Here is a 72,089-nt window from a genome sequence, read left to right as displayed (position 1 = left end):
GGATTAACTCAAACAGAAAATTTAGTTTATCAGTTAATTGAGAGATGCAGGGCTAAGAAGACGTTACTGGAGTCACATTATTTTAAATTTAATTAGTCTTCTGCTTTTTTCTTTCTTTTTTCTCCCCTCTTTGCAATGAATAAAAGAACAATGAAAACATTTAGAAAAAATGTAGTGTGATACTCCATATTTCTTTCCTCTTTTTTCATCCCTTAGCTTTGCCAAAACAGACCTGAAATGCCTTTCAAAACGGGAACATATAGCATTTCTCCTGAGAATATGATGCTATAAAATATCAAAAGAGAAGATGGCAATTTAATGTGCTTCATGAGTTCCTATCCATGCACATCTTCGTGCTTAATCATGTGTAAAACCCTCTTAGCTAATCACACACAGGGAGTCAGGTCTGACTTTGCGAGTGCTTAAAAAACTCTCTAGATATGTTTTTTTGAAACTAATCTGCATAAAGCACTACACAGGCTTCTTACAGACTGTGAGCTCTTGTTCATGGGTTCATTAACTAATAAAAGCATCGTATTAGCAGCTCTGGTTGGTATAAATATATTTACTCTATTATGCTACTCTTTACTTTTTTATATTTTTACATATGCATCACTGATGCTGTATTGCATCATTCCCAGATCTGGTGATTTAAACAATGAGCATTCACTTAGTACATGAGGGGAGGATCAATGGTTTAGCCTGGGCAAGGCTGGGCGGTCCTTCTAATCTGGGCTGATCTCACTCACACATCTGGGGCTTTGGCTGGATGCTGACTGACCTGGACTGACCTAGACAATGACTTGGCCAACAAAATTCTGCTTCGTGTGTCTCTTCGATACCAGGAGTCCTGCCCAGGTCTGTTCCCATGACAAGGCAGACACACAAGGCAGTTGAGGTCTAGACCCAGAACTGGGACATCTTTACTTGGCTAGGTGCTATTGGCCAAAGCAAGCCACTTCACAGGACCAGAACCCCAACTTATAACAGTTACCATCTGAGGGCTGTAATTTTTAACCAAATAGCCCAGTAAATTATCAAAAGGATGATAGTATATTTTGTCAGGAACCTTGCTTGGTTGTCATAAAATGCCTCAGAAAACAGGAGTTGAAAATAAAATATTCAGTTGAAAACCAGGTTCAATATATGTATGAAAAATATCATATTCAATATATATTTATGTTTTCTTTTATAATTATAGTCAGTGTTTAGTCAAATGTTGTGTTACAACATTTACAACCAGCATTGTCCCAAGAGGTTTACCTGTATTAACTCATTTAATCTTTACAGAAAACCCATCTCCACTTTCTAGATGAAGAAACTGAAGCACAGAAGTGACTTGCCCCTCATTCTTATAAGCACAGAACCAACTCAAACTGGCTCCAGTCCATTTTTAACAAGATACTGAATTGCTTTTCAGAGACAACAGACCCAAACTGTAAGTCATACAGCCAAAGCATGCACTGAGGAGAGAACTTTGACCTCCAGCTGCACCAGAGGACTGGGACATGACCCGAACTTGAACACCAGAACTCTTTCAGAAACAAAGGATCTATTGTACCAGGAAGATCCAGTGTTGATGCCCCTTTACCATAAATGGCCAGGCTCCAAATATCTCCAATAAAAAACTGCTCCACCAACACTTCTGCATGCTGGCCAGTTTCCCTCAAAACCCTTAGAACTCCTCAAGACACCTAGATCGGGGACACAGGTGTGAGCCTTATCACCTGTCTCCTTGCTAGTTAACTTCACAATGAAGCCTTTCCTTTTCTCTACAGCCGGTGCCATAGTATTGGCTTCTACGTGCATCAGGCAGTGAGCCCTTGCTCAGTAACATCATGTAGCTCTTAATATTAGAGTCACAGTCTGAACTCAGGTAATGTTCCTATAGGACCCACACTTTTAATCACTATGCTATGCTACTTCTTCATAGCCTTCCTCCTGAATAAATGCAAGCATAAACAATATACATAAATAAAACTAACAGATAATCTTAGTACTATAGAATTTTAGAATTAAAATATATTTTTAAAATTACAGAATTGGACAGCTTCATTTTTAGTTGAGAAAGCAAACCATGAGAAGTTAAATGAATACCCCTGTTACAACGTCAGTGACCAGCCAGGTCCCAACCTCCCATCTCAGTCGGTGACCTTACAGTAACACAGGTGGCAGCAAATCAGCATTTGCCAAAATACTAGAAAATCCACAGAGGAAAGGCAAACTGAGAATACTGAATGAAAATTTGGAGACGGCTATAAGCTTCAATGACACTTGCTAAGACATAGACTATTTCTAGAAAAACTGGGAATGTTTAAGTCTGAAACACTAAAATGAGATTTCCCTTGATGTGAAGCTTATTCAATAAAGTTGATTGTGTGTCTTTAAAATCAACCTTAAAGTAAACATTTATCCAGTTAACATCACCCAAATGATATCCTAGTTGGGAAGTTTAAGGATTTATTTGATAAACGGGCATGATGGATGGATAAGAGACATTGTAGAAGAGAAATGCCTATGAGTCTGTGAGTTTATCAACCAGTTTGTGATTCCTCTGAAAATGAAAACCCTTCTGTAACACACAGAGCACATGGAGACATGGGCTGTAGAGGACATAGCTGGGCTGGGAAGTCAGGAGAATATTGCTGGAGAGTCTACCTCTACAGCTAACCATCACCTGAGTTAACAGAACAGTCTCAGCTTTATCTGCCTCACCTACAAAATAAGAGTAATACAATCACATACAGAGAACATACAATGAAATACCATGTATCTTATTTTATGCATACTTTACATATACATGTTTTATAAACTTTAAAGCACTATATAAACACAAAGCATTATAATTGCATGTCATTTACAAACATATTTCAAGCCTCCTTTGCCTTCTGCCTCTCCCACTAATTCTTTTTCTATTTTTGGTTGAGCTCTATTTTTTTATTTTTTTTTTGCTTAATTGTTTGAATTATGTGATAGATGTCAGTCGCTCTTTTGCATTTCCTCAGGTCTTGAACTGTTGTCCAGGGACCCAGACCTGCATAGCGGTGGGGTGGCAGAGGAGGTGTGGCTCCTGGCTGAGGGCCAGGACTCGCGAAAGTTCCAGCCAACCCAAGACCATGGTGTTGGGGACCCAGGCCTAGCAAGTGGATTGGGAAATTCCCAGACAGTAGCAATGACCTACTCTCAGATTTCTGGTCTTCTCTTTATCTAAAAGCTGATTAGTATTTACCTTCTGTTTTTCTTTAGAATTTACAAGGTGGCTTAGGTCAATTATCCAGATTCACTTGGCCCTCCTCCATCACCTACGCATATTTCCCATGTGCTAGGATTAGAAGAAAGTCTATACCCACATCACAGACACAAGAGATTCCAGTTTAGATATCATTCTCATGTGTCATTGGCCTTTAAGTTGTTTTGTACCAATAGACTGACCTTACAGTTACTTGTCCAAAAAAGTAGGTCATTTTATGAGCATTTCCATCCCAATTTCCTAGATGTCTTTCCTGATTAGAAAACTCTGTAAACTATGTGCCTTCAAATTTACAGAATCATTATTTCTGAAGGTTTTGCTGTCCTTCATGCTCAGAGATGACATCCGTGATCCAGGGATGGTGGAGCGTGTTCTTTGAGCTATAGAAGTAATCAATTCATTCTGCGCTGCCGACACCATGCCAAGTCATCCCCATCATCCATCAAGTGATGTGTATTTGTCAATACCTACTAGGCAAATAGGGCCCATCAAGTTTAGTAGTCCCCAACTTCGTGGCCATGGCCAAGAGCAGAAAGCACATTTTACGTAGCAATTCAGGATATATGTGTACATGCACACATTACATACACATGTACACACATGAACATACACATATATAACAAAAAAGTTCCAGAAACAATATTTTGTTTTGGTAACAATTCTCTCTATTTTGATTTTTATCCCTACTTTTTGCATTTACAAAAAGTGTTGATATGCATTAAATTGATTGTTATTCACAGTTTGAAAAGAAATATTTCTCTGGTGTGTAGTAATAAAATCTGCAGAGAGTCAGCCATCCCCTCAATAACACCACATGACAAACATCACAAAACATTGATGGCACACTAAGTGAACTCTAATTTTCACCATGAGTGGATTTAGGGTCACAGCTGCAACCTGGCCTGGGCTGAACCCCTCTGCACTTGCTCAGATCTCCGGTCCAGCTGTGGTTCTGGGGCAGCTGGCTGTGAGACAGTCTGGAATGGCCTCAGCAGGTTTGACTGGGGAAAACTAATGCTGTTCCATATATGTCATCTTCCAAAAAGCTAACTGGGGTGTGTTCTCTGTGTCACGCAGGAAGCCAAGAATGACCAACTGAAGTCTGCAGGGGCTTCCCTGGCCTCTGCTTCTACCACCTCCCCTCCTTGCTCATTGGGTAAACAATCACATGTTCAGAGCTGAGCCAGAGTAGGCAGATGGGGCATGAATGAAAACTTGAGGGCATTATTGTCATCTACTTATCACAGAGACTCTGTGGGAAAAATTTGCACATTTCATCACTCCAAGCCAAATGAGGTAAAATCAGACCACAGGGAGCATCCTAACATCTGAGAACAAAGGCCCTAGATAATGGCAGCACCTATGTCAGGTCGTTCATGTGAGTCCACCTTCTAAGTTATGCATGGCTTTGGATTCGTGCTGGAGGATAAGGAGATTTTGAATGCATTAATTATTGAATAAAATAGCATGTACAATACCCAAGGTGTGGTTTGAAAATAAAGAAATTATTTCAATGTACACACTCGATATGTGAAGACACTTCTAAAACACAGATAGCCAAGTTTAGCAGACACAGTAGATGGTGGAGCCAATTTTATATCATGAGTTGAAGATATTTTTTTCTCCCTAGTAATCAGAGCAATTGCAAGTCTCTCTGTCATTCTCTCATATTCTTTACAAAGGAAAATATCCACAAACAAGACAAAGCAGCTCTGACCATGTCAAAATTTTTCTGATGAAAACTTAGCAATGGAGAAAACATCAATTTTTGCCGATATCCATTAAAAAAATCAGTCTACCAATCACTCACAAATAGTGATAGTTGTGGCAAAATCCTTTTCAAATTTATTTTTCAGAAATATCTGTTACCTAAAATTTAAATAATGTGGCTTTATGTTTATATTCTATCTCTGTTAGGGGCTATTTCCATTACTGGCAATTTTCATAAAATGAGAAGATTATTTTTGTATGTATGGGAAGCCACAGTGGAGAACACAATATAAAAGGGTCTGCTGCTCTGTGAACTCAAACAGTGTATGCTTCATATGAGTTACTTTAAGCAATAAAGCAAAGCTGTGGACAGTGAAATAAATGCAATTTCCTTTATGTAAAAATGTATGCCAAGTTTCTTTTAGGTCAAATGTTAATTTTCCTGGAAGAGAAGTTTGGGATAGTTCATATTCATATATCTTTTAGAAAAATTCTATACCCCAAATGTCTCCCTTTTTCTTTAGTAAGTCCCTGTATGTTTTTTGCTGTTTGTGATCTTTGTGCTTCCAAGTGTGTGTTTTATATAGCTTTCGCCTTGGATCCCCTGGCTTCCATCCTTGAAACCTGTCAAAAATAACTTAACCTGTTTTATTGTGCCCATAAATTCATATGTAACTGCTAGCTAAATCCAATTTGCGTCAATCTATCTTTCTTTGTAGCCTATTCTAAATCTCCCCGCATGTTTCACAAAAGCAGAATCCTGTTAGCACCAAATAACCAGATCTGTTATTTTATTCAGTAGTTATTATAGTCACTCCTAATGTGGCAGTGCATAAAGATCCTGGTATCACTACTGATACATTTTAGCAAAAATTTCAAATTTCTTTTTCTGAGTATGTGTGTGTATGTTCCAAGGATCAGCAGGGTTTTGTAGATGTTGGCAATCCCAATATTGCCTTTGTTTTCAATTTACATCAACCCCACATTATAAAAATAAATCACTTGCTCTTTAAAATTTAATTCTAAGGGTGAACTACAAGATAATTTAAAAAATTGAAAAATATTTTAAGCAATGTGTACACTTTAATTGATTTTATTACTGTTTAGTAACCTCAAGAGATACTTGAAGTATCATTTACATGGAAGCATTTCCTTGGGGCCATCCCATTTAGAGCAGTAAAGGAATTTCAAATGTACATGCACAATCTGAGATCGACTTTCCACAACATCTGATGTGCTTGTCAATTTTTCTTCAACAAAGCAGTTTCATGATGAATTAGGCAATACCTGTAACTTTAAAATGCTCTCCTTTAGAAGTGTTTCTCTCACCATGACTTAACCTCATACCTCTATGCTGGTGTTTCTATATCATATCATATCAACATCTACAAGTCTTTCCTGAGGTATAAAATCACGTATTTCTCTGCCTACTGGATATTGAATGCTGATGTACTTCAAATTTAGTATAGTCAAATATGAACTTGACATTTTCACTCCAAAACATGTTTTTATTTCTATGTACCCTATTTAAAAAACATTTCAAAACTGAAATCTTAATTTCTCTTATACACTATACATGTGAAAGCAACAAGTAACACTGAACTCTGCTATTTTTTTATTTTTACTCCTTTATTTTTATTTTAACTGAGTTACACTAACATTTTATTACCTTCTTTTGTGCCAGTATCTAATATTAAAAGATATTTTGTTTTTTCCCAAATGAAGTTGTTTTTTTCTAAATTAAATCTCATATGGATCATCAGTGTGCATAAAATATAAAATCATATTTACTTGGAAATTTAGAACATTTTGAGATTTTTATTCAAAGCATTTAAACATTTGTTAAAATTTAAAACATTTTCTTATTGCAACATTAATCTATGAAACAAAAAATATTTTTGAACATTTTCAAAATGTTTAATATTTAACTATCTCTCAAGTTATAATAGATTCACTTTTATTTCTACTTGTGTCTGTATTTAGGGGCTTATCTTTGAAATTTTATTAATGTTTTAATGATCCCAGAATGCTTTTCACATAAAAAATTTAGATAACTAAATAAGTAGTGATAGTACATTTTTGTTTTAAAGAATCTACCTACAAGGCACTTCCTTAATTGAACAGCATTCCACATATAGAGAGAAGAAAAAGGATAAAAATTGTAGTGACTTCTCATAAAAAGTCATGAAAACAATAAGACAGTAAAATGAAATATTTAAACATTAAGATATTAGAAGAAAGAGTTCACCAAACTAGAATTCTATGTCCAGTAAACGTATCCTTCAAAGCTGAAAGAGAAATGGGACATCTGAGTTTTAAAAAAGAAACAATGGAACTCCTCACCAAAAGCACTATGTAAATTAAATTTAACTGATATTTGTAGAATACTCCATCCAACAACAGCAAAATGTATATTCTTGTCATGCTCACATGGCATATTTTAGTCCAAAATAAACCACAATCTGAGCCATAAAATGTACCTTAACAGATAACAAGTTTTAAAGAGTATAAATTTTACAGAGTATATTCTCAAACAAAAATAAAATTAACCTAGAAACTAATAACAGAATGATACCTGTAAAATCCTAAATATTAGGAAGTTAAACAACACACTGCTAAATAACATGGGTTAAGAGATGTCTCAAGAAAAGTGTAAAAGTATTTGACTAAGAAAAAAATGAAAATACAATGCATCAAAAATAGTGGTGTTCAGCAAAAGCAGTGCTTAGAAGGAAATGTATAGAACTAAATACATATATTAGAAAAAAGATAAAAAATCAATAAACCAAGTTTCCATTTTAGGGAGTTAGAGAAAGAAGAAAAATGTAATCTCATATCTAGCCAAAGAAAAGAAGGGGAAGTTTTTCAAGTAGAAGAATGCCTTAAAAAGCCCTACAACTATATTTAAATATAAGGGTGAGACATTGGACACTTTTCTGCTGATATTAGGAACAAGGCAAAAATATCTTTTTGTACTATCCCTACTCAGCAATGTGCTGCACATTCAAGGTTGTGTAATAAGATAAGAAAAGAAAAAGGTATGCATATTATACAGGAAAAAATAAAATTCTTTATTCAGAGATGACATAATTTCTCATATAAAGAATGTCTCTAATGATCAAAACCTTCTGGAAGTATAGAAAAGTTGCAGATGTATGATTAATATGTAAAACTCAATTGCTTTGTTATATACCAGCAATTAACAATTGCAATTTGAAATTTAAAAAAGAAATTTTATTTATAATAACACCCATCCCCAAAATAGTTGAGTATAAATCTAAAAAAATACATACAGGTTTTGTATATGAAAAACTATAACAGTCTGTTTAAAATAAAAGGAAATGGCCTAAATAAGTGGAGTCATTTTCTATTTCCATGGATTGAAAAATTTGATAGCATTAAACTGTTAATTCTTCCCAATTTGATCTATAGATTCAATGTAATCCTAATCAAAATTCAAGCAAGCTACAGGATCCAGCACAAATAATGCCCCTTTTTTATTACAAAATCATATATGCATGTAATTCTGTAACATAACAATAACACATTTGAACACACTGTATGACATTTTAGGTGAAATGTTCAAATTAAAACTATAAATTATTACACCCATATAATTATCTTACCAACCACACTCATGTAGGCATTACTTCTGCCAGCTTATTGAACTCTAAAGCTTATTGAACAAGTAAAATACCTAAAGTGGCCAACACAACACTGAAGAAAAAAAAATGTTGTAAAACTCACTGCCCAACTTCAACACTGAACAAAATGCTATACTAATAAAGACAGCCTGGTATTGCTGAAAGAACAGAACCCAGACATAGACCTTGATAAACAGAGCCAGCTAGTGTTGACCCGAAGGGCATAACATCTGGGCTTCTCTGTTGGCTATGCCATGGCCTCACTGAGAGCCTACCTGACATGAGGAGAAAGAAAAGCCAGCTATGGATTGCAGGATTCTACCTCTGCTTGAGCCATGCCCAATGCCAGGTGTATCCTTTATTTTACCCCTCTAAATACAGGGTGAGGCGAAAAGTAGGTTTACAGTTGTTTGTATGGAAAATAACACGATAATTTATCAATAATAATACAAGAATAAACTCTGCATTTCACATACTTACAACTCTAATCTTATACTCTTGCCACATTCTGCCAATGAATTACTTTTTATGTTAATTCAGTTTGGGGCATGTTCTCTTTAATTTTCAGTGGAAATAGCCTGCTTGCTGGAATCAGCATTGGATTTCCGAGATGTGTAATTGTGTTTTAGCTTTGAGCACTGTAACATTGATGTATTCACAGATCTAAAAGGATCTATCTGATGGGAGACTAGATGTTCTTTCATCTACTGGGGGCTGATGAAAGTTGCTCTTTAAATGACTTAAATCTTTTTATTTCTAAAATAATCATCGGTTTATTAAACATCTATGATGTGTGAGAAAATAGGAAACTCAGAGTAACCAAAACAAAATCCATGTACCCAAAACTATGAAATCTTAGGTATTTAAAAGCTGAGGTATTCTGAATGTGGGAGATTTCTCCTCAGCAGAACTGCTCTGTGTTTACCATAATTAGTATGTGTGATAATATATCAGTAGTTTCCTTGCCTTCCTAAATAATGCATTGTGACTCTAACTTAATTTTTCTTGGTTTACCCAGTCACCAGCATGCCAGCTAGGAGTTGGGGAGAACATTTTGAAGGTGTGTAGGGGGAAAGATATGGAGCATCTGCAGTCCTTCCTCAGTGCTGAGCCCTGTGTCCCTCCTCTGCCTATGCCGTCTAGTATTTCTGAGCCCTGGACAGCTCCAGATTTCTGTAATTGAGTGGTTCCTCTCCTCATTTTTGTTCCCTTCCACAGGGACCCTACACCAGTGATGGCCAAATGAGACATATGGCAAGATCTGGGCTCACAGACCATGAGTTATTGTCTCTCTCCAGTGAGATCGAGACAACACAGGTGACCACCATGGATTCTGTACAGCCACATGACAGAGTAATTTTATGTCTCTTGGCTATAAGAATAAAAATGCTGGTCCTAAATGTTTATGTCTTTTTATTTTTCTAGTATTTCTTTTTATTGTATCATACAGAAGTATTGATCTGCAGAGGACTGGAAGTAAAAAAATTAATAATAACAAAGCCAGAAATGGTCCATCCTATAAATACTTGGAGGGGCATTGCCCTGGATGGCACTTTCCATCACTGCTTTTTATTCACCTTCCCTTCATGAGCAGCAACTGGCTCATGTCTTAGGTGTGCTTTTGGCACTTATCTTTTTTCCTTACATTAGGTTTTCATGTAAACACGTTAGTTCGATCTGTCATTTTTAACCAGAAACCAAGTTTGAGTGTGTGTTTGTGGTCAAGGGTTTAGAAAGTGTTTCTCTTGCTCCCATAGTCTGACAGCAGTAATATTTGTATTACTTAATAATTACAAATCACCAAAATATGGATTATAATGACACAGACTTATGTGGGAAGTACAGTAAATAGGCTTGAAATGGTGAACTGAAAATTTGTCTATATCTGAGTGTAGGGAATCTGCACTGGTGTGAATTGTTGGGTCTTAACTGTGACACAGTCGCTGATGAATCTTTAATAGTTCAGTTTCCCAACTCCTGCATCTCTAGTTCAGTTTCCCAACTCCTGCATCTCTGGTCCCACAACCCTCCCTCACTCACTGATCACTATAACCATATCTGCAAGCATATTCCCATCATCTTGTGGAAGTCATCGATAATCACCCTTGGCCCCAAAGACTGTAAAAAAATACAGGTTTATATCAATAGTGACTTTATGTAAATATATTGCAATGTATTACTTTATGTAAATAGAATTGGAGTATTTGAGGAGGGAGCTCCCTCTGTGTGTGGGTGTTTCTCATATCTTTAACTGGCTTTATCGAATGACTCCTGAATCAGGCAGTATTCCGTTTAATAAGTAGAGAGGAGGCCCAAGGAGCTGTACAAAATGGAAGGCATTTAGAGGCAGAAAAGGGACAGATAAGAGCAGAACAAATTAGCTCATCTTCCTCTGGAGATGGAAAGGATCCACATGGCAAGTGATTTCACTGGTGCCGACCAGTTAATTCCAGAATGACCAGTTAAGATTACATTCCTGGAGAAAGTCAAAACTGCAGTTAGGTTAGATATTATGTTTTGGATTGGTGTCCTGGGCTTGGGCCCAAAGGCCTGTGGTTTCTTTTTAACAATTCCATCACTACAAGTCAATGAATTACTTGACAAAACTTCCTAGCCCATCGAGAGGAAGTTTTAAAATATTAATTGGCACTATTAAAATGGAAACTGTCTTTTGCAACAAATAAGATTTTTAACCATATACTTTAATGGTAAGGGGGATAAGGACAGCTATGGTTTTCATTTTACCAATAACAATTAGCAATGAGTAAGCTGTGACTGACTGCTGGGTGCAAACCAGGCCACATTCTGAAGCCCGACCTTGGACAAGCTATCTTTGCTGGCGAAGCAGAACTGCAGCCTGGTCAGTCTTTTTAAAGAGTGACAGTGAGAAGCAGAAGCACCTGGGAACTTGGCATTGCCATTTCCATATCAATACTGTGGCTCTTTCAGTGATAAGGAACTTCAAATTACTGCTGGGGTCAGGGATCTGGAGTCCTATAGAAATGTCTGCACAAGTCTTATTTAACCCAATCAATATTATGTAATATCAAAATTTAAAAAGTTAGTTAATAGCTTTCTGAAATGTTCCCAACTGAATTTAGGGAGATAAGGGGGTGAAAAAGGACAGGAAGGAGAGAGAGTTAGGAGAAAGAAGGGTATCACAAGGAGAATATGGCTTGTGATTCAAACACTCCTTTTAAAATATAATCCATGACAGAAAGAAGTATTTTCTCCATATATTATTAAGATTCTGCATTTTAATTTGCTCATGATAATTGCCTATGAATTCAGAATAATTGAAGAAGAGAATAGAATCATTGAAAAGTTTAAGTTGGATAATTTTTCAAAGACCTGCAATGTTACAATGTCAAAAAAAATCAGAATTTAGCCCTGGTTGGTGTGGCTAAGTGGACTGAGTGCCGGCCTGTGAACCAAAGGGTCACTGATTCAATTCCCACTCACAGCACATGCCTGGGTCGCCAGATCGCAGTGTGTGTGTGTGGGCGGGGGGGGCACATGAGAAGCAACCACACATTGATGCTTCTCTCCCTCTCTTTCTCCCTTCCTTCCCTTCTAAAACAAATAAATAAAATCTTTAGAAAATCAGAATTTATATACTGACCAGTGTGATTTAGTTGTTTGGTCATCATCTGGCAAAGCCAAAGGTTGCCTGTTGGACTCCAAGTTCAGGGTTGCAGGTTCGGTTCCCAGTCAGGGCACATGCAAGAGGCAACCATCAATGTTTCTCTCTCACATTGAAGATTCTCTTCCACTCTCTCTCTTTTTCCCTCTCTCAAAAAAATAAATAAGTAAAATCCTTTTTTAAAAATCAGGATTTAGGATAAAATGAAATATTATTCTAACTTCTTTTTAAATTATATTTCATTGTTTATGCTATTACAGTCATCCCAGTTTTTAGCCCTTTGCCCCTCTCTACACAGCACCCCCTCACACCCCCTCAGATGTAAAACTCCAATAACAAGAATAATTAGTCATTAGCATACCACTATTTTTATGTAAATGTTCTTCCTAAATGCTTCTAAAAACAGTTGTTTTCTTGATTTAGTTAAATATATTCTTATAGTCTTGTTTATATGATTAATTCTCAGAGTAAATTCTTTATTCATATATAGAAGAATGTCAACATCTATGTTTTAATCTCTGGATCAACACCCTATCTGGAATAGAAAATCCAAATCAATAAGATTTTGTTATATTAATGTTGCAAATTGCATCATGGATGCCCATTTTTCACTTTAAAATATGCTTATATAAATGTTTGCAAAGAAATCATGGTTTTTTAAGATCCTAAATGCTCAGTTAACCTGAAATCATCCTATGGATTTTGAAACACTCAAAATAAAATATTTTTAATGCATAGGTGAGCTCAAAAGAAAGGAAGACAAATCTGCTGGCTTACGGTTCCAAGGGCGTTCCCTTAGCCTTAGCCTAGGCGGGAGTTTCAGCTTCTGATACCAGTCAGGGCGGTTCCCAACATCTCCCCCTTTTTTAGTTTTTAAAATCAATTGTGGTTGTTAAGCCTGTGAAACCTACTTTTGCTGTTTTCGAATGCAAATCAGAAAAGCAACATCTACATACATCATAAGGCAATAATAGAAATTAAAGCAGAAACTAAATTCTATGGATTGTGAATACCTAAATTTCTAAATTCAGTCAGTACAAGAAAACATATTAAGGGAGAAACAAAAGTAATAGGTCTGATTACATTTCAATCTATGAGAGAAATTACATAGATATCAGGAAAGGCAAATCACATGGCAGTTTGAGCGTAATGCAAACCTGACTTTTTACGAGAGGATTTCTTAACAGGTGCAGTTATTACAATCAGTAAACAACCAGTAGCTCCAAAAACCCAAATTCTCAAATTCCATCAAACCATGTTTTAGGATTCAGCCAATTAATATTTTCATTAAAGGCTCGAAAAATGTCCTGTTTGGTTAAACGTTGAATGTCCTGCAGCTGCTGATGTAACTCCAACTGCAATTTATCAATTTGTCCTTTTAAATTAGTGGAGAAAGCTCCCCTCAAGTGATGTTGTATATCAGTCCAGGTATGTTGGCTGGAATTCCACTGTAGTGGTGTGACGCAGTCTGGAGAAACCAGAGTCACAAGTTAGGTGCTGACAAGTCATGAGTGCGTCCTGGCGTTCGCCAATCCAGTCTAGTGCTGATTCAACTGCAGAAAGCCGGGTCAGGATCTCCTGATCTGTTTGGGCCTGTTGGACTAATTCTAAAGTAGCATTGATTAAACAATAAGTGCAACCAGGTGTTAACAAACTGTCGGACTCATAAGGAGGGCAGTGCATTGTTAAATGCTATAATGCCATTTGGATTCAGTCATTTTCTGGTCATATTCTGGAGATGACAGATTTGGAAAGAGTTGGAAGGCACAATTAAATCCTAACCACTATTAACGACTAGTCTTGTTAGATTTATGCAAAGAAACCTTATGTCATCATTCACTCCTTCAGAATGCCAAATTCTGGAGGGATCAGGTAGGGAGAAAAATACAAAGTGTGAAGGAAAATCCTTTTCCTTCTGATATCTACCAGGCTTCTGAAAACTTTTACTTCCACAGACCTTCTGAAACATTCACAAACTCTCTATTCTTTTTCATACACTTTCTGATATCCACCAAGATTGCATCTTCATGCCTTATACCTTCCATTACTAAGACACACCACATAATTCTTTCTTAAAACATTTACTTCCACAGACTTTCTGCAACATTCACAAACCTTCTAATCTTTCTTTCATACCCCTTCTGATATTCACCAAGATCGCATTTCCATGCCTTATACCTTCAATTATTAACTAACACCACACAGTTCCTCCCTAAAACTTTCACTTTTCCATTTATCTTTACAGTTTCCCATTTACATTCCTAGAGTGTGAAGTTTCAACCTTCCCTGGAATCCTCAATTTCCTTTTCAGAGAAGATACAGAGCAAAATCCACCCTTCTCTGTGGGGGTGAAGGTGGGGCCTCCGTGATCTGCTCACTCAATTTGCACACCGTTTCACTGTCAGAATCAGATTCCTCGTCATCTAGCTCTGTTTTCTTTGCCCAAATAAACTCGAGAGAATCCCTGACAAGCCTCCAGGTTACAAAGGTGTGTGCACCAATAGATATACCACTGTTTTGCAAAGATTTCAGCCTTTCACCCACTTTTTCCCAAACATCAATGTCTAACGTCCCTCTATCAGGAAATGAAGGACAACATTTTCTTACAGATTGCAAAAGCTGAACCAGATGCTTTTCTTTCACCTTATACCTTGCTTCTTTAAGAACTTGTTACAACCCATGTTTACCCCCTTTTTTCTTTTAAGAAAAAGCTTCCTTTTATTTATTTTTCATTGGCCAAAACACATCACCTGATTACTTTTTTCAAGGCAAATCGTTTGTTCTTCCAAACTTGAGAATTAAATTACCATTTACCCAATTATAGGCGGTCGCGAAGAGAGAAATGACCTGGAAAAGAAAGACCTACTTCCCTGAAAATTCAACGCATCCACGACATGCCCGAGAAAGAGTACGGGGTCGTTGGCCCTTACCTGGGCTGTTAGCGCACAAATCCACCCAAAGTTGATGCGTTGTCCACAGCAACGGCTCGTAGCCGCTGGTTCCAAGTGGTCTCGAACGGGGTCCCACCTCTGTGGTCCCGAATCGCTGCCCCACGTTGGGCGCCAGCTGTTGCGTGTGGGTCACCGGCCAGCAGTGACCACGGAACGCTGTGGATGGCTCGCCGAAAAACACGCGAGAAACAAACACACATACACAGAGACAGACCAGTTTCTGTGGGGAAGTAGGGACGAGATGGCCACTCCCCCTAGTGGGGAGGGCCTTGATTTACCATCCATACCTGCTTTTATTGGGCTCATTTTGCATAATAATTCAGGTAAAGTACAGTACTCATCAGGGGGAAGTAAGAAATCATAGAAAACAAGGAAATCTGCCGGTCTATTGAGTCGGGGTCAAAGAGCTGTAAGACTTTGAGGAACAAACTTCCTCTTTGGACCCCTCTCATTCAACTGAGAGCATTCTAAGCAAAGAAGGTTTCACAGTAATTTACATGTTCTTTCTTAGGCCTGATCACCCCGGGAATCCGCCCCTTTTTCAGCACAGAGCTGCACCACCCTGTCATTGTTTCAGGCTTAGGTGGGAACTAAGGCAATAAGGAGATTTTCTCCCAAAGGATGAGAACTCAGGCTATGTCAAAGCCGAGGAGCGAGGGTCCGTCACCCTCCTTTGCTGCAGCCCCCAAAGTCCTTCTTTTGGGGGGCCTCCTAAAGTGATCGTGCCTGCCTTAGGTCGTTCCCCCCGTGGGGAATCTTACCCGTCTTTGGCTAAATGACCAAGCTTTTTGGGGTTCAGCAGCAGAAGCAGCATTCCTGCCAGGGAGACAAGCCCTTGTCTCCTTGCTGGCTTACGGTTCCAAGGGCGTTCCCTTAGCCTTAGCCTAGGTGGGGGTTTCAGCTTCTGATACCAGTCAGGGTGGTTCCCAACACAAACCCATAACATTTCAGAAATAAAGGTACAATTTAAATCAGAGACTTAAGCTTTTGAGTGATGGATGCTCTGAGAGGGTAAAGGAGTACCTGAACGTCCTGGGATAGACTATTAGAAATGGAAACTCAAGGGCTGATTTTTATTGTCTAAGAGATAAAAGCAGCCAAGACTTGGGACCAGAGGAAAAGCTATGACCAGCATAGGGTAGCCATTCAATAAATATTGCTGAATATTTCACATGGAGAAATGGCACCGACGCCCAAGACCCTACATTAACACAGACTGTGGAAGGCCTACTTACAGTAAAATGGTGAGAGAAAACCATCCTCATAACAAATACAGGAGGTAAACAGGACTCCAAGTTGAAAATTTAAAATAAAATGAGTAGTGGGCATTGTACCTGGCACAAGCATTGCAAAACCTCTTTGAGTGGCCATTCCTATGAAATCTATATGGGAAGTGATACCCAAACCTGTCAAGATGAATTGTGTGCAAACAATTGCAAAGTTTACAGTGATCCTCCCCATATGAGAATCAGCATCAGAACAGACACTGACGTTAGACTCAAGACTTAGAGATATTAGGTGAATGATCAAAAATTAGGGAAGATGAAGGAGGTTAAAAGGGGGATAAATGGTGATAGAGGAAGATTTGAGTTGGCATGGTGAACACACTCTACTGTGTACAGAAAATGTGTTGTGAAATTGTGCAACTGAAACTTGTATAATTTTGTTAACCAGTGTCACCCTAATAAAATCAATAAAAAGGAAAATTAAAAAAATAAAGTGGGGAATGAGGAGTTGAAAGGACTTTTCCTGTATCCCCAGAATTGTAGACCCGATGTAAAGCAGAGGATAAAATGTCATCTTATGAAAAAGTCTAAAAAGTGCTAAAAGCTTTTAGTAATCATAGGCTAAACAGCAGGCCCCACACCCCAAATCATGAAGACAACGGAAGCAGGACAGAGAGAAGAGAGAATGTCATCAGAGGGGCACTCTCTCTGGTCAGTGGAGAGTGCTGTGTGTTCATAGAGATGTTCACTTTGTCTTTGGGGTGAGTAAAGAAGTGCTTTGTTCTGGCCCTTCTCCCAAAGCCATTTGAATGAATTCTAGGAAAATCCATATACCTACAAAATGAGAAACCTGAAATCTTATTTCATTTTCAATATCTGCATATTTCCTCATTTTGTTGATCCACAACACGTGTGCCTGCTGGCCCACAGAGAAGAGATTTGGAGCAAAGTTGCAGGTGGAAATGAGACCTCCATGAAGGAATCCACAGTGTTACCACGTAACCAAGCACAGGTATCTGTGTTCCCCATACATCATAGAACATGAACTGTGTTGCCAGAAGCAGAACAGTAAAATGTGAGACTGTCATGGGTGGGCCTCCAGTCATGGAGCACTGTCATGGGTACTGCTCCAGAGGCAGTGGCTGGGACCTCAGGGGAACTTAAAACCACTACACTAGTGCAGAAACACCTGTTGGGGGATTATGCAGTGAGAAAACGCCCAAGATCCTCCAGAATTCACCACAATACCCTGAGGGGTCTACATTTGCAAATGTGCTGCATAAGACACACCACCAATGGAAAGTTCAGTAGCAGCCAGATAAGTAAAAGACACTTGTCACTCTCCATTTTTTTCCTCTCCAACTCAACACGAGAAAGAAGGAAAACCAGAAATGGATGAAAACAGAAATAAGAGAGCATGCTACTTATACATAAAAGTATTTTAGGTTATAATATTATAAAATAAGTTAAAATGATTGAATAGATTAAAAAGTTAATTCCTAAAATAAAATATAATATTTTGGAAAAGAAAGCGTAAATTTCAAAGAACAGAGTAGAGTTTAGAAACTCTACTGAGATAATTGATGAGCTTAAAAACGCATTGAATGTAAGTGTTCAGAGCACAAAAAGTAAACCAAGATTTCAAGCAAAAAGGTTTGAATATAGGGAATTGGACACTTACAATGTGAAGTTTGAGGGTCCCCACAGTTTAATTCCAACTTCCCTCCATGTTTCTGAGATGCAGGGTCAGGAATGTGATGTCATGTTCACTCCACCATGGGCTTTGATAATTATACTACTGAGACAACCACAATTCCTTTTCCAGAATACAAAGCTGGTGACTAGATATGAGAAGTTTAATGCCACCAAGAAATAATAATTCTACATGTAATTCCAAACTTCCTTTTCAGTAGTAACAAAAGCAGTTGTCCTCTACATCACTGCCATTTGCTAATTCTAATGTCACAATTTCGCATGGATGCAACTTGAATCTAGGACTCTTAATTGCAGAAAAGTGTGGATAATACAGTATTTTACTCTCCATCACTTTGGTGGAGAAAATTTCGTATTTAATTTAGTATATATACAGTATAACTATAACTTAGAAAGGAATTATTAGCATATCCATATTGGCAGTTATATTTAGGAATTTTTGGATTTTTTCCTTTTGTTACTCTTTTCAAATGCAATACAATAATCAAGAAAAATTTCTATGAAAAATATGATTTTATAAATTTTGGATATTAACCCCTTATCAGATGTATTGGTGAACATATTCTCCCATTCTATGGGTTGTCTTTTTATTTTGTTGATGTTTACCTTTGCTTTCAAAAACTTTTTAGTTTGATGTGATCCTACTTATTTTTTTCTTTTGTTTCCCTTGCCGAGGGAGATATATCTGATAAAATATTATTACAAGCTATGTCTGAGATTTTGCTGCCTATGTTTTCTTCTAGGATTTTTATGGGTTCAGGTCTAACATTTAATCCTTTAATCTCTTTTGAATTTTTTCTGTGTGTGATGTAAGAAGGTGGTCTAGTTTAATTTTTCTGCATACATCTGTCCAATTTTCCCCAAACCATTTATTTAATAAATTATCTTTAGCCCACTGCATGTGCTTGATCAGTCTTTTGAATATTAATTGACTGCAAGAACTTACAAAACTCAATACCGTAAAAACAAACAACTCAATTAAAAAGTGGGCAAAGGTCCTGAATAGACACTTCTCCAAAGAGAACGTACAAATGGGCAATGGACACATGAAAAGATGTTCAACGTCATTAATAATCAGATAAATGCAAATTAAAACCACCATGAGATATTATTTCATACCTGTCAGAATGGCTGTCATCAACAAATCAACAAACAACCAGTGATGGCAAGGATGTGGAGAAAAGGAAACCCTTTTGAACTGTTGGTGGGAATGCAGACTGGTGCAGCCACTGTGGAAAGCCGTATGGAGATACCTCAAAAAGTTAAAAATGGTTCTGCCTTTGACCCAAGTAATCCCACTTCTGGGAATATATCCAAAGGAATCCAAAACAGTAATTTGAAAGAACATAATCACCCTTATGTTCATTGCAGCTTTTACAATAGCCAAGATTTGGAAGCAGAGTCCAAGTGTCCATCAGTAGATGAGTGGATAAAATAATTATAGGACATTTATACAATAAAATACTACTCAACCATAAAAAGAAGAAAAGTTTACCTTTTGTGATAGTATAGATATACCCAGAGAGCATTATGGTAAGTGAAATGAACCAGTCAGAGAAAGACAAATATCATATGACTACACTCATATGTGGAATCTAATGAACAAACTAAACTAACAAACCAAACAGAGACAGATTCATAGATGGAGAGCAGAATGACAGCTAAGGGCTGGGGTTAAGGTAGGGGTTGGAGGTATTGAGCAAAAAGGAAAAAGGACTCATGGACATGGACAACAGTGTGGTGATTGCTGGGTGGGGAGGTCGGAGGTGGTATAAGGGGACTAAATGGTAATTAAAAAATACAGTTAAAAACTCACAAAAAGAAAAATATATGTTCTATTCTTGATTTCAATTCTACTGTTAAAATACATAAAAGGCAATATGATTAAGGAAGATTAGAGGACTCGTAATGAGTTTTGATTTTATAATCAGAAGTTATTCTAATGAAGAAGATAAGAAGAAATCTCAAGTCACTTTCTCAAAGAAAGTGAATGTATTATATTACTATGGAGCTCAGATTTTAGAAGAATAAGTCAAAAAGTTGGAGAAGGTTACACACTCAAGGGCAATTTCAAGGAGTGGTGCAACCTTGTAAGTTATGTCAGGAAGACTAATGAGTTATATCAAATTAAAGCTTACAAAGAGCTGATGCTTGCAAAAAGCATTGATAATGACAAAAGTGTGATTATAAAAAAAGAAACTGAAGGCTACATTAAAAAGCAAAAAGAAAAAAGAACAAAGTGATATCCTTTCTTGGAGTAGATATGAGTGGATGCAATGAGTTTGTTTGGCCTAATAAAACAAGAGGCAAAGGTTATTCTTTCTTTTCTACAACCAATAATTATTTATCACCCAAACCATATTTTGATAAGGGCAACATAACCTGGGTTTGAGCCCTTGTTGTGTGGTTCTAAGCTTTATATTACATGGATCTATTTGATTAATGTCTAAACCTCAGGTTTTTATTCTATACATTTGTTTTTGTTGGTGGTGGTAAACCAGGCTACATCATGAGGTTGTTATGAAAATAGTAAAAATGGTAACAGGAAAAAATATAAAATTATAAATATTATTTCTGCTACTTTTATCTTTATCAAAAAAGATATTTAAATTCTGCTAGTAAACTCTATATTATTCAAAGGAAACTAAATCCCATCGTAGATGAGGAGATAGAGGGAGAAAAATTGATTTTAGTCAATGAAGATTTTATATATTTATCAAATTTTTCTCTTATCATTAAAAAGTTAAAGCTGTTATTAGGAAATTAGTTATAGCCATTTAGTAACCATTTGGAAGTCATGTAAAGAATGGAAAACACCAAGCTGTGAATTTTGGTTTTCAAAGGGCAGAAGTTATAGAATCCACCACACCCAAGCTAGTAAATTTGAAAATGATCTCATAATCCTTTCGGTTCTTCTCATTAAGAGGATGAGAAAGAAAGTAGTACTTAATCATTACTGGATCATTACAACATGATCACCCAAACTAAGGGTGATCATGTGTAGACTTAGGAATTGGGATGGGGGGTTATAAGTGATTTTATCTCAGTAGACCAGTGAGAATTAAGTCAAGAAAAATTTTGCCTTCTCATATTGTTGTGGTGTAGGTTTTTAACATCTCAATTATGTTTGTTCTTCCATAATCTATCTAGTGGTTTCTTATATTCAGCATGAAAATAGTGTAGGTTTTGTAGTCAGACACTCCATAATTAGAATTCCAGACATATGATGTAGTAACTACAAGACTAGGTAGTTATCTTAACCACTCTGGTCAAAGGACCACACTTCTCAGATGGGAAAAGTGACAAGTGAATTGGGTGATCATTTAGAGAAGACATGAGAAATGCTTAACTCATAATAGTGCACTCTGTAAATATAACCTTGTACAAGTTATTTATCAGTATTATTAGTATTTCAGTATGCATGTCAGATTTTGAAATCTGCTGGTACTCAGGAAAGCCCTTTGTTAAATTCCAACCTAAAACTCTTTAAATTCAAGGAAAAGAAGCTCTTATTTTAAATACTTTTATTCTAATTATCTTGTCATCATTCATCTTCATGTGGAGTTCCTTTATTGTTTTATTTTATGTGATACTAAAGTCCTAAATCTGAATTAATCTTCTACAGTTTCATCCAAAGTTGATTTTCTTATATTATCTATCTATCTATCTATCTATCTATCTACATAAGATTTAAAATGATTAACTTTTAAGGTTTGAGGGCCCACAAAAATTAAGAACATCCATAATAACAAAATAACATTTCTTTTTTTGATGGCATCATGATCAATAAGCAAGCTAGGCATTAGAATTCTATAAGCCACACAGTTTTAACATTGAAGAAAATTACTTCATTCTCATTATATACTTTTAATGTTATTTGTCAGGTTGCCACAGCCAACCTGGGAAGCACACCTGAAATGCAGAGCTGATTGGTGTCATAAAAATACATTTTATCTTACAAAGACTGATACAGAAGAATAAAATAAAGCCCCAGATAGATTTCAGAAATATGCCACTCAGAAAATGCAGCAATTTCCTCATGGAACTACTCAACCTCAACTTGACTAAACTTTTTCAGACAAATTCCATTAACATTGACCAGAATAAAAATGATTTTTTAAATCACAAAATAGTATCATGGTATAATTTTAAATGATGCCTTTCACTGGAAGTTCAAAAAAAGGTAAAAAGTTTCTTACATGACATGTTTTTTAAAAATCACATTTAAATCAAACAGTGTTCTACAGAACTCTGTAGGAATACCAGAAAAGAGACTTCACTCTGAGAATGTTTTTGATATTAGCAAACATTTTATCTTTAAAGATAAATATTTTTAATTCTATAAGTAACCTTCTATTAAGTAAAGACAATAAGACATTCAAAGTAAGCCCCCAAACATGCTGAATGCATTAAGCAAATATTTCCAGAAATGCAGTTTCTTTTATCTTTTGTCATATTTTACCCTCATATAGATGACCATTTTTGTGTTTATGTTGTATTTTCATGCCTTGGCCCCTTACATTACCTTCCTGGGCTCCAATATGCAAATGGATTTTATTTTTCCTTCTAGTCCAGGGTTTAAATAAGTGGAATCTGTCCAATCATTGCAGATATTTCACTATCAAAAATGAAGATAGACCCTTGTTACTAAATTTGCTCTGAAAACATTCAGAATGCTCAGGAAAAAAAAAATCCCTTTTAAAACAAAAATTATATAATTTCTTGTCTCTTTAACAGTATAAAATCTGTGTTTATTGCGGTTTTTATCTAGAAAGTAGTTATTTCTTTGTGGGTGACTCATTATCATTTTGAAGTGATGCTTGATTATTTATCTCTTAGGGTTTTGCTTACACAACTAGCAAGTATTTTTTTCCTTTAAAAGGAAAATTAAGCATGTCAATATCTTCCTGTTTTCCTGTGTTTTAAAGCCTCATTTGAAGTAAAGTGCCATCAAAGGTATTTTTTTAAAAATTTAACAATTCAAGAACTTGATGTTAAATTCACACAGTATATTTGCAATATTATTGTTTTTTAATCTCCCTGCCTTCATTGAATACTTTATATTTTCTGCTTTCTTGGATATTATATTCATATTAAAACTTCTAGTCTTGAGGTATTCATATTCTGCACAGAATTAAGAAGATAATATTAATGATTTGAGGTCTATGAAGCAATGAATAGTTTTCTCACTTGATTAAATGCTGAAGAAGAAACAAGGCATTTAATAAGGTGCAAGCACCATTTATTTCTTTACATGGTGCTGGTGCGAACAGTGTTACACAAAGAAATACAATAAAGTAATCTAAAAGACATTGGGATCCATTCTACACTGGGACAGTTAGGGTGTGTGTGTTCCAGGAGAGGTAAGGGTGAGATGGGGTAAAATGGAGAACATTTTGCTCTTAGAAGAAATTTATTTTTCAAATAATTTTTCTGAAAAATCTCCTTCTCCCCTAGAAATCTCTTCATTTCTGGGAGACATTTACATAACTTCAAAACAAGTTAATTCCAAAAACAGTTCTACATTTCTATTCTGTTGAGCATATTCCATGTTGCTTTTGGTGGGTTTTAGAGGAGAAAGCAAACCTGTATAATTTTCTCATTATAACATTAAATGCTTGATAGTCACCAAGGCAATATAAATGTCCACTGGCTAAAACTGCTCAAAATGAAGATTAGGTGCCTCACAAAGTCATAGTTAAGAAGTGGTTGATTTCCTTAGGGGTGTTCTAGACATTCCTCAATTAACTGGGACAATTGGCCCCTTTCCTCATGAGTTAGTCCCTCAATCAAGATTGGATTTCTACTAGTTTGTGAATAAAGTCACTCTATTGAACTCTTCGTTTAGTAGATTCAAGACCAAATGGAAGTTTTCCACAATCACAAAAAAAACTTTACATCCACAGACATTATTAACAAAGGTGGATAAACAGGACCCAGAGAAGCATGTCAATGATTACAGTGAAAATCATGAGTAAAAATGGGAAGTGACCCAAAGCAAAATTTTTCTCAAACTTGAAAACAATTCTAAATGCAGTGATATGATGAGAAGTAAATAACAACAAATATTATTAGTAAAATAACCATATAGAATTGGTTTCATTTCCACAATTCACTTAGATTTTACAGTGATGTGGTTTGTATTTGATTTACACAATTAAAAAGGTAAGAGAAATAAATTCATCTTGATGTTATATAAAATACAATAAGTACTCTATAAAAGCTATAAATTTATGATAAAACTTTTCAGGTTGAGGTAAAACACTAAATATATAAGAGCATTTTTTGACCTGTGTGTGCACGTATATATATATATAACCTGACTAGACACAAAGGTTTTCACTAATGAAATCTTAGACATGAGATTTGCCTCAAGACCAGTGCAAGAAACATCATTTGAGGTATCAAGATAATCAAAATAGTTTTCTAATGACATGTAGCTAAAATCCATGTGATTTACCCTTCTAACAGAAAGAATATCCAACTAACAAAAAAAATACTCATATGAATGAATAAGCCAAAAGGTAAACTGAACCTCATTAATGAGGTTCATCTTAAGAATGTCAAGGTCCTGGCCTCTGTCAGGAATTCAGGGGCCTTAAAATTAATACAGTTTAACTCTCACTTGAAGCTGGCCCACCTTCTCTGTCATGAGTAACACCTGTAAATACCTCACTCTGCCTGGTGAGGAACATCTCATCTCAGTTCAGTAGACCATACACATATTGATCCAGCCATTCTGTTGCATCATCTCTGGATGTGGGATACAAAGCAGATGCAGTAGGGACAAGGCTTCTTCTCTGGTGAGCTGCACACTCATAGTCAGAGGACACTTCATTGTGAAGAACCAAATTTACTTGCTTGAATCACCAGTACATGCAGATCATTTCATAGGCACCACGCATAGGAAAGAACAAGCAAAGATAACCAAGACCTGATGTCAGCTTCCAAGGTAGCCACCAGTCCAGAGGAGAGACACAAGAGTGCCTAAAGTACTACCAACCAAGTTGTTGCCCAAGTGAGAAACTAGGAAATCCTCCTGTAGAACTCTCAAAGCCCACCACTTTACAGCATCTCAACCTTCCTCTCCCATTTTTCTATTTTCGTCCTTACCTTTGATGTCCTACTTCAGGTCCTCACCCTTTCTACCTGGATGACTGAACATCCCCCCAGCCCCCAGTCTTCACTATCCACTGTTCATCTGCCTCACTGCAGTCAGCGTTTTCCACACCATTCTCCTGTTAATGCACTTTGCATTTTGACGCACTGGACAAATATAAGGGTATTTACAATCTCATCAACAGATATGAAAGGGAAACGTGACCCCAAGAACTGCAGACTGCAAACCTCACTTTTAAGGCTAGCGTGCATTACCAATGTTTTGGCCTAGCTATCCTGACCCACATGGGTATCTTCTATATCTCTTCTATAATGTTATATGCGTCTAACTAAAAATGGGTATTCTTATTAGTTCAACTAGTTTCTTTATGAAAAACAGTTTTTAATGATCTTTTCCATAACCTTGAGGGTGAAACCTTCCCTATGATCAAACATCCCACGACTAACTCTTACTACCAATGATGCAGAAGTAAGACAATTGGGATGTTGTTAAAACCCAATCGCTGTGAATGCTTAAATACCAGTAAAAATATAACTAAAAGCCTGCCATAATTGATACACTTTTAGAACATTATTCGCACTGAACTTACTTATCTCAAAATTACAGTCTGCGTTTCCTTAACACAGTGGGAGATCACACAAAATAATTGATCCTGCTCCATTATCAAAATACCATGCTAAAGATAAACCTCCAATCAAAATGGTAATTAAGACCTAAATCTGAGTATATTCAATTACCTCTCAACACTGCTTTTGTAGTTCTGGGAATTCTGCCCTAAGAATGAGCTGAAGTTCAGCTCAGATTTTTCTCTAAAATGTTGATTTAGGAGATAAGGAAGTTGCTATCAATATGCACTACTCTCCCTTTCTTCCAAACCTTTCCGCTGAGCATTGCTGCAGCCAGACTCGCACAGCTCATCCTGGAGGAAGAGGGGTGAGATGCATGCCCACATGTAGACAGGCAGATGTACACAAGCAGCCCTTTGCAGGGTCTGCACAGTTGATGACTGTGCTAAGTGGAAAACAATTACAGTGTCTATGTCCTTAATGTAGAAAACTAATGACAAGGAAAGACAGCAGGCATTTGGGGATTATGTTTGTCAGAAGGGACAGACAGATTGTTCTGTGATTCTTAAATCATAACAAAATTGATGAGGGGTAAACCTCCTAAGAGTCGGCACAATGAAGCTGAAAGTTAGGAAATCTAAATCTCATTTTAAGTTATGTCTCCAATGTTTGTACTTTCAAATCCACGACCATCAAGTAGAGAGAAAAATCACTACTGTGCCTCAAAGAATTACTGCAAAAAACAAAAGCTGAAGATGGCTCCCAACACTTCTTAAATCTAAATTTCTACCATTGTGTTGGGTTGAGAAGAGAGAGAGCAGAAATTTCCTTTAAAAATGCAAACATTTTCCTGAGATCTCTCTCAGGAAATACTGGATACATGCTTTGTCATCATTAATAACTGATAAGGACTTAAGTGACATCTGCTCATTTTAAAGCTCATAATGGAAGAATGCAAAGATTATGAGTAAACACAGGCTTCATGTTTCGTGACCACTGCCTCTCCGTCTTCATTCCAGTGAAAAGGCACCACGTGAGCTCTCACTACAAACTTGAATACATTTGGGGGTTTTCTCCTGCATTCCCTTCTATTTTGAACACTTCAGTTAACACCTCCACATATCCGAATCTCATCCATCCTTTGAAGCCTAGCTCAATTTTAAATTCCAAAAGCTCTGTCCCTAACACACCCACAGTATTTATGAAAGCAACACCCAGTGTTGTGTCCCTCACTATGGTCATCTCTGCTCAGCAAATATTTGCTGAAGTGAATCACTCAGCATCCTAGATGGATAGGACAAGACTGAACAGTGTACAAAGAATAACAATGAAAACGACAAGTTTTCCTAAATGTGAAAGACTGGATTCCATACTCAGAAGAACAGACAGGAGAAATATATGAAACTTTGATCATTCACATACTAATTAACTAAAATTCTTTAGTTTGGAGCATAACCTCTAGATTCAAATGGTGGTCAAAGGAAAGGAATTTCCTCCCTTTGAATTACTTGAGAAAATTATGTCAAAGTTGCTTTTTACTGCAAGAGCTATTTTTAAAAGTTGACAAAAACATCATATCAAGTAGTGAGTTTCAATTTTGAATTAGAGAAGGTTGTTAATCTCAAAAAGAAAAACTCTCAGTGGAGTAAAATAATTTGTTGAAAAAATATTTTCAAGGTAAAAGAAATATTTCCATAAAAATATATTTCTTTTATTATATTGGTTATAACATACTTTCTTTTTTAGAATTATCAAAATAAATCTGTTCTCCAAAAGGTAGAAGAGAATTGTCATTATTTAATGAAAAAAAATAACACCAAAAACTATTTCTATACTGTCAATGTTTGAAGTGGGGATTTACATAAATTGTTTTTTCAATCTTCATATAATTTAGTTCCTATGTATATATTTTTATATATGCTATTATGTTTATCCCACTTTTTCCTCCTTTGCACCCTTCCACCCAGCCTGCCCTCCAGTTCCATAATCAGTCCCCTCACTGTGGTCCATATCCATGGGTCCTTCATATATATTTTTGACTAATCCCTTCACCTTCCTTCCATCAGTCTCCTATGTGTATTTTTAATTTCAAAGCTCTTTATCTATGTCCTTCATTCTTCAAGAATAGTAATTTGAAAGGAGTTCAGAAATAATCACAATGGGAACTATTCTTTCCATCCTGAATTGGTACAGCTCAGATTACTCTGAATTACAGTGACATAAGTACACTTAACACTGTACATATATAGATCTATTTGCATGACTTCCAGGTAAAAGATCACACCACAGCCACAGCAGTGCCACCTCAGGGAGCAGGGGTCTGTGCAGTGAGAGCCAGGGCAGTCCTGTAGCACCCCTGTTGTGATGTGGATAAGATGACACCCCATGAGAATATGTAGTTGATATCTTTGTACCAAAAACAATCCTCCTGACAGTATTTCAGAGTATGTGCATATATTAAACTATGTAGGGTTATTTGATGGTCTATGATTGTCTGCTAAGTTTTGAATTGTTTTTACATGTGTTGAAATATAAGGAAATATGTTTTATGCAGAATGAGATACTAGGATTCAAAATTATGACATTGACAAAATAATGCAAAAACCAAGATGGCATTTGGAAAGGAACCCAGTTGCATGTGAACCTTCGTTCAGCCCAATCTGACATCAACTAAACAGCACAATGTCTCTAATGGGCCACCACTTTTTTTTTGTACCTTATTGTAACTTCAGTAATAGGAGATCAGAGGAGAAAATAGATTTTTGGTTACTGTATCATCATATAAATCATAACTATCAATTAAAAGCATGATTCCTGCTAAAATGGAGCAGCCTCGCTTCTCTCAGACCCTCCTTATAACAAATAAACAAATAATCAAACAAACAAACAAAATGTAAAGTGATGATGGGGTTGGTTTTATGTCCACAGCCTATCTTATTTTTTTCCTCTGTCAAAACTGACCGAAAGTGCTCCCTGTGACTTCTCAAGCAGCCTAACTCAGTTCCCAGAAATTTCCATCTTACTAAATTTCTGATCATCTCTGCACAGTTTGCAAGAAAATGACCTTAAATTTAAATGCAAGGTCTGACTGCCCTTTGCATGTCTTTGTTTTTTGAATTTGATTGTTATGCATAAAGATAACATCTTCTTCTACCATAGAATTCACTTCCTCTTTTTACAGATAGTATTTAACTATTCCACGCAATTTATACGTATTGGATTATGTCAAAGATTGAAAAAATGTGTAAACTACCATTGATAAATTTTAGTTTATAATAATCTATTTAAAGAGAATAAAATATGAAGGCAGTACTAGCTGAATAAAAATCATTGGGTTAGACAATAACTATTGTGACTGCTGCATTAAGTGTGGTTTATCCGAAAGTCATTTGATAAATCTTTATTGAATATACTTAAAATATGGTAGGGCTCACATTCATCGCATATTAATGTTTGATTCGGATTCCAATAAGATGTATTATATATTTCTGAACTCTTCAAGGACAACAGAGTAATAGAAGTGATTATATGTTTAAAATATAATTATAAAAATTAGTAAAATCTTAGACTATTAAATACCATTTGGAAGAAATCCTGCAATCATTTTAAAATGATCATCAAACACATGAAGATTTATATCACCTTTGAATATTATGTGCAATACTAAGATTAGTTTTTAAAATATACATTAATGCATATATTTTATGTTTAAGGATTCTTTAGGGTACTGTAGCATTCAGCACATGCGAGAACCAATATCAGAGACTTTCAGGGGTTCAAAGATGTTATTTTATTGGCCAAGTTTAACCTGTGCAGGGGCGAACTCTCAAAGTGTCCAGCGACACAGTGCCCACAAGGAGCTGCAAACGAGAGCCGAGTGAGCGCGTACAACTACTTTCTTATATAGGGGCGGGCAAGCAAGCATTATACAGAAGCAGACGTGGCAGTTAGCAATTCAGTTACAGAGACCGCGCGCGGGAATTTCAAACCAAGCATTTTTGCATAAGGCGGGAAGGCAGGCTGTTTGTTCATTAACCTAGTAATCTCCTGGCTCTAGCTAGCTAGTTTTCTATTTTCTCATTAAAAACTACAAAGCACTGCTTATCTAGCCTACTCAGGGGAGAGCGTCTGCTAGACACAGGATGTTTGCTTAACTGTCCTGTGTCTCCCTTATCATTTCCTTTTAGCTACAATGTGGTTCTTGTCTATTAGAGGAAATTTAGTTCTTAGTTTCCTTATTCCCAACAGGTACATTGTCATTTCTGTTTACTTCTCAAAAGTTCTGTCAAAATGGCGACCCCTTTGCTTATGGCACTGACACTGTTACTTTGGGTTTCTACTATTTCTTTCTTTTGGCATCCTATTAGTAAAGTTACAATAAAATAAAAAAATATAATGTCCCATTAAAGACATTGAGCTGTTTAGTTGATGTTGGCTAAGGCTGAACATATAGATTTTATAAATCTATAAACATTAAAATTACAGATAGTGTTGGTCTCCAATTATTAGTAGCTCAGTGCTTAAAAGCCTTTATAGTGACAAAATATTAAAAAAATTAATTTCTATGGAATTCAGTAGTTTAAAAAACACTTTTTTTTTATTCTGCAGCATAAATAATTTTTAGTAATGTAGATGGGTAAGTTAATTATACACAGTCAAATTTTCATCTAAATTTTGTTATCTCAGCACCCTAAGCTGTATTACAAATATTGAATAATAAGTATCTTACAGCCTTCTCTTTAGATGGTCTCGGTTATAAACTCTTAAATCCTGCCCAATTTTTGCCACAACCACACATTCAGCATAGGACACAGAGAGTTAACACCTTGGAGCACAAAGTTCAACATCAGGAAGCTGTAGCTGATGGATGAATGTCACATCCTCCATTATTGAACAGGTTATCTGGGTGGTTTTCTGTTTACTTCTCAGAAGTTCTAGAAGAATGGGGACCCCTTTGCTTATTTCACTGACACCTTTCCTTTGGTTTCCACAAAACATCACTCTGTTCTACCATGTGGATAACCTCATGCTAATCAGTCCTGGATAACAGAGTCAAAGCTTCATTAACGTTTCACTGATGATGAGTCGCTGATCATTTGCAGTATTTCTGTTTGATGGTTTGTTTTTCTCCCACTCTCTGGGAAACAAATGTCTTATAATGACATTCAGATTATTTGAGCTTCCCTGTTAATACAGCAAAGAAATTCATCTAGGTGTTTAAGGAATGTGATTACCATTTAGAAGGGCCCTGTAAGGATGGGAAATGAGACAGATTCAAAGGCTAGGAAAGAACTCATGACAAAACCAAGAAGGGAGGACAGAGGCCACATCCTGAGATAGACCAAAGAAAAATAGACTTATGATAGAACATACATAATGTTAAAGGTAATGTATTTGAGGTGTGGGAACAATATTATCCATAGTATAGAGGAAGTTTAAAATAGCTTCAAATAAACTATGCATCATGCTGGGGAACATACCTATCATATATGTGTAAAATAGTATTAATTATATACTTGATATTTTATTGAATTTATTGGGGTGACATTGGTTCACAAAATCATACAGATTTCAAGTGTATGACTCAATAAAACATCATCTGCACATTGCATCATGCACCCATAGCCTAATCAAGCATAGGTATCTGTAGCTTGATTATAAAAACACACAGTCATAGTAACTGACATACTACCAAAAGTAGAGCTTTGTGTATGAAAAACAGAAGGGCCAAATAGTATGAAAAAGTATTAAAATAAATTGGCTTTATTTTCTAGTTAAAAAAATTACTCATGAGAGAACAATAAAAATAAATAGAATGTTGCTGCTGTTCACCTTTCCAAACTTCCAGAGCTAGACTTGTAATATAATTTTCACCTTTTCCCATTAACTTGTTAGAAATACTATTTTCACACTTTCCCATTAACGTGCTATTATGAAGTAAGACAGTATAACTGTGCAGAGATGAATTAAAATGTCTATATCTGAGTAAGTCAAGTGAATATGACCTACACAGATGGTGTTAGTAATCAAAATTTTAAGAAAAAATATACTTTAGAAGATGAACATAGCAGGAACAATTTTAAGTGACAATAACAAAGCCTGCCATCCATCATCACATTTAGTTGTTACTATTTAAAATATGTCTTCAATAAATTTGGAGCTAATTTTTCAGAGGTTGAATCACAGAAAGACGTCTATATCTGAACATGGTTTTCTTGGTGAAATGGTACTTTCTATGAGACCTTGTATTTATTATTCTCAGTAAGAAAATGACTGCTACATTAAAAAATTGTAATATTTGTGTAACAAATCAACCACAAGCTAACTTAAATTGTACAATGACTTTTGGTTGTGAAGTTTGAGCAGATCACTGGGGTGGATAGTAGAAATTGTAGTGAACAACCCTCAGGCTTCAGGAATTTGTAATCTCATTAGTAAAGAAAGACCAGTCCAGTTATTTTCAACTACACAGAAATGCTTCAAGTAGTGCAGGATAGTTTTCTCTGTCTTTTTTCTTCTGCTATTTTAAAATGAAACTTATTGGGTGTCAGTGGTTAATGACATTGCACACTTCAAGTGTACAATTCTATAATGCATCATTTGTATATGTCATTGGGTGTTCACCACCCAGTCTATAGTCTTCTTGTCACTATATATTTGACTCCCTTTACCTTCTTTTTCTAACTATATTTTATTGATTATGTTATTACACTTGTCCCATTTTCTCTCCCCTTTATTCTCCTACACCCTGTACCACCCCTGCCAACAGCATTACAACCCCTTAGTTCATGTCCATAGGTCATACATATAAGTTTTTTGGCTTCTCCATTTCCTATACTATTCTTAACCTCCCCCATCTATTTTGTACCTACCATTTATGCTGCTTATTCTCTGTACCTTTTCAGCCATTCTCCCCCCTCCCCACTGATAAACCTCCATGTGATCTCCATTTCTGTGATTCTGTTCCTGTTCTAGTTGCTTGCTTAGTTTGTTTTTGTTTTTTAGGTTCAGTTGTTGATAGTTGTGAGTTTGTTGTCATTTTACTGTTCATATTATTGATCATCTTTTTTTTAGATAAATCCCTTTAACATTTCATATAATAAGAGCTTGGTGATGATGGACTCCTTTTACTTGACCTTATCTGGGAAACACTTTATCTGTCCTTCCATTCTAAATGATAGCTTTGCTGGATAGAGTAATCTTGGATGTAGGTCCTTGCCTTTCATGACTTGGAATACTTCTTTCCAGCCTCTTCTTGCCTGTAAGATTTCTTTTAAGAAATCAGCTGCTAGTCTTATGGGAACTCCTTTGTAGGCAACGGTCTCCTTTTCTCTTGGTGCTTTGAAGATTCTCTCCTTATCTTTCATCCTGGGTAATGTAATTATGATGTGCCTTGGTGTGTGCTTCCTTGGGTTCAACTTCTTTGGACTCTTGGGGCTTCCTGGACTTCCTTGAAGTTTATTTCCTTTGCTAGATTGGGGAAATTCTCCTTCATTATTTTTTCAAATAAGTTTTCAATTTCTTGCTGTTCCTCCACTCCTGCTGGCACCCCTATGATTCAGATGTTGGAGCATTTAAAGTTGTCCCAGAGGTTTCTAAGCTTCTCCTCATTTTTTGAATTCTCCTTTCTTCATTCTGTTCTGGTTGAATGCTTATTTCTTCCTTCTTCTCAAAATCATTGATTGAGGCCCAGTTTCCTTCCCTTCACTGTTAGTTCCCTGTATATTTTCCTTTGTTTCACTTTGCATAGCCTTTACTTTTTCCTCTATTTTGCTACCATACTCAACCATTTCTGTGAGCATGCTGATTACCAGTGTTTTGAACTCTGCACCTGATAGGTTGGCTACCTCTTCATTGTTCAGTTCTATTTTTGGACTTTCAAACTGTTGTTTCATTTGGGACATATTTCTTTGTCTCAGTGAACCTGTTGTGTTGTAAGGGGCAGAGCCTTAGGTATTTGCCAGTGTGGGGCAACTCAAGTCACTGCATCGTGGTGCTGTCTGTGAAGGGGGGATCAGAGAGGGAACAATGTCACTGGCTCAGCTCTTGGCTGGCTTTCAGTCACTTCCCCTGTTGCCCACAAGCAAATTAGGCCCTTCTGGTATTGATTTCTGGGTTGGTGAGTTTCTGTACATTCTAGGACCCTGTGGGTCTCTCTAATGAACTCTCCTGTGAGGCTGGGAGTTTCTCCATCCCCTACAAGCCCCACAGATTTTTACAGCCAGAGGTATTTAAGGCTTTCTTTTCCCATGCTACAACCCTGGATTGTGTGGTCTGTCTCACTCCCCAGTTGTTCCTCCAGGCTTATCTGCATGCACATGTGGGACACCAGGTCCATCAGCTGCCACCTTGCCCACCTTGGTCAGCCAACTGATACCTTGCTGCTCATCCTCTCAGCCCTGCTGACTTTCTCTGCCCCTCCTACCAGTCTCAATGAATGTTTTTTCTTTAACTCCTTGGTTGTTGGACTTCCATACAGTTCAATTTTCTGTAAGTTCTGATTATTTTCTGTTTCTAAATTTGTTGTTGTCCTTCTTTTGATTGTGAGAGGAGGCAAAGTGCATCTACCTACACCTCAGTCTTGGCTGGGACTCTCTTTACCTTCTCTAACTTCCACACCCACTGTGGCAATCACCATAATGTTATTTGTGTCTATTAGTTTGTTTGTTTTTACATTTGTTGCTTTATGTTTTATATTCCATATAAAATTATATGAAATCATATAATTTTTATCTCTTTCCATCTAGCTTATTTTGCTTAGCATGATACTACCAAGATCCATCCATGCTGGCACAAAGAGCAGTATTTCTTCCTTTCTTATGGCTAAGGAGTATTCCACTGTATACATACATCACATCCTCTTTATCTAGTCTTCCATAAAAGGACACTTATATTGTTTCCATGTCTTGGCCACTGTGAATGTTGCAGTGAACATGGAGATGAGTGCATCTTTATGAATGTTTTCAAATTTGGGGGGTAGATACCCAAAAGAAGTATTGCCGAGTATTATGGTGGCTTTGTTCTTAATTTGGGGGGATCCTCCTTACTGTCTTCCATAGTAGCGGAACCAATTCACATTTTCATCTGCAGCATATGAGGGTTCCCTTTTCTCCGCATTTTCTTCAACAGTTGTTATTTATTGTCTAACTGATAATCATTCTAACAGGTATGAGGTGGCACCTCATTGTGGTTTTGATTTGCACTTTCCTAATAGTAATGTTGGCAATAAACCTGGCTAATAAAATGAAGTGCTGTGTCCCAGGTCCTAACCTAGTTGAAGGCAGAGTCTGGGCAGGACAAACAGACTCACCAAACCCGGTGCAGAGGGCTCCCCGGCACCAGGTGCCTTGATATTTCTCTTTATAGCTTCACATGTTTCTCTCTACATGACCCAAAAAGCAGAAACTAAAATTAAATCATTTCCTTATTGTTACTTCTGGATGATCAAAATAATTAAGAGCACAGAGACGAGATGAATTGACAGGTTGTCATTTTCCCCTCATTATTTTTACGGTGTTGAAAAAGAAAATAACGCAGAAGAAATGACATGAAAACAACACAAGTGCCCCAGTCTCCTCACCTCCATCACTGCTTCCCAGGAGCAAACTGCAAATTGCTTCTGACTTATTTCTCCCAAAACATCCCCAGTAGTCAATAATGAACATATGCCACTATTTTAGATATATCACTTTATGACAATATGTAGAAATATCCTGTCATAAAATACAAGGATTAAAAACCAGTTATGCTATACTCTTAGCCTTTTTTCTCTCAGTTTGAGTAGATTACTTGGTTTGGGTTGTTTACTTCCTATTTTCCACCAGGTATAATTTTACCTCTGTATTGTCAAATATATTTACATTCGTTTCCATATTTAATTTTATATTTTCTGTATTTGATATATTGTTTAATTCAAAAAGATAAAAACTAAGAAATTTATGATATTATTGTAATTATGTAAATATTGTTCTGTGCAGGGTCAAGTTCTGGTCTATGTCCCCCATTTCTTTCTCGACAAATTCTTTGTCAACAATGTTGCAAACTCCATGGAAAATGTTTCTAAGCATCTTAAAATGCATCAGTGGCTGAAAACCATGTCCATTTTAGTTTGCTGCTCATATAAACTAGGCCTTTCCTACAGTTTTCTTTCTCCTTTACATTGTCATTGCAAGGATAATGCAAATGGTTCACACCATTTGTACCTGAAAGAAAAAAACATGTTTAATTCAGGAGATCACAGATATTATTCTGCTTCCGTTTCATAGAACCAGTTCCATTTGACTGCTTAGAAACTTCTTTCGTGAGCCCACTGACTAAATCATCCATCTAGTTCATTACATTTGAGATGCCCAACTATCATCCACGCTCCTATTTTTACTGGTCTCCTCATAATTTCTACTAATTCTTTATCCTTTAGTTTTCTGATAGAACACCAAATAATTTTTTTGTCAAGTGATGCACGAAGAGTAAACTCTCTTATTCCACAGATATCTTCAAATAGCTCACTGACCATGACAGCTTGGAATAGACTTCTAGGCTCACATTTTCCCTCAAAACTTTTGAGAGAAAACGTAGGTGAATATTAACACTAACATACAGATTTTTCACTGAAGTTCCAACACTGAAATCATTGGAGATCTGCTTTGGTTCTATTGTATTCACTGCACTATATGACTGCCAATGTCTAAATAGTAAATGTCATATAAAAGTTGTTTGGCACACATTTGTTGAATAAATGAATGAATACATATGTGCTAACAATGGAGATAGATTAGAAAAAAAGAAAAGTAACTATGAGAAATAACAGCAATCTATAGTTAAAGTATAAATATTCTGTTATTGGTCTAAACATTTTTCATTAATTTTACATATCTCTACCATGTAAAAAGCTATATAAACATATGGAAGTCAACTATTCTTTTTCCTTTCCTTATTTTTCTTCTTAATCTTTAAAATTTAAAATAAAAATCGAATCAAAATATTCTTAACGGAATAGAAAAAATTTCTCCTAACATACCTTAAATTAGCATAGTGTGATTATTGCAAACATAGCAATAAAACATCAAAAAGAATTTTTATTCTACATATAAAATTAGTATACACATGCTACACTTGGCTCTTTTACCATCACAATCCTGAGTGTAGCCTCTGTTAATTTTAACTGAGGGCAAATTTATTTCATGAAAGGAATGTGTTCCACTGAGGGTAGCCAGCAAGTAAGGAGGAAGTAATCTTTTGGAGATATATGAAACTTTTTTGTGCCTAAAGAAATAATTATTAGTAAGAGCAAAGAATTCAGATATTTTACTAGCTTCAAATTCATTGTTAACAATATTTTTATCAATGCTTTAAAAGTTAATGCTATTAATCAGAAATATTATACAGAGAGAAGATGGAAGGAAGGAAGGAAGGAAGGAAGGGAAGAAGGAAGGAAGGGAGGGAGGAAGTGGGGGGAGGGAGGGGGGAGGGAGGGAGGGAGGAAGAAGGGGACTACTGCTACTATTACCTAAACGGCTTTATAAAACCAATGTAAACATTTCAAAAAATATTTTTTAAGAGTCGCTTGCTTTTTGGGTTGACAAACATAATCTTCTGAAAGTATTAAAAACTGTTATGCTTTGTTAAACTTTAAATTCCCATCAGTACCACTGTCTGTCCATACATTATGCATACAGTTGAGGGTTGAATTGAATCAACATGGACCAAATCACAACTTTATGAAATTAACCTTCATGAAGAATCTGAGGTATTTCAGGGGCTGCACAATAAATTTGAAAGATAATTTATTTTTGTGACTTATATTTTCTGAGAAAAAAATGACTTTAGCAATTTCTTACATATAAAGAAAAATTAAAACATATTTTATTCTTAGCATTTTCCGGAAATTTGAATTTTTTAATAAAATAAACCTTATGCATATATCTTGATGCCTATTAAGGCTGTATATAAATTTTCTGGCCCTGAATTTAATTATTTATTACTAATTTTTTGAAACAAACTTACCATAGTTCCTGTGACATAGAGCTTTAATATATTCTATGGCTTATGCTTCACCTAAATAAACAGTGTGTTCAAATCTTTATAGAAGAATCACGTAAGAGTAACTCAGGCAGACACTAAATCACAGAAAGATGGGTATGTGAATTAAGAAAATTGAATTCAAATATTAAATTTGGAAATAGAGGTTTCAGACTGCTTCCCAGCTTGAGGATTTCATTACTATTAGAAACAAAGTGCTCCCTGCTTCTTCATATGCAGCTTCCTTGGCTCATGGCCAGATTCCCAAATGTCCTGACGTGGCTGAAAGCCATTCCCACCATGACTCCCAGATTTAGAGTGAATGGGGCACAAATAGATGATGCCATTAACAATGTTCATCATGACAACTCCAAAACAATAACCATCTCCATAAGCTAGTGCAAAAGCTTACTTTTAAGTATTTGTTTTGCAATAACCACTTAAAAATGCTAAATGTTTAGAAGTATATTTAAAGTTGAGGGGAGGAAGGTGGCAGAAGGGAGCACCTTATCCTGTTGCCAGATTGTGCTGGCCTCTATACGTGAAAGGTAGCTGAGGGGAACTTCTGTAGACTCAGTAGTGGATTGGACATCCACCAACCAAAATTCTCATCCTCTTGACACTGGGCTGACTTATAATTTATTTATGGAGTCAGTGGAAGATACTGTGGAAGGCTTCATGTTAGAAGGTAAGGAATAAGGACTCATAGCACACTTCCTTTGGAAAGTAGCTCCGCATATTAAATATCACCTTTTTCAGTGCTGGACCTTCATCTCTAAAACAGGATGATCATAAGGAACTTTGACCAGAGCTGTGAATGAATCCTTGGCTTGCATCCTGAACACTGACTCCTTACTCTCCCGGATAAAGCTTGCAGTAGCCAGCCTGATCTCTACTCTAGCTAATTCATGAACTGGAAAAAATTAGATGCAAACTAATGAAAAGACGTTAATACTGGCAGATGGCTCCTGAGTATGTGGGGCTGTTCTGATACCTGTTTCACAGAGGTAATCTACTCAGCCACAATTCGCTGCCATTGTAAGTGGATAATCAGAGGAACATGGTGCACAAAAAGGCTGCTACCTCTTTTTCATTAGCCTTTTACTGCAGGCAAAATGAAGGCACTAAATGGTGATTTAATTGTTTCTTTGCTGCTATCCTTCCCTGGGGAATATTATGTCATCATTAACACTGATAGATTAAGATAGGCACTTTACGGCAGCTGCCAACTATAAGGCACTGATGTGTTTTTATTCTTTCCAACTATATAAATAAATTCTGCTCAATTCCCTGAAGTTGATATTTCTTTGAGGTCTTTCCTTAACTGGATATAGTCACACTGACTCTAAAGGAGAGACTTACTCATATAGAAGATTTCATGAGATGTCATGATCTAAATGAATAATAGGAAGTCCCACTTCTGAATGCCAGCTTGTAGAGCCTTGTAGGTCTATTTCCAGTAAGACAATTATAATAAATAAAAGTTATATTTTTAAGGAAATCAACCATTTAAAGTCTCTTGTTCTAAAGGACTATAGCAAATAAAGAAACACTTATTCAAGAAAACCTACATAACCTCAGTAAGAACAGTGACAGACTGTTGCTAGAGTCCTGACTGCCCTCCAAGTGCCCCTCCCCTAGCTGGGCTTGACAGAAGCTCCACTCTCAGTGGGAAGGGACAATAAGATGAGATCCTTCTCTGCTCAGCAACCAGTTGAAGGATGTGGTATCCAACCAGGAGGGGCAGACCACCAGCTTTTCTCATCTCCTCACCCTCTAGGCTTCAGAGACTATACTTATGGTGAGTATGGCTGAGAGAGTAGAATCTACTCCAGCCACAACAGGTCAAGAATACTGGCCTGGTAGCCTTTGCCCCAACACACTCATAAGACAGGGGTCTAGGCTAATAGAGCAAGTTTCCATCTTACAATCAGGAAAGCTCTAATGTTGTCCCTAAAGGAATTGACTGTATTTGAAACAAAGTGTGAGGATGTTCAAGCCTAAGGGTACTCTTGAAACCAACAGAGATTTCAGTGGTAAGCAATTAAGGAAAGGCTTGGAGCTCCATGACAACAGTAAGATAAATTATACACAAGCAAGTTTTCTAGAGAGAGCTGGTAATCACTGGTAAAATAACTGGCTTCAAATAGTGCTGATACCTGAGAGTGACATCAGTAAAATGGCAATAAGGACATTCCAAGGTCTTGTTACCTCAAGAAAATAACCACCAGAGACTGGCTACTATATGCTAATGAATTGGCATAATTTAAGCCAGGACTGACATGAAGCTATTAAAATAGTCTGTTCCAGTAACACTACATGCTCCAGTAACACAAGCTGATGTACGTAGATAAGTGCAATAAATGTATTCTTGGAAGAATTTAAGGGTACGCTAGTCTACTGTATCTTTTCCATGTCCATCTTGACATTTGTAGCAGGAGGAAAATAATGTAGGGCCAGCAGGAATGGTATTGATGCTCAAGAGTAAATGTACTTATTTTGTGCCCATCAATTTCCACAGTAATACACCCTATCAAAACAATCTATCTCTTCACATTTGAAAAATCTCAGAACAACACCTTTAATTATAGTTGATTAAAACTGACATTTACTTTTAATTTATCTTTAGATATGAAAAATATCAGGGATTCACAAAATAATGTTGATGGAAAATATTTCTGGTGAAAAGAACATTTCTTCTGAAATTTTAAAGACCAGACTGACCAAAATTTAGTGAGTTTTTAATACTTCAGAAATAATTTGCAATTATTATACATTTATAAAACAGTATTTTCTGAGTGTGGACATTCATATTTCAAAATGTTTAAAACATTAATTTTACAAGCAGTCATAAAAACATCTTAGAATTTGATTTGTTTCTTATAACAAAGAAATTATGAAGACACATTTTAGGAATATAAGAAAGAATTAGGATACTTATTAAATGATAAAATTAATCTATAAAGTAAAAAGATTACTTTTTAAAAATACAATAAAGCAGCACCTACTACTAGACTAGTAATCACTAAATAATATATGTTAATCAGAAACACTGGAAACAAGGAATTGCTTTGCAAGGGGAAAAGCAAGTTACTCTGGAACTCAAAAAGAGGAGAGAAAAGAGAGGCTTTAATGGGTTAGAAAAATCTGGACAGGATTCACATAGCATGCATTTGAGATGGACCTCAAAGAGTTCATTAATTCAGTAAGCATTTACTAGTATTTACCATATTTCAGACTCTGCACACCACTACATAGAGTTTCTGTAAGTGTATGATGGGATTAAAGGCAGGTGTAATTAGGCAGAAGTTAAATACTGGGGAAAAGCATTAATATTTAAGCAAGCAAGCAATCTGGAGTGACTGGATTTCCTGAGCAAACAACATTATCAGAACAGTGTATATCCACTGGTTTGTACCTAGGGAAGATTGGACGCCAGGACAGGTATGAGATAATTTGAGCTGTCCAAAAGGGAAGTTGCAAGGGCCTACATTAGGATGGCAACAGGTGTATAAAAGATGAAATTAATCATTCATTCATATAGAATGAGAGAAGAAGAACAAATTCCGGACACCAAGGAGAGGAAGCTAAAGCCAACAACATTAATTTTCACAGAGAGGTAAAGATAATCACATGTGAAAAGCCCAGGAGAGGTGACTGCTATCGACTCACTCAAAAAGACTGCCATAAAAGCCTGTTAATCAAGCAGAGTCAACTTTATTCAACTTACTGTTATAAAAGAGAATAATACCAGGACAATGCTAGTAATATCTCAGGAGGAAGTAATGGGAAGACTCTTACAAGCCTCTACAGCTCAGGCTTGGTTATTTAAAAGCTAACATGCTGACAGTGACCAGAGGGGAGAGAAGAGGGAATTTCAGGGGAAAGGGGAAGGGTTTACAGGAACAAATATAAAGGACACATGGACAAAAACTAGGGGGGGTGGAAATGGGATGGAGGTGGGGAGGAATGGATGGGTGGGCTGGGATGGGAGTAAAGGATAGAAAACTGCACTTGAACAACAATTAAAATAAAATTTTTAAAAAAGCTGATTATTTAAGATGGAGAACTGTATTGGTTCCAGAGAGTTTATGATAATAATTTGGGTTGGTGGGCACAGCAAGATAGGGTCTTGAAATGAGTACTAATAAGTAAGATGTAAGTCTTGACCAGAGAGCCACTTTGGTTTATCCACACCCTTAATTCCCAGGAATAGTGTTTCCTGGAGCAGCGAGCTAAGCTACATTTGCTTGGTTACAGAAATATTTAGCACCAAGAAATAACCTTCATCACAGAATTGTCTATCCCAGGGCACGAATATATGGTTAGCCTCAAACTGCTTAACATAGGGACAGTAAGTTATATTGGCTTAATTCTTATAGTTACATCCCACTGTCCTAACAGATACGAGCAGATCTTCTTGATCTATTATGTGTTTCTGACAGGACACAGCAGTAAAACCAGGGTAGGGGAGAGAGAGAGAGAGAAATACAGGTAAGATTCTAGATACTGTCACAACACCAGCTGGCACTGATAAAAATTCACAAAATGAGCAGACATTAAACAACTGAGCATAACAACTTTGAAAGCTGCCTCCTCACGTCACTAACACATCTTCAGTCACCAGTAAAGGAGTGCAGGTGAGCTTCACTCCTGAGACAATTCTGATGTTCCTCACTGGCTAACAGTGACAATGGAGAAGGGAGTTTCTCAGGGGTTGCAAGGTGCCAGCAAGATTACTCAGCTGAGACCAACCAGACGTTTGCCAGCACCATGGCGACCTCAATCCTAAGATTGTGAAGATCTGCAAAGCTGTCAATAATTCACACTAAAAAAAGAAGTTCTGGAACTCTAGACACCGTACACATATAGAGAAAGATAAATATAGTCATGCAGAGTATTGCAAAATAGATAAGAAAACACTACAGTTACATGTTATGCCAAAAAATAGAACTATGACTCAGGTCACAGGCACCTTGTGTTTTATACTGTCTCTCTCTCATGAATGGACTTTATCCTTAATAATTGGTGTTTTAGCCCTGGCTAGCTAGCTCAGTTGGTATAGGGTAAGTGAAGGCATTCTAGCTTCCTCACCCAGGTGTCTGGGTAGCTAAGGGAAGCAGTGTTCCCATAGCTTTGGAGGGGCCTGATAACTAGTGTTCTCCTAGCCTTGAGAGTGGGTCCAATAAAGTGTTCCCATAATGTGAAGTGAGCTCGCATGTGCAGAATTATGTTATGTTATATAATTTCTGGCATCATTCTGGCCTTGTTCCCCTCTTATACTCAAACTGGTAGGGACTCTGTGCTGGGGGTAATGATGATGAGAGACACATAAGGGGACAAGTGCCACTATGGGTGGCACGCTGGGGAGCAGGTGTCACAACATGAGACATGCAGATAGACATGCCGCTTGCATGTGTGGCTCACCCACCCATGAATAAAAGCATGCCAGACATCCCAACAGTTCTATGAATATTTTTCTGTCTGCATGAATACCATGAACCTGCCTGGCCTTGAAGGGTGGCAACGCAGTTGGTTACAGCATCATCCTGATTTGACAGGTTTCAAGTCTGATCCCCAGTCATGGCACATAAAAGAGTCAATCAGTGAACACATAAATAAGTGGAACAATAAAGCAGCGTTTCCATTTCTGTCTCTCTCTCCTTTCCTCTCTTTCCCCCTAAAATTAGTTTTAAAAAATGGTGTTCTAAATTTCTAGCATAGACCTCCAATAATAAGAGAATAGAAAAACTATTAACAAATAATGACATTCCTTGGTTAACAATGTAAGCACAAGGAAAAAGAGACAAAGTTAAGAGGACTCATAGAAACTACTTGGCAATTTATGAGATCTGAAGGCAAAGAGGGATGCAATAGAAAAAGCCTTGAGCTAAAAGTATAAGTGCTAAGTTCAAGTACAAGTACTTCTGAATTTTCTTGTAACTTTACATGAGCAATTTTATCTATGAACTTTAATTATTTATCTAGATAATGGGAATGCTAGATTCAAAATTCATTAAATATACTGCTAGAACAAAATATTAAAATTCAAAAACATATCCAAGAGTTCCAGCCAAAACAAGAAGAACAGAAAGTAGTGCTGATGACAGACATGAGAAATCCAAAGTAAAGTTGTTGGTGGTGGAGATAGGGTAAAATACCATGATTATCTAAGGTTTCCGGAGCCCAGAATATATATGGGTAGCAATGGATGCAAATGGGTAGTCAGAAATTCTGCTGCAAAGGACAGCTTATTCTAGAAATATAGTCACGCTTAGAAAAATGTTTGAGACTTTGAGAATAAACTGTATGAAGAAAGAGTATAAAGCAGTGTTTCATTGAATAGCCCTGACCAGTCTCTCACTCTAACACATTACCAAGCAGATGCAAGTATGCTCTTCGAGTAGAGATAAAAATAGGTAGTTTGAAAAATTTCCTTAAATTATTTTAACACCATGTCCCCCAACTCTCTTTGTCTGTCTCTCCCCCTCCCTCCTTCCCTTTTCCCTTCCCTTTTCTCTCTCTTCCTCCAAATTACTGGTATGTAGAGAGAGAAAAAGAAATGCAGTGTTTTGCTGAGGCATGCAAAGGGTCTCATATTTCATACTCCTTTTGAGCTAGCAAATGAGTCAGTCGGTCACAATCTCATGGATGCCATCAGAAGACGTGAGACTCCTGAGTCAGACACAAAGAACTGTATTAACCATGGCACAGCATGAGCATTAACATATCTGTATCTGTTCCCTTGCCTACAAGAACAATATGAATCAGCTTTGATTCACACAGTGGGTGGCATTACAGGGGAACGCAGAGCTTTGAGAACCCAAATGTTTCATAGTGGGCAGTAAGCATGCCTGCCCTGAGCCCCACAGGCAGACACAACTCTGTTTTCCAGCACTGCTCACTAGGGTCGTGTCTTCCTGTGGAGCCCAGGGTGGGCATGCTTACTGTCCACTATGAAACAGCTCAGAACAAAGGGTGGTTAGTGTCTGGCTTGCAAGTTGTGCCAAAACACCTGAGACCATGGTAACTATCACCCAATGCATCTTGGTGGAGTGCCAGAGGTTTTGTGTATAGTGAATATAGTGTGTTGAAAGAAATCCCCCCAAACATACTTTCACCTGGACCCTCAGAATGTAAACTTACTCCTCAGAATATGGAATAGGGGTCTTTGCAGATGTTATTCAGGTGAGGGTCTCGAGAAGAGATTGTACTGGATGAAGCTGAACCATAAACCAAGTGAAGAGGTGTGTATAAGAGACACAGAAGGGACCCAGGGAGAGAGAGGAAAAGGTGATGTGAAGACCTAGGCAGAGACGGAAGTGACAGCAAAGGAACGCCAAGGATTACAGGTGGCCACGAGGAGCTTGGAGAGAAGCATGGAACAGGTATCCCTCTGGGCCTCCCGGAGTAATCAACCCTGGCACAGCTTGACTTTGGACTTCTGGTCTCCGAAACTGTGAGAAATAAATTTCTGTTGTTGTAAGCCACACAGTTCGTGGTAATTTCTTACTGGCCATGTGTGTGGCTACGGGTGAGGTGGGGGATAATTGTCAAGTAGATGAGTTGAACTATAACAGCAACACAGCTACAAGAACAAGGAGGCCCAATCACGTATCATTGTTGTGACTAAGGAGCAAAATGAGTCACGTTTCATCTGCTCCTTTATTACAATAACTGTTTGAGGTTACTCTGCTTGAGAGTAACACTGTGTACAACAGTTGTTTATTCTAAAAGCCGAAGGTGTGAAAAAGTAATTAGCAATGCATGTGTCAGAAACAGTGCCTCCATTCAGGTGCTGGAATTTGGCAGAGGCCTTGGGGTTATCACGTATTGTAACAGTGCAGGGTTTTATGTCAGAAAACACAACAATGTTGCAGTTTTAAATTGTTTTCATGTTAGAGGAAAATTATCTTACATTTCTTTAAGTAATGATGTAGCATCTTATGGTTGTAATGTTTTCTCTTCAGTTTTCATGTAAACCTGCTAAAATAAGCAGAATTATAATCCACTGTGGTATTTATTTAATGTGTTTCAATAGAACACCTTGTTATCACACTGGGAACAAACGTTTGGTGTAAACCTTTCGTTGTTACCAGTCTTCATGGGGTACCCTATAGAATAGTTGCTAGATATTTCATTTTCAACTGGAATTTCATTCTCGGTTGGAGCAATGGAAATCTGGAGTCTTCACTGGAATCATAGGATCATAGTCCATGAAACACAATGTGAAGAAAGAGGGAGATGAGGAGATGCCTCAGTTCATCAGACACAGCTCAGAGTCTGTATTGGTAGCTCCCTGTGCTGCAGTGGAGCTCGGCATCGAAGATGCACAATAGGAGGTGGAGGGTGGCACGTGGCCCAAGCAGGCACTAGGCAGTTATGTGTGGAACTGTTTTAAACCAAGTTTTCCTCCTCTTTTCCCCAAATTTTGTGTGCCCAAAGGAACATAAGCAAGTGTCATCATTTAGAGATTAATTTTCAAATAGCCAGAAGGGTAGCCTGTCAGATGACTACCTTCCCCATATCTGGCTGTCAGATTACTGTCCTCCCACCCCTGACCCCTGAGAACTCCTGGTTCTCAGGCCAGTTTTTATAAAGATCTGAGCAGTGCATTTCCATGGCCTGAAAACTAACTCTTAGCCCTCATGACCCTTATTAAGGGGAAAAATTATTTAGTTAGTTAGTTAGTACATATGTAGAATAATTTCAAGATATCATAAATCTAAATGGATAGAAATAAGACAGAAGATTGACAATGAGGTGTTGACATTGGAGATGGGATAGAGCGATGTGACCAGAGAGAAAGCCGGTGCATTAGCCGAGGTGAGAAACAGCAACTGGGAGGATGGTGATAGGGAGAAGGACTGGGCTGATTCTGGATTTTGAAAGGAGAGCCAACAGGGATCAGCTATCAAATGTGACAGAATGAAGCTGCAAAGTGTGGATGCAGGAGGTGACACAAAGGGAGAGGTGCAAGGTGTCTCCTGACATTTGGCTTGAGCCACTGGGCAAATGACTGCACCACTTTACTAAGGTAAAGAGTCTGGAACTGGCATTTAATTGAAGACTCAGGGACATTTTCTCTCTGAGACTCTGGGGAAGATAGTCTTTGCCTATATTTCACCAGCATTGGGATTAGAACAAGAGGAAGACTCTGTCAGAAGCTGGCCACCCACTGCCAGCTCTGTCAGCTCTACGCAGCACAGGCTACCTGTGCTGCCTTCTTCCTCGCCTGTGGACAGACCAGCACCCACACAGAGACGGGGTGAGGCCAACACACTTCCCAAGACCTTAGCCAGGTAATTCCTCCTCCCGCAGCCTGGTCTGGCTGAGGACCCAACAACAGCATCCTCTCTCTCCTCAGTGGCCTCTCCCTGATTTTTTCTTTAAGTCATTTTTTTCTTTAATTTTTGGCTTTGCAATTTTCCCTCCAAAGTTTGTCTTTGGTTGTTTTTCTTTGGGGGGATGATGGAAGCAGAAGTGATGACTGTTCTGCCCTGGATTCATCTAAACTTGGTTACTTTATAATAACATTTAATCTAGACCATGTTCTACCCTTACACATCCAGCACAGAGAACATCATTTTTAGAAATGTAGGCCATCTTAGGCATCTGGGTAACCACTGATTTTACAAATGTGGTGGCTGCAGCCAGGAGAACTTTATCTGGTAAAGAGCCAACCTGTAGCTTCAGGTCCCTCTGAACTCTAATCCAGTGCCTCTGCTGCCCTACGAGCCAGTCTGCAGGCTTTCTTCTATGTTCTCAAATCAAAAAATGTTCAATCATTTCTGCTAAGAAAAGTCTCCAAAAAAATAAGATAATTTACAGCAATGCATTCTAGGCAGAGTACAGAGAATTTAAGCATGTTTTCCCTGGCTCCCTTCCTTGTCTCACCTGTATCTTTATTACAGGTACAAATGATGTTAATCTCATGGTTGCAATTCAGCCCATGAAAACGTGTCTTCTGGCGCAAGAACAAGTTAACCATTGACCTTAAGCCCTGACAGCAAAGCAGGGAGTTTCGTTTTGTTAAGCAGGATATGGTAGGAGAAGCAAAGGGGTCTTTTTCCACTAATGACCAAGCCGAGACAGATTGCACAAGAAAAGCAAATAGATATGCATGGAAGTGAACTGTGCCTCTTTGAGAAACCAGATGAGGAATAAGATTTACTTGTTTCGGAAAGTATTAGACACGCAGGACAGGCCCATTATCAGAAACCCCGAATGTGTCACTGTGTCCATGTTTCAGTTTCAGTAACGCTTTGCTCATTCTAGCTATGTTACCTATGTGCCTAATAGGTGGGTCAGTCACACTATTTCCACTTTTTAAGATCAGAATTAAGTAAGCATTTTGTTGAAGAGACACAAAGAAAGCAGTGTGGGGGGAAGAAGGTAGGCAGACCTTTCTGTGAAATGAAGCCTGATTGACAAGACTGCTTCTCTGTGATTGACAATCAGGCTGGAGCACATAGGAGCAGGTAATTGCAGCTCTGTTCTATCTTTGCATAAATACCAAAGCCTAAATAGGCCTGTCTGCGTGCAGAGACATGGCCTCAGCTGAGAGCTGCTCCTCGGGACACCACATGCTGTTTCCCGGGTGTTATTATAACTTTATGGAGATGAGACCAGGCCCCAGATTGCTGGGGATGCATAGACTCATCCGCATTCTCTAAATATTGGCAGGATGCACATGGCCCCCAGAGGCAGAAGGTCATTTCTTTGTGTAAGATCCATGATGGGTAATTTACTGGTAGATGCTGAACCTTAGATTTTCCTTAGTTAAAGTAAGACTAAAATACTGACCCTCCCTAATACATGCAGCTCACATGAGAACCAAATGAAATTATGAAAAGGAGCCAGTTTGCATCATTATTATTACAGCTGCACTCCAAATTCAAGCACTTGCCACATTGTGTGAAAAAGTGGTGATTGCAGCAGGGAGGAGGTGGGTGGATGTGGGAGAGAGTATGGGGGATAAATGGTAATGAAAAAATACAATAAAAATAAAATTATAAAAAATAGTATGTTTATTTAACTGACTTGTTAGGCCATGATTTTCTTAGGAAGAACCACTGCTAAGCCATTGCTGCTTTATATAAATTTAGTACAGTGCTGTAAAAGCAGGAGATTAGCAGAGTATATTAAGTGAATAAATTCTAATACTTGTTCTAAATGCACTTTTAAAATCTGAGGATGCTTCTAAAACCATAAGAAAGCTTCTAAAACCACAACCTTCCTGTTTTTCCTTCTGTTCATTCATGGACTGGCTGATAAGGGCCTGCGGGTAAATTTTTGGTGGGATCCTTTCTTAAACAGTAGAACAATTTATCTGAATTATGAACACATAATTATGGTTAAGCAGATAACAACTACAATCCAAATTGCAACCAAGATTATAACATGTACCAAGTGAAATCTCTTAGAAAATGCCATACATTTTCCAGCCTAGAGATTCATTTTCCTATATTGTACGCTATTTCCTCTGGGACACCCCAAGGGACCATCTCTGAAAGATTTGTATTACAAGAGTATGTTTCTTGATGTCTCCACTAGTCAACACTCTTACCTGTGGAAAGTTCACTAAAATAAACCATAAAATCATTGTGAAAGATGAAAAGAATGAGAAGGCTCCCAAAAGTGCCATTGGCCACTTAAAATGTGGGCAGTTAGGGGAAGTTAGTTCCAGGTGAGCAGATGCACACTTCCTCCTTTATTCTGGCTCTCTATGCCTCGTTGCACTGCCCACATGGGTTCCTGCGACACCACGATAGGCCACACCATCCAGGATTTGCTGTGGGGACAAGTCTGTCTCTCTCAAGCCCTCTGCCTCAGAATTACCAGAACTAATATTTAAAATGGGGAGTCCTGAGTTCCACTGCATGTCACCACAACAAATCCAGGAATTTGAATTTGAATATCTTCTTAGGTAATTTAGAATCCCTGGGCAAATGTGACAGACTAAAAACTTGTTCCAAACATTACTTTTGGTCACTGTTTCTTGAAACAGATGGCAGACTTTTCTCAGTAACCAATTCCCACATGTTCAAGACCCATGTCTGCACCTGCTCTCCCCAGCCTGGTATAGTGGATCTGACTCCTCCCCATCTGGGAGACTTACCTTTGCATCACAAAAAAGTGTAAAGAAACAGCTTCAAATCAGAACCACTGATGTGTGAGGCTGTGATGTGTTAGGTGTGGAGAAGACCCAATTAGAGGTGGAAAGACTGGAACATTTCTCAAAATATGGGAACAAAGACTTTCATTTCCTCCTGTGAGCAAAGTGAGCTTGGCCGATCTAAATTTTCTCTTCTGGTCAAAGTCGCTTCTTTGGTATGACTGTCAGCCTCCTATTTTAGCAGCGTAGATACTAAAATACTTAGGACCACCACGACCTTTTCTAGGATGAGGATATATCCAAATGTCACATTGAATTGAACATTTCTAGCATAATGTATATGCAGTTTTGATGAACAAATTATTTAGTTTCACATCAAGATCACTGATGAGTTAAAAATAAAACATCATTTTCTTCACCCTCTCTAGCTTCTTTTGCTTTAAAATGCAAAATTATGAAGTAATCACCTTTTATGAACAAATGAAAGTATTCCCCTGTATTTTTGGAATTTTTAAAATAATCTTAAAGTCATGTTTTAGGCATGCACAGATTCTCTCACATTTTTACAGTCTCTCATTTTGAATTCTTTGTCTCCCACCTCTTTTCTGTGTTTTTTTTACCTCTTTCTCTCCTCTTTTTCTCTTGTTTGTCTAAACACAAAAATAATTTTACCTTGAACTCTCTTTAGTCTAAAAATAGGTTAAGCTAGAGAAATACTTATTTTAAGAATGGATTAATTTAACCTGATCAAGTGAGAACAAAATATATTAAATGCCTTCAAAACATACCAATGTTTCCATGAAGATATTCTTTTCCCTTGTGAATACTAAAAAATAAGCATTGAGTTTAATTGGCCAATGAATGGTTTAAATGAGCTCCAAAGAGATGTTTCCTGAGTTTAGGAGTTTGGGGAATATTACTAAAATATTCAATCAATTATTGATTATCCTTGAGCAGATAAACCATTTTACAGATTTATAGTAAAAAAAAACATGCAATGTATAGTAAAAAAACATAAAATAAATTTGTGAAAAAAATTACTAACCATCAGCAAAGATAACTGCACATTAGAAATCATTTACTATTTGGAGTCTTACAAAATCAATCAATATACCATTTGGAATGTCTCCTTTGATGCTACATGTGTGCCAGTCTACTTGTAAATAATCAGATATACAATCTATTAGGAAACAAAAAGAACCTAAAATATTTTAAGTAAATATTGAGTGTAATCAAAGGTCCTCTTCTAATATATCTGTGCGGCATCTAACCAAAGGTAGGGAATTTGAAGACTTGAATTGAAGGACATAATTGTTCTGAGTAACTCAATGGTTCATTCAGTTGAACCTGCACTTGAGAATCTGGAAAAATGCAGCATGAATCAGTGTTGCGCGTGGGTCACCCGCCAGCAGTGACCACAGAACGCTGTGGATGGCTCGCCGAAAAACACGCGAGAAACAAACATGCACAGAGACAAACTAGTTTCTGTGGGGAAGTAGGGACGAAATGGCCACCCCCCCTAGTGGGGAGCGCCCCAATTTACCGTCCATACCTGCTCTTATTAGGCTTATTTTGCATAATAATTCAGGTAAAGTACAGTACTCATCAGGGGGAAGTAAGGAACTATAGAAAACAAGGAACTCTGCCGGTCTATTTTGAGTCGGGGTCAAAGAGCTGTAAGACTTTGAGGAACAAACTTCCTCCTTGGACCCCTCTCATTCAACTGAGAGCATTCTAAACAAAGAAGGTTTCACAGTAATTTACATGTTCTTTCTTAGGCCTGATCACCCAGGGAATCCGCCCTTTTCAGCACAGAGCTGCACCACCCTGTCATTGTTTCAGGCTTAGCACAGGAACTGAGGCAACCAAGAGATAAGGAGTTTTTCTCCCAGACGATGAGAACTCAGGCTATGTCAAAGCTGAGGAGCGAGGGTCCATCACCCCCTTTTGCTGCAGCCCCCCAAGTCCTTCTTTTGGGGGGCCTCCCAAAGTGATCATGCCTGGCTTAGGTCGTTCCCCCCGTGGGGAATCTTACCCGTCTTTGGCTAACCGACCAAGCTTTTTGGGGTTCAGTTATGAATAAAGCAGCAGAAGCAGCATTCCTGCCAGGGAGATAAGCTTTTGTCTCCTTGCTGGCTTACGGTTCCAAGGGCATTCCCTTAGCCTTAGCCTAGGTGGGGGTTTCAGCTTCTGATACCAGTCAGGGCAGTTCCCAACAAATCAGTTTGGCCGAAAAGAAAAGGGGCTGGAGCTACTTGACATGTACAGTATTAGGGCTGACAGTGTAGGTATGTTTCATCACTAATTAAGGTCCAGTCTTGGATGGGGTGAGGGCACCGCTTCCTACTGAGCAAACAAGTGACCTCAGCATCTTCTCAGCCATTGTCCAGCAATCCCACCAATCAGGGAAAGCTATTGAGCCTTTGCACACTTGCTGCCATCACAGAGGGAATGCTGTAGGGCCACTTTCAACACAAGCTCACTGGCATTTCATAGGTGTTATTCTAGTGTTCAAATATGAAGACCTCAGCTCAAACAGTTTTTTTAAAGAAACAGTAAGAGCTGTTTTAATACATCACTGTATCTTTCTACATTTCTTCCATTTAGGTGATTTTTTATATTATAATACAATGTTCTAGGTATAAGTACATCCCCAACTATTATATGTATTTTACCTATATATATTTCATGCTATATTACATTTTTGTTAAATTTTGTTTTACTTGTTAAAAATGTATGATTTTGATAAATGAAGATTGAGGAAAAAGGAGAAAGGACTCATGGACATAGACAACATTGTGGTGATTGCAGGGTGCGGTGGGTTGGGGTGCATAAGGGAACTACATGGTAATTGGAAAAAATACAATCTAAAAAGAAAAAAGAAAAAAAAAAAAGATTTGGCTAGTGAAGTCATTCCCTTGCCTAAATGGTTAGAGAAATGTTAGTGCTTTTTTCTCCTCCCCAATCTAGAATACTTTAACAGACGTTCTGCTTGAGCATAGATGAACAGGTTCTTTATCATTTTCGAGTGACATTCCTGGCCATGTGAATCTCTACATTAGACAAAAAAATTAGCAGCATAGGATGGGATTTGGAGAAGCTCACCTAAATTCAGTTTCCAAAATTACAGCCTGTGCAACACTAATTCCTCATAGTAGAATGGTAGAAACGTGAAGTATTATTGAAATATAGTTATACTTCTAATTTGGGCTAGATTTCATGTGAGAATGACAAATAAAAAAGACTGGCCCTGTCATAGTGGACAGAGTCATTCACAACTGAGCATTACACAATTTCTATTTGCAGTACGATATTCTGTCTAAAGGGGTAGTGACACAGGGTCTAGGTTTGAATCTTTTATCTACTCCATATTGGCTGTATTACCATGGACATCAGTTTTATCCTCAGTAGGCCAGAGGCAATAAAAATATGCACCTCATTATGTTTTGTGATAATTACTGGAAAGCCAAGAACTTTCTTGTGTATTCTACAAGCATACCCTAAGTGTTCAACAATTCACTTTTTGGTTATACTTATGTTATAGTTATACTTATATCTGCTTGGCATCAAATGCTGTTGTCACTGAAAATATAAAAATAGTTCATAGTTGATCTTCATTAAAGAGCACCCACTTGTTTGAGCACTGCCCTCTTAAATACCAGAGTCTTGCACTCGTGTGCAATTTTCAGAAATACTGAAAAAGTATACATATGACAATCCCTTAATACAATAAATAAATTATTGAATAATTATTTCTGTTTGTATGTAGTCCTCATAATACTTCCATAAATATTTAACTCCATTATTGTAAAAATACAATGTTTCACCTATAGATCAACTAGACCTGTGCAGGTGCATATCTGGTATGTGAAACTGCTTACAACCTTTGGCAGAGTGCTGCCTTCAAACCCCATGCACCTGGTCCTGGCCCCGACGCATGTTTAGATGCTGCCCCCTGCAGCAGGAGTACTGCTGCTCTCACCTGCTCAGGGCTACTCCAGGCGGGAGTGCATGGGTCAGGATGCCAAACAGAGGCTCTTCAATGGCCACTCACAACTTACCCATAGTATTTAAAAATATTTTATGAAATTTCACTTCATTGTTTTGATTGGGGCCAACCAGGCACTATTGTTGATCAATAAATCTGTGTATTGATGGGGAGGAGGGTGAAACTCACACAAGGGGCTTTAGAGCACTGCGTTCCTATGAGTTTTTCTGAAGTCAACTAACCAGAACTTTTCCATCCTAATAAAGGAAATATAAAGCTAAGAAAGTGCCTTTTCTCTTTCAACAATCAGAAGATACATTAGATTGACTCTCGGTGTAATTAGCAGAACACTTTGGGCTACGCACAGCTTGGTAATTAGTTAGAACAGAGGATTCAAAAACACATCTCCATGATAGCATTTTGTCCTCACTGTGGTACAACATAAAACTGCTAATGTAAAAATGGTAAATACCAACTCAGGAATCCTGTATCAATGGACAAAACATGAATTTTTTGTTTTAAAAGAAGTTTACTGTCAAATAAAACAAAGATCACAGCATTTAACGCTTATAATGAGCACTAATGTGTTATCCCAAGGGTTTATCAATCAGGCAGCATTGTATAAAAGGATTTTTTTTGTTTTAGAATCTCATTATATTCCTCTAAACCTCCTTTGATATTGCTTTCTTCAGAAGTCACCTTCCACTGCTCTCTACAATGCCCCATCGACAAGGCTGGGCAATCCATGAGCAGTGAATGACTAAACTACAGGATGAAACGCGTCCTTTGTCGTTTCTGTGCCTGGTTAGATCACACCCAATTATACTACTCACTACTTGTAAAGGAAATCTATCAAATGCGCTGAAACATTTATAATGACATTTTAACTTCTTTCCGCTGAAAATGCATTGAAAATTATCCCACAAGTACAGTATTTAGAAGGAAGCTATTATTTGGGAGAGAAGCCAAATGTCTGAACCTGATGTTTTAAAATTGCTTTCTCAATTCAAGGAAACGTTTTACAAAGGAGATACGTATTGGAGTCTGTCTGACCTGGGCCCAGGGGACGTGAACACTATGTCCTGTGTTGTGTCATCTATTAACCCTCAGAAAGCTGATAAAATGAAAGGCAGATTGTGTAGGTCTTCTATGTGTTTAAGGATCGAGCTGGTCCATAACTTTCACAAGAATCAGAAGTCATTCATTGTCATCAGTCCAGAATACAGAGGAGGGCAAAACTAGGTTTGCCATTGTGACTACTCAAAACAGTTTATTCTTGTATTATCATTTATTAATTATTGTACCATCTATTTGTATTAAGACTGTAAACCTACTTTTGCCTTCCCCTGTATATCCTCACAGTTCAGTGGGAGTTTCACTGCCATTTATTTTCAAATCAATACTCAATTACAAACAGGAAGATTCACTCCCTTGCCCATTTTCAAGATGAAATTATGGACTGCAGCAATAACACTTAGTCAAGGCAAAGCAGTGTCCATTAACTCGTGAAGGTACTGAAAACCAGGCCGATACTTTATTAAACTTCACTCCCTCTCGCTCTCTCTTTTGGGCTTTTAATTAATCATTGTGAAAAAGGCCCTTCACGTTGTGACTGATGACCAGAGAAAACAATTTTCTCCTAACTGCCTTTAATTTCAACTCGGGGAGAGCGCATTGACCGGCTCTCACAACAACCCATCAATGCTAGTTTTTAATGTGGTTTCTCCTTTGTTATTGAGAAGAATGGAGTGACGATGAAGCCCTGTGCTGCTCTTCATAAGTCACGTAATTGATTCGGTAAACGCTGCACATTTGCTACAGGATAAAAAGTGCTGTCAATGAAGATACTAGGTACTATATAAATTACTCCATTAACAAGAAATAAAGCTATTTACGGTTTTTAGACTAAAATGCAGCTGATACTAAAAAAAGAATAGAATAGTGGAATTACATTTACTTTCTTCCCCTTTATAGATGCTATGCCCTGCCCTTTCTCTTGTGGTTATGTGGAAAATAATTAACAGCATAAAAAATGAAGACAGATTAAAATGAAAGCTCTCCTGTTAAGTAGTAAATCTGAAGGGCCACATGGAAAGTGTGTATTAGGCTCTGATCCAAAATAGTTTTCACGTAGTTTTAGATCAGTGTATGTAAACATGCCCAGCAGAATCCTCCGAATGTATTTGTTTAATAGAAACCTTTGAGTATAAGTGCTAGCAGACACAAAAATAAAATTAAATTAAATGAAAAATACAAAAAATTAAAACTTTGTTTCAAAGAACACTATTCCTCTAGCAGTAAAAAATTCAGTACCCCTCATGTCTTCCTCCCTGTGGGGACACAGTGAGAAGATGCCATCTATGAACCAGCAAGTGGGCTCTCACCAGACACTGAAGCTGGGGGCAGCTTATCTTAGACTTCCAGCCTCCAGAACTGTGAGAAATGAATATATGTTGTTTATAAACCACCCAGTCAGTGGTACTTCATTATAGCAGCTAGAGCTAGGACAGTAGTCACCAACTTTTCTAGTATAATATTATACTAAATTTATTTTTAAAAAACAAACCAACACTAGGTTAGGCAGTAACCAGGGCCCTTAACTCTCAGGCAGCCCCCTCCGGTACTTTTGTAATAAATGGGACATGTGAGCCTCCTCACACTGTGGGGTCCACTCAGAAGCAGAACATGTTTAAACTGAAAGTGTTCAGACTATTATTACCATCATATTGCCATGGTGATCCTTGGGAGACACCAGAAATAACTTGTCTCCGTGAACAATTTGGTCAAGCATTTCTGATTTGCTGAGCTTCATCTAAAAATATAGAATTAAACAAACTCGATGTACATAAAATATGGTTAGAAAAAACTTGAGGGTCTTGTTTCTTCATCAAGCCTTTTGATTGCTTATTCTGGAAAAAAAGATTACCACAAAAAGGATTATTTTAAAATTAAATTCATTTGACCAAACAAAATGAAATAGATATGTTATATAATATTGCTAATGCCTGTTTTAATTATTAGCTGTCAGGCTCCTGATTACAAGTTTTCTCAGTACAAAAATACTCGGTCCTGGTTTAGTTGTCCCAGCTGCAGCGTGTGCCCACGCATCTGCTTCCTCATTGCCAGTTTGAAAGCATTTGTTTCCTTTCGTTCTTAACTTTGACCAGGGCCTGTAGATCTCGATGTTTTTTGAAGTATATATTGAACCATGCCACTGCCATCCATCCTTCACATCTTCCGTTCAGAAGCAGGGGCTGGAGATGCTGGAAGAATGGAGAACAGAGTTGAATGAAGCTCTGCTTCACACATTCGGACAATTGATTTCAGTTCAGTGCTCAGAGTCCTGTTTATTCTATTACTCTGTCAACAATATATGGGAAGCAAAAGAGAACATAGAAAAATCTGTTAAACCATTGGGCAACTATCAAATGCTAACATTGGCTTTGAATATTTGTTTTGGAGATTAAACCACACGGCACATACTGTTGCTGAGTGCTGGTGCATTGTATGAATAGTACACAGAATGTCCAGTGCTTTTCTAGTTTATGAGCACATGGAGTGTATTAGCATTCCCTAAGGAAAAATCCCTATGGAGGGGAGGTTTTATATATATATACATACATACATACACTCACACACACACACACACACCCTCTTTATTTATATAGTCTTCTTTCCTCCCTCTTTCCCTCCCTTTCTCTCTCTCATCTCTCATCTAAAATAAGGGTGCATCCTTCAGTCGCTATAGTCATGCATGGTCACCATTTACTGTGCATGTTCATCAAAATATACAGACTGGATGCCAGTGGTTTAGAAGAAAATTCTGGGACAATAATGGAGCACACAGAAAATGCTTATTGTCAATGCTGTTGATGGCACAAAGGAAATGGCCAACGCCATGGCAAGTAATAGACTTAATACCTCAATGCAAAATACATTCAGAAATACCAGTGAGTCCCAGAGAAATGTTAAGAATACAGGTCAATGCATTTAGACTCTGTTTTGTGTGTGAAAAGGGGAGATGTGTGACAAAGGTATTTTTCTAAATAAATATTAAAAGCTTTGTCTGGTAAGTTAAATCAGAAATTCTAGGTGATAGTTTAATTAGCAACATTCACTTTTTCTAAATGTGACATAAAATGGTGATATGCCTTTTAATCATTGACACCTGAGGTTCAGACAATATGGATATTTGAAAACCAATTGACCCATCAACATTTTTTAGGAACAGTATTTTGCAGTATATAAAGAACCAACCTAAACCAATGCTATAGCAGAAATTCAGAGAACATAAAAGAAAACCTGTCTCAAATGATTATTTCTAAGATATTATTCATATTTGGGAAAATAGCTCAACACACTCATAGTTTTCCTCCATGTGAAAAAAGAAAGAAACTTTTTCTAAGAGGTAATTACAAATTATCATGTATTCATAAAATGTTTTAGAGAATTAAAAGAAAAAAGTATTTGATAGGATAATAGGAAGAAGATACTGGGTTTTGAAGCAGATATATTATATAATTTTCTACTATATTATTTCAAGTGTATTGTGTCTCAGAATGTTTTTTTAAAAATCAAGTAAAAATGATGCAAGAAAGACTAAAGCTCATGAACTCTAAAACCTAGGTGCTGGTAGCAAAAGAAATATCTTTGTTTAGTCAGCGCACAGGAAGTTGAAATGACCTTAAGCTCCAAAACATGACATGTGAAATACTGGTTAATGATGTGTAAGTGACAAGACACACTCTATAAAGTGTGTGGTTTGCATGTGCTATAAAAGAATATTCCATTAAATATTTATTACTCAATGTTATGCTGATAAATTAATTTTCCCTCATTCTCTGGGAAATTGTGCAGCAATCAAGCACCTTTGTTTCTTAATAACCATTGCATTAGCACTCTCGAATTGTGTACAGAACTACTGGAAAATACTCACACAAATTCTAAGACACTCTCTTCCATATTCTGTCTCTCTTCTTTTCATTTCTACTGTTTAAAATCACACCATGTCAAAACAGAATGTTCTGGAGAGATTGTTCTTATTTTAAAATATATTAATGTAGCTTTACCTATTTGGTTAGGAAGAGCAAGGTATTAAATTCCAACTGAACAAGCCTGAGTAGTAAGTGATAGATGCATTGGGTAATTTAAGGTCAGATTAACCAGGGGAAAGAAGAGGCACAGTCACACCCCCTGTATTGCTGTACTCCTGACCTCAGTCTTTACAGCTCAACGTGCATTTCATATCTAGACAGAAAACTGCTCCTTTTTAAAAAAACAGAATTACTGACCAAAGACAATGGAATGATAAGAAAATGCTCTGGGAATATTCCACTTCAGGGCAAAAGCTGAATTTTTTAACAACCTGCATCAAGTTTTATATCCAGAGACATTTTATTACCATGCATTGTGTTTGGGTTGCAGAAGGGGGCACAGATCACAGTATGTTTTTATGCTCAAGAGCTATTCATCTACATGATGTCAGTTTTATTCATATACTAGTCTTTTATATTTGCTTTAAGAAAGCCAATAGGATGCCAAATGTTTAAATACCTCATATGTTTTTAAATTCAAAACAAAGAAAGCAAACCAGCCAATCAGAGAAAATAAAGCTTCCCTTCAGTAGAGAAGTTGGGAGAGAAAAGGAGTAAATGGCCCAAATGACCCACAGCTTCTTTTAATCGGGTCTTCCCACTGTGGCATTATTATACAGGGATTTGCAGAAACTGAAGATATCAATGCTGGCCATGTTCCTTACTACATTTTTAAATCATAAGGTTCCAAAGCCCAATATCCTTTTCTTTATTTTTATTTTTTTATTTACAGTATTATTAATTTTTATTTATGAGAAATATATCAATTCTTAATATTAGAAATCTCCCTAGAGTCTAACTCCAGTAGGAAAACTCATCTTATATTTTACAAGTTTATGAGACAAGCATTCAACTCTAATAAGTGGCCATTTGAATATTATTCCTTCAGTGTTCAAGTCACTTGTGAGACTAGCATAATTCTGTAACCAAATGGTACTTGGGGTTCTGCTGCCCACTGCCACTGAAAATTCCAGAGGCATAGTTTGGTGTTAAAGGAAGGGTGTCTTTATTCAAAAGCAGTTACTTAAGCCTATCAAGTCATGGCTGTAATCACTTAAGCCTATTAATTAAGGCTAAACTCTAACAGCTGAGTTCTCCTATCTTTTTTCCCTGTTTTTAGTTATCTTGTTTCTATGGGGTTAGTTTACAAATTATAAACAACATAATATAAGAAACCACACAATTTTGGAAGAATGGCAGGTTTCTTCTGTCTCAGAGCCTGTTCCCTCTAGAACACCCAAAGAATAAACCTGCCACCCTCTGCCAGGCCAGCCCGAGCCTAGGCTGTGCCCAGAGCCCCCATACAAAATATTCTCCTTTGGGAAATGTAGGCAGCTGCAGTACAATCATCCAGGTACCCTCGAGGAAGAGAGCCTGAGAACAGCTCTGATACAGAACCAGCTAAGGAGCCAGAAAGCTCTCCCTTTTCTTTATTTTTCATCAAACCCACATAAGCATAAAACTGTATCAAAATGTGAATTTTAAAAATAAATTATTTCTATCCATATTTTTTCATTCTATGAACCTGAACTATACCAGATTATTAAAAAAATAGGAATAAGCAAAACTATTAGTCAAGGAAGATTCAATAGCTGTTTTTCTCAAACTCATTTTTATATGTAACTTAAATATAATAAAGGATAAGAAGGAAAGAGAACGAAAAATCATTAATAGTAAAAATTCCCTCAAAAAATCTAGAATTTTTGTCTTATTGGTTGGGAGTAAATAAGTGTGTGACTGAGGAGGTCAGGATGTATCTCTCTGTTCATCTACCTTTCTTTCTATAATATCTATCTCTGTCTCTGTCTCTACCTCCATCTCCATCTCTACCTCTGTCTGTCTTCACAATTTCAATACACCATAGTCAGCACCCCCATTCTCTCAGATTACTGGTGTATCTCACAGATTCCATTTGCATAAACCTGTAAGGGGAATACTATTTCCCCCATCTTTACAGGTAAGCAAACTGAAGAGTCATAAGGAACCAGTGCTAGGTCATCCAGCCAAGGGGCAGAAGCATGAAATGTAAGCCCAGACAGTGTGGCTAGGTCATGCAGGCTTTAATATTCCATGATCCTGCTGTCCCACTAGCTTTGTGTTCATTACCAGGTGTCAGTGTGATCACAGGAGACTGTAAGTGGCTGTCCCTGGTCTGGAAAACCCCCATTTACAGGGAATGTTTGGATGTGTCAGGTGAGAGCAGGAGCCTGAAAGAAAAGTCTCAGGAAGATCACAGTAGGAAAGATAAAGCGTGCAGAGATAGGGAGGAGCTTTAAAAACTTTGGGTGATGAAAAGACTTGGGGACTGAAATAAGTCTTTGTATGTTTTCCCTTGGGAGAAGCATGGATGTTTCTGTACTGCTCCGGTCCTCACTGGCAGCCAGGGAAGCCCAAGTTCTATTTGGAGGATGACTCAGAATCACCAACAGGATGCTAGAAGGTTCTTGTGCAAGGCAGTGGGAAAAACTCATCAATGTTCAGATTTCTGATAATAAATTGCTATTTTTAAAGCTATCTTTTGGTAAATAAGAAACATGAAAAGAAAGATCTCTAAAGTTTGTAAAATTGTTTTACAAATTTAAAGCAATAAATGAAAGTGATTAGAGTTTGCATTTCTAGTATGGATTTAGTTAAGGGTGTTGGTATGTATGTATCCATTATCCACCCATCACCTATCCATCCATCCATAAATCTTTCTATCCACCCACCTATCTCCTTATCTATATCTATCATTCTATGTATATATGTATCTATCTATCCATCAATCCACCTATTCATCTATTCACCCATCCATTCATCTAGCTATTCACTTTTCAAATTCTCCTTTAAAGTTGTGCTAATTTTACTCATTTCTTATTAATTAAATAATAAATTAAATACATCTTTCGAATTGTGTGTTTATTTTTTATGTGCAGGAGGGCCATGAGTTAACCTTTTTGAAGATAATGTTTTGTTAGGGAAGAGTACATCTGGCCTGTGCCCCTGTCTTTTTTTGTTGTCCTCCATTGAGGTACAGGCAGCTCTTCCCTGCACCCTCATTGTGCTAGGTCCATGGACCTGGACCTTCATGTCACAACCACTAGATCTCTACTAGACTTCAAAATTTCTCACTTGTACTCTATCTCTGGCCACCATTGGCTAATCTTTCCAAACTTTGTTGGGTTGAAAGAGTTTTCATGGGACTGTAGACATTACACTTTTCCAGACATTCTGAGAACCCATCCTCTACTTCTCAGCAACCATGTTGGAATCCAGGCTTTTCTAAGAAAACATCTGTCCCTTAGGCTACACTTAAGAAATGAAGCATGATCCCTGGCCATTGTGGCTCAGTTGATTGGGTATTGTTTCACAAAGCAAAAGGTCATGGGTTCCGTTCCCAACTGGGGTGCATGCTTGGGTTGAAAGTTTGGTATCCAATCGGGGAACGTGCAAGAGAAAACTGATTGATGTTTCTCTCTCACATCGATGTTTCTCTTCCTCTCTTTCTTCCTCCCTACTCCTCTTTCTAAAAATAAGTAAATAAAATATTTTTTAAAAAAGAAGAAAATGAAGCATGAGGCTCCCCTGCTTGCTGATCTTGAACCTAATAGGTATTTCTATCATTAACCTCCTTCATATGGCTTCATTCTAAGGTGTTGAAACACTGGAACCCTTATCAGACCTCAGGCAGCATCCTATTCCATCCTCCATTCCATCTCTCTTCTGCCTGATGACAGAACATCACTGAGATTGATCACAGCACTTCCTCCTTTTCAGATTTCCCCTAAAGCAGTGGCATGTGATTAGTATTCTCTGCTCTGAATCCTCTGGTTTTACTACTGGTATTCTTAGCTAAGGTATTTTTAATTTGAGGATAAAAAAATTCCTTCTCAAGAGAGCCTGGCTCTTAGAAATCAAAAGCGCTTTGACTTTCAAATGATTGTTCGGCTTTAGTTTTTAAAATGTCTAATTAGGAGCTCAAAAATCAAGAGGTGAACGTTTATTAGGTCCCGTGTGTTCTCTTTCCTGAAGCAATAAAGCTTAGCTTCATAATGTGGAATTAATAGAGTAGAGGATGCAGGGTTTCAAAGATATGTACAAGTAAACATATGCTGGTCATTTTTTCTAGATACCATCCCACAGAAAATGTATCCTTTCTGCCTGGTCCTCCCCATCCATTTTCTGTCACTGTCTCATTCATTTATGTTAAAGGGAAGGAAACACTTCTATGAAATAACATGTCTAAACCTGAATTTCTTTCCCTCTCAAACCAGGTCCTCCTTTCGTTTCTTCCACTTAGACAATGGTGGTTCTATATTTCTAGGTGAATAAGTTAAGAGCCTTCACTTGGTCCATTGACCGCTTCTCCTAATCTCCCCCACATCTAGTCAATCAGAAGGCCATGTAGACTCATCCCTTACCCTTCCTTGTTTCACTTTCATAATGCAAGGCAGCACCATCAATCCATCAGTCCTTTGCCTTATTTTAATAGTCTACCAACTGGAATTCTCACTTCTGCCTCTCTATACCTGCTCTCAACACAGAGGTCAAAACCATCTGTAAAATCACGGACACTATCACATCTGCCCATGCCCCCATAGATTTCCATCCCTCCCAAAGTAAATCCAACCTCTCTAGGGGACCCTAGAATACCCTTCACTATTTGGACCCCCTTTTCCTCTCTGAGATCATCTGTGATTCTCTTGTCCCTGTTCTCCCCTTCTAGCCACACTTCCTCTTGCCACTCCTCTCAAATATATCATCTGCGTGATGCATAGGGAGCACTACCCTTTCTGTTAGAACTTCCTCCCAGTCATCACAGCCAATCCTTTCACTCCTTACAGTCTGGACTCAAACTTTGCCTTATTATCATGCCACCAACACCAACCTTCCTTCACCTCTGACATTCGGTCTACCCTCCCTGCCTTATTCTTTACTGTAACCACTTTCCACTCTCTCCTATACTGGCTTTTTACTTGTTTATTTTTCTTATCATCTTTCCCTCCAAACAATATGCAAGCTAAATATGTGCAGAGACACTGTATTTGAATTCATATGTATTTTGCTTAATATTTTAGAAAAAGTTCCCATATTCACTGAATATTTTTGTGTTATTGATAACTATAATAAAGATACAAAGGCTAACTTGAATGGACAAATAATTATTCTTTACTGTGGAGCTATAAAGTCAAAAATAATGCTACTTTGTTTTCTATACTATGGATATCAATTAGATTTGAACTAGAAAACACACATTTTTGACTTCTATATTTTAAATACATATGCCCTTTATTACATGCTGTTATATTTATCAATATTTAATTTATTCTTAAATCCACCTTTTTCTGCAAATAAACTCTTCAAATCCACTGCAAGTGAAACATGCTTCAGTGTACCTGCAACTTTGCACATTTAATTCACCACATAACTTTCATATTAAGATAAACACAGGAAAAAACTCTTGAAAAATCTCATTTTAAGGTCACATAATTTACCCAGAACAACAAAGTTCAGGTTCAACACAATTGGAAGGGATTTAACCCAATGGCTGACAATGCGATTTCAAGAGAACCCTTAAAGGAACATAACGGCAGCTGTGAAATCTTGGAATTTCTCCCCTCTCCTACATGACACCTTGATAAGGCAATTATAGCATAATTATCCTAACAAGTGGCATTATAGAAAATTATTGTCATTCTCCTGTTAAAATAACACATAATCATCAGCAAGTGAATTCTAGAATTCCCAATCAGCATCTCATTACCTGCCGCTGGCCATGAAATGAGCATAATTGGTGGGCACTAACTGACAAGATATTTGAAGGGGAAAAAATATGAAAGAGGGCAGTTTGGAAAATCAATGGGAACAAAACCAAGTTAACCCCCAATGACCACATTTGTAGTGAAACAGCAACATTTACTGGTCCCATGAAAATGTGTCAACCCTGGCATCTTCTTTGTTTTCCATAAATACGTTTGTTTCCCTGTCCTGCCATCTTGATGTTTTCCAAGACAGTTACTCTCTTTATGAAGCAGCCAATTGCGACGCTACATTCTCCTATAAATGACACCATTCTCAATTGCATGTCACTTCAATAAAAACATCTCTTTAAACCATTTGCTTCTTAAAACAATAATTTGCTTCCAAATGCATTTCGATTTTCATGACAGTAGACATACTTAAAAATAAATCTTTACAACTCATCCCATGTCCCTTACAGCCTAAATTTTTAGCAAGATCTTAAAGCAACCTGATTGACAGAAAGGCATAAAAAGACACATTAGAAGATTTAAACTTTCTTAAATGTCAAAGAATATGAGAACTTATGGAGATGGCCACAGAAAGCAAGAATGCCCACCAGGCTCCCACGAGAGGTAACCACCCAGGTCCCCAGGCTCCCCAGGGGAATCTTCTGTGTAAAACAAAGATCTGCCTTTGCCAATACATTAAGGTTTTTTCATATTCCTGGCCACTCTGAATTGACTCCCCAGAAGGCCACTGCTACATACTGGCCAATAGGTAAGGGGTAAGTACAGCAACTGACCCCAGCATTCTACTGAGTAGTCACTGCAGGACCAGGAGAAGTGAAGACCTAGCTTTCCATATTATTTCACAGCAAGTCTAAATGCCAAGCCTACCCAGGGATCACTTTTCCAGTGAATGTGAGCAAATAAATAAACATTTTCAACATGTCATTTAGTGAGAAAGTGTTTAAAGGACACACTAATATAGAGAAAAAGGAATGGCACTCTCAATCATAACAAGTAGTTCCCTTCATTGTGTGTGTTTCTTTCATGTCAACCTTAATATGATCAAAAAGTAAAGCAAGGCAAACAATTTATGACATAGTATTTTAAATGAGCCCTTCTTTATTTTTTTACAGAGATCTCAGAGTGACCCCATTTGTTGAAATTAACAAAGTGTTTAAGAGGTTGTATGACTATGGCACAGAGGTTGTCGGAGATTCCCATACCTACCTCTTTCTCAGGTGCCAGGGCACACTCAGAGCCCCTTGATCTACACCTGCATTGAGCCACAATGGGACACCTTGCTCTCCACTGTCTCTCCGGAGTCTCTTTCTGTTGGCATGCTAAGGGATTTGTATTCCAAATATCGTTTTCAAATACCATTTCAGCCACAGGGAGATTTTGCTGTAGAGGAACGTACTCCTTTGTTGAAATAAAGCCACCATCTCATGTGAGAAGTGAGTGAGCCATCCTTTTCAGGAATTTCTGGTAATTTTTGTCTTCTTTTTTATGTCTTCACATTTTAAATCCCTCTTCACTAAGTATGTACAAAATCCCTTTGATTGTTTCCTTTGTTTTATATGAAATAAGCTTTCCATCCAATTAGAAACAAAACTCATGCAAAATTTACAAATTGAAATTCATGCAAACAAAAAATAAATAATGGATTGGGACGAGTGCATACACTGATCCTACAAAAATGGCTCATTGGTCCCAGGGAGTAACACCAATTTCTGGGCATATTGCTTGGTTTTTTCCCTCTTCCACATCACCACCTACACCAACATGTGGAACCATTGTCCTGCATCTTGTCAGAAAACTGTCCCCTGGATATTGGAGACCTTTCTCTTTGTGGAAAAAACAAATGCTTTTATGCACTTTGGCTTATCTTTCTTGTTGAAGAGCTACTCTTTAATTGTAGCCACATTCAAAAATAATAATGAAATCTAAACATCAACTCTTTAAATAAACTGTATATTTGCTAAAATATATATTTAAAAATTCACTTCTTCTGTACAAATAAAGCAAAATTTTGGAAGGTAGTGTTTATGCAGTTGAAGAAAATACTGCCCCCTCCAATGCCACCACCCTGACACCTTCACATAGTACCTTCACTCCCCAAATGGAGGTATCTAGTCTATACACTGTAGGAGGTTACTGGGGATTTCCTTTTAGACATAAAGTTTTTAATGGGCCTTTACTGGCATCAACAATGACCCATGCAGTCATTAATTCTCGGTGGCTTTTATGAAAGAGAAGACCCACGGGATTCTCTTCTGAAGGTCTTGGACTAATGATTAACCAATGGAGCATACTTTAAAAGTGACAAGATTTTATTTTGGAAACAACATTCTTGGTAATTTTATTAAATAGATTATTATTTGAAAGAGAACAAGACATTGTAAATTTAGACAACGTTTGAGAGAGGAAAAATGTGATTATAGTGAACGCTGTAGATCTTCAACAAAGATCTGTATGCACACATTTCCTTTCACCCAACCCTTTGCCCCTAGACAGACCCTGCTGCTCATCACTGGGGCCACATAGAACTCTCTGCTGCCTCTGGAACTGGCAAGTCTGGATTCATCAAGGCACACACTACTCAGGCGTTTCCTAAAAGTTGGGGTCATGCATCTTGGAGATGCAGAAGGCTTCATACCCTAAAGAGAACACCTGCAGAGGTGAGGAACTGAGGGCACTCAAGGATAAATTTCCTTTCAGTCTTCCCACCCCATGGACTGTACCAAGATACAGTAGTTCATAAGGCCAATATCAAATGTCCAGGACACTGAGCAGTCAGCAGCTTTTATGACAAAAGGGTGACCAGACCAAAAATGTGTGCCTGTGTATTTTATCTCCCACTTGCTTGTCTGACTTCCCCTCCCCTTTTACACCTGCTGCCCTGGGTTTGCACTCATCTATAAACTGTCAAGATACAAATTTTGCTTTAGTCTGTCTTTTCTAGGGCACCCAGTATAACAAAGTAATATTTTTAAAGTTTTAGTCTTAAAAAATAAACAACTGGTCTTTTGAAAGATTGGATGAAATTACCCTGAACTTACTTATTTCTTAAATGGCAAATGTATTTCAGAATTTCTGAAGTGGTTCCCATAATATGTGCACTTTAAAAAGACATATCAATCATTGAAGTAGTTTATTAGTCTATTGTTACCCATGATGAGCTAATATTTACCATATAATTATTTACACCTTTGCTAATAATATGGAAACTAATAGTAATTTTTGTGTAGGCAGAGTAATTGCATTGGGTCACCTTGAAAATTACATTATTAGCTGGCCTCCAGCAGGTGTTCATTTCATCTGATTTATATCATTTTTACTTATATCTGTTCCATTTCATCAAAGCATAGTAATTATGTGACAGAGCAAAATAAGTGCTGCAGAATATCATAAAATGATAATCACAGGCTTGGTGAGCATATGAATAAGGTGCTAGTCCTCTATTTTCATGGTATAATAAATAAATATCTGGGAACTACTCTCTATAAGTAATAGAACAAAGACATTGGGAAATGTTAAACATATAATACATATAAATAGAAAATAGATTTTATAATATTGATAACTTGAAAAATAATTGGTTTCATTTATCAATGTAAAATCATTAGATTTAACACTTACTTATCTAATATGTGTGGAAGAAATTTTTTTTTTGGCATGATTTAAAATTATGAGCTATGAGCCCTGGTTGGTGTGGCTCAGTGGATTGAGTGCCAGCCTGCAAACCAAAGGGTTGTTGGTTCTAATCCCAGTCGAGGCACATGCCTTGGTTATAGGCCAGGTCTCCAGTAGGGGGTGTGGGAGAGGCAACAACACATTGATGTTTCTCTCCCTCTCTTTCTCACTCCCTTGCCCCTGTCTAAAAATAAACAAATAAAATATTTTAATAATTAAAAATAAAATACAATAAAAATAAATTATCAGCTATGATTTTGCTTGCTTTTTTGTTTTCACCATTTAATGGCAAATATAATGTATTTCTGGGAACCAACAATTGGGAAATAGCCTCAGAAAATGAAAACTTGTTACAGATGAGACACTTTATATTACATTTTGGATTTAGTTTTTGCAGTATATTTTCAGCAATATATTATGATGATAATACAAAAGATTTTCCTTTCATACAATCCATTTTTACTTGGGTTTTGTGCTATTTTTAGGTCGTTGCTTTTGCATGCATCAAGTTTGGACAGTAAAGAGAGAGAGAAAACAAGACCATCCTTTAGAACATCATCTACATTTTTTTAAAGATTTTACTTATTTATTTATTTTTAGAGTGGGGAAGGAAGGGAGAAAGAAAGGGAGAGAAACATCAGTGTGTGGGTGCCTCTCAAAAGCCCCCTACTGGTCTGTAACCAAGGCATGTGCCCTGCCTGACTGGGATTCCAACCAGTGACCTTGTGATTTGCAGGCAGTCACTCAATCCACTCAGCCACATATTTTTAACTATTATTTTCATTGAGAAAATCAACAATTCCATGAAAAATGGGATTAGATTACACTGTCCAGTGGAAATCAGACTATAAATCATTGTTATTATTAGTAAACACAAAGAAGATTTATTTCCATAATCAGCAGTGAAGGAACAATTTCTTGTTTATTCTGCCTAACTTCTCCATCTTACTGCATGAGATGTTGACTACTTTACAAAACAGGAAGTATAAAGTTGTTAGAAATACATTACCTTCTAAGAATATTTAATGTTCACTGTTGATTTTTAAAAAAGATTTTATTTATTTATTTTTAGAGAAGGGAATAGTGGGAGAAAATGAGTGAAAGAATCATAGATCTGAAAGAGAAACATTGATTGGTTGCTTCTCCTGCAACCAAGGCATGTGCCCTGACCAGGAATCGAACAGGTAACCCTTCGATTTTTGGGATGTCAACCAACCGAGTCAGGTCAGGGCTCATGTTGATATTCTTAAGCCAGATCATTCCTTGAACTCCAACATGATGTTAAGAATTCTAGAAAACCTTCATCATTTGACTAATGTTTGGGTGTGTTGAATAGTAAATACAATGTTTCCATCAAAATCTATCTGTCCTCACCTCTGTAGAAGTGAAGGAAAGATTCAAGTAGGAAGAAAAGCCTTATAGTTTTACAAAGCCTCAAAAAATAATTTTAATTATTGGCATTGGTGCATGAACATTGGGAGTTAACTAATGTCTTCTTAATTTAAAATTTATATTTTAAAAAATGTTTGTTTTGCAGGCACTACTGTACCTTGAGTTATAATCACGTCACATTCTTATTTAAATATCTTGTTTTTTTCCCCTCCAGAACACAGTCCAAGTTTCAAGTGCTCATTTTTCAGCAGACACACTATAGCTGCACCTACTGTTCAGATATCACTTCTTTTTTCTTTCCTTTCACAAAGTTTTAGCAAAATTAAACCACCTTTTTCACTTATACAGCAAAACTCTTCTTACAGCAAAAATCTTCTTACACCCACATTGACATTTAAAATATTTAACAAAGATAGTGCTCAAAATACCAATCAGAATAGACAAACCAGGCTGAATGGGGGTGTGGGGGGAGCATACAGCTGTCCCTACTCTGACCTCAACTTGGAAGATTTACATACCTGTTTCTTACAGATTTGTTAAGGACTAAACTTTTGTGTATCCCCCAAATTCATATCTTGAAGCCCTAACCCCTAATGTGATGGTGTTAGGAGGCTGGGCCTTTGGAAGCTGACTAGGTCATGAGGGTAGAGCCCCCATAATGGGATTAGTGTCCTTATTAAGAGATCCTGGAGAGCTACTTGTCACCTTCCTCCAAGTGAGGACACAGGAGAAGATGTTTTCTAAGAACCAAGGAAGCAAGTCCTCACCAGAGACTGAATTTGCCAGGGTCTTGATCTCAGGCTAGCAGCCTCCAGAATTGTGAGAAATAAAAGTTTTTTTACATTACCAAATTTATCGCATTTTGGTATAGCATCTTAACCTGACTAAAACAAGCTCCCACTTTTTTTTAGCCAGGCAGTGGGTAGTACTTTTATTGTATTTTATCATAGCAGCATCATACAATCTCCTCATACCATTGCTTTACAGCCGAGGAAACTGATGGTGCTTGCAGGACTGAAAATGAATGCAGCAAAGCCCATCTCAGATTGTGGCTTTATTGTGGGTTCTGAGGAGCAGGCTACCTCTTCGTCAGCAGTGTTTCCCTTCCCCTAACCGTGCCCCCATCAGAGTTCACCAGTTTCAGACAATCATTTCTAACACAAGTTTCTAATAATCCATGTCTCTGTACATAGTGTGCCCTTTGCTTCTACTTCTCTAATTGTCTGGCAAACTCTCAGTCTACAAGACCCATGCGTTACATCTACGTTCTTCATTCTTGATTCTTACAGACACTGTTGTGAGGATATGGAGAGAGGGGAATCCTTTGACACTGTCGGTGGGAATGTAGACTGGTGTAGCTATTGTGGAAAACAGTATGAATATACTACAAAAAATTAAAAATGGATTTTCCTCTTGCCCTAGTGATCCACCTTCTGGGAATATACTAAAAAAAAAACCCCAAAACACTAATTCAAAAGAACATATGCTCCCCTATGTTCATTGCGGTATTATTTACAATCACCAAGATATGGAGGCAGCCCGAGTGTCCATCAGTAATGAGTGGCTAAAACAACAATGGGACATTTACACAATGGAATACTACTCAGTCATAAAAAAGAAGAAAATTTTAACCTTTGCAATAGCATAGATGGACCTGGAGAACATTATGTTAGGTGAAATAGCAATTCAGAGAAAGACAAATACAAAATGATTTCACTTACCTGTGAGTCTAATAAACAAACTGAACTAACAGGCAAAATAAAGACAGACTCATAGAGACACAGCAGGATGACAGCTAAGGGGTAGGTATTAGAGGGTGGAGGGACTGAGCAAACAGGAAAAAAGACTCATGGACACGGACAACAGGACTGTGATTGTGGTAGGGGGAGGTAAGGGGGATAAATGGTAATGGAAAAAATACAATATAAATAATTAAATAGGCTATGGGAGCTCCTACTTTTTATATATTATAATTACATTTGCTTGTATATTGTTGTCACAAATGAACTATAAACTCGTTGGAGAAATATTCAATACTTTATAATACCTAATTTACCTGAAATATGGAAGAAAGCTGTAGAGAGAGAGAAAAGAAAGTTTTTCATAAATATTTGCCCAATGAATGAACTAAGATTCCTCTAGAAAATGTAAATATAAGTGAGATTTTGGTGGTGATTTTCAGTAAAAAAGGAGTGGCAGAACCAGTTTCAATGAAGGAGTCCGGTTGTGTTTTAA

Source organism: Phyllostomus discolor, chromosome 1 (assembly GCF_004126475.2).
Source record: "Phyllostomus discolor isolate MPI-MPIP mPhyDis1 chromosome 1, mPhyDis1.pri.v3, whole genome shotgun sequence".
Taxonomy (NCBI): domain Eukaryota; kingdom Metazoa; phylum Chordata; class Mammalia; order Chiroptera; family Phyllostomidae; genus Phyllostomus; species Phyllostomus discolor.
The sequence above is the reverse complement of the archived record's forward strand: the minus strand, read 5'-3'. Positions refer to the sequence as shown.